The sequence below is a fragment of the Coptis chinensis genome, chromosome 2 (genome assembly GCF_015680905.1).
Source record: "Coptis chinensis isolate HL-2020 chromosome 2, ASM1568090v1, whole genome shotgun sequence".
NCBI lineage: Eukaryota > Viridiplantae > Streptophyta > Magnoliopsida > Ranunculales > Ranunculaceae > Coptis > Coptis chinensis.
The window spans coordinates 93,309,700-93,381,788 of NC_141457.1; the positions used below are offsets into that span (position 1 = coordinate 93,309,700).

Sequence of the window (72,089 nt, forward strand, 5' to 3'; positions counted from 1 at the left end):
TCCGAGTTTTCAGGATCGGACCTGCTAGTGCATTTCATAGTATTACTCATTGTATATATATTTATTCGTAGATGATAAATTATTATGCATATATTAGCTTAGGTTTTGACTTGATTATTCTGTATTCATTGCTAGTGAGATGTATAGATAATTGAGACATAAATAAGGAAACAATGTTTTATTTCTGAGTTGTTGTAATATAGATGAAGTTTGTGAGTACCTTCACTGGAAAAATCTCACGAGGCTATAACTCGTCCACTAGGGAATTTCTAGTGGTTTAAGGCCTTGTTGCATATGGTTAATGCAATCGCATTTGGCAAAACGAGATTAGTTAGAACTCCATTTTTGGTCATTTATGCTAATTTCTCATATTTGCTTAAGAACAAGCAAAATACTGTTTGGGGGTGGTTTGATAAGAGCCCAAAACTGTAGTTTTAACCCCTTAACAATAATACCTTTAGACCAATTATGCGAGTAATAAATAAGAGTTAATGCTAATTACGTGCTTTTATGTATTTCAAGCATTGAAGTCAATTATGTACAGAAATATGCCACTTTGGTGATATAAAGGAGCAAGGGTTGGTTGCTAAGAAGTTCTGTGATAAAATGTCAAGATTCAAGGAGAAAAAACATTTGTAAAGCCCGGTCAAAAGCTGAAAAGTCAAAATCAACGCGGGCAGAAACAGCACACAAAAGTCAGTAGAACTTCCGAATAGCGTATCTGGGGACTCAGGTCTCGGAATTGGGCGTACCTTATGTCAAAACGACTGGCTCGGAAAGAGCTTTGCAATGGTCCAAACCTTGACCCAATCAGAGGATAAGAAGTAGAAGAAAAGCCTGTGGAAGTCATAGCCAACTGAAAAAGGCTCTGTGGACTGAAGAAATTGGGCTTTGGGCTCGATTTTCTGGCCCAAAACATGGACCCTCAGCCCATGCACGAAAATGTGGATCTGGTCTCCTCCATTTTCACACACAAGACTTAGCTCTTAAGTATCAATTAGGTGAGGATAGAAAGGAGCCATTAGAGTAGCCATTAAACCTTAGTTCTAGATCTACTTTTTCAATTGATTAATTAGTTGTTATTCTTGTTTTAATTTCAGTATTGAATGATTGTTATTTAGTTGTTAGATCAATAAAATATTTAGTTCTTGATAATCTAATTTTGTTTTCCATTAATCATTAGTTCAATTTTTAGATTTACTTATTTGTCATTATTAGTTTAAATCAGTTATTGCATGAGTAGTTTCCATTTGAGTTTAAATAAGCAAAGTTCCAATCTTTTTATGATGTCTAGTTTTTAATTCATATGGAAATGATAGTTTGATGAATCAAGGCTAAACCTCCATTAGAGGGGTTTGGTGAAGTCTTGATGAAAACTTGATTGTGTAGTGTAGAATCATTGTAAGAGTCTATTCCACTCTAGAAGGGAGTTGATTCGCCATGAGAATGGGTGGACATCCTCACATGCTAGTTATAAATTGGTAGAGATGCCATGTATAATTAGGGATTAGAACGACCAATTTTTACCGTAAGAATTGGATTACAACAATCTATGCTAGTTCTTAAATTGGATTCAAGGTGGATTCAATTCCCCCCTAATTCTTATTCTAGATTCAAATTTTAGTATTCCGGAGCATTTCGTAGTTGAATCCCATTATCTTGTTAGTATAAATTGCATCGTAGTATAATTCATAAAACTCTCATTGAGTTTGGATAGATTCGCAATTATAGAAAACTTGAATGCTAAGGAACTAGGAGAGTAACGAATCTTCTATTCCAACTCTACTTCTAGTATCGAGAGTAGAAATCTTTGATAAACATAGTATTCGTAAAAGAAATAGTTTTACTTGCGTTTAGACTTTATCGTTTATTCGTAGGTAGAGTTTTATTCACTTTTACGGGTTATCATTTTTCTTTTTCTTTTTTGGTTTGGTGTTTCGTTAATAGAGGCTGATAGAGGTGTGAAGAAGATGAACGAAGGGTTTCACTCTCTCTTTTTGGGTTTTTGGAGACCCGTGTGCGAGGCACGTGACCGCAAGGTTTTGGGCCCAAGCCCAAACAATTTCGAAAAATGCCCATTATGTCCTTATGCGCACAAACTTAAAACTGAAAATCTCGATTCGTTAACGGTCCGATTTTTGCGAATGAGCTATGAAAATGATCAGCAGAGAATTTCCAATCTAATGATCCATAAAACCCTCTATTCTAACTGTGGTTGAAATATAAAAAGATGGAAAATGCCTCGTAGTGCGTGAATGACATAAGTTATGCGAAAAATTGAAAGCTAAATTCATAGATTGTGTCAACCCGAATCAAAATACTATTAAATGGCATAAACAACAAGAATAGGAAGTTGAGAGATCAAGAAAAGGAAAGACCAAACACCCCTACCCCAAACAAATTTTAGACAACATAGTTTAAAAAATTTGTTTAAAAACGTGGGTCTTTTAAAGTTAGATTCCCGAGACTTGCTAGATTACTATTTTTATGGTTTTAATACTTTTTACTTTTTATGAATACGGATTAATATAAGGGAAAAAAATAAAGCAATAAAGACATAATTCACACCATAGAGAAACATGACTCAAAAACTGAGAAAATATGCAAGAGTGGAAAACGTGAATTATATTAAATATGGACTTAGGATCCAGTACATACAGCCACACACTCCAATAGGAGGGCCCTGGATGGTGTACTCATCAATAAATGGAAGTGAAAGAAAGTACACCAAATATCAAAGGTCAGTCCTCATAGACAGGGTCCTGTAAAAGGACATCCTCCACATCAGGGGACATTAACTCGTAAAAATATTTTAACCATTGGCCATTGACTTGAAAGGTACTGTTGTCCTTGGGATTTACCAATGTGATTGCCCCGTAAGGGGTGACTTCAGTAACCAGAAAAAGACCAGACCAACGGGTTTTTAATTTCCTGAGAAAAATATGCAAACGGGAGTTGTAAAGCAAGACCTTTTGACCAACCACAAACTCTTTACGCAATATTTGTTTATCATGAACACATTTCATGTTAGCTTTATAATCCTTTGCGAGATCATAAGAATTGCTACGGATTTCTTCAAGCTCATTTAATTGCAATTTGCACTTGACACCCGCCTTATCAAAATTGAAGTTAAGGCTTTTATAGCCCACATAGCACGGTGTTCCAATTCAACGGGCAAGTGACAAGGTTTTCCAAATACAAGTCTAAAGGGAGACTTCTACCTGGCCACTAGTTTGTGAATGATAAGGAGTTGCCACCTTATGGGTAACTCCATACTTTTTAACTAGAGACGCAACAACTCTATTGCAAAAATGTGTTCCGCCATCACTAATTATCACTTTAGGAATGCCGAACCGACAGAATATGTATTCCTTAACAAAAAACACAATTGTCTTATGGTCATTGCTACGGCAAGCCATGACCTCTATCCATTTAGACACGTAGTCCACGACAACAAGAATCTAAATAAAATCGTGGGAAATAGGAAAAGGACCCATGAAATCAATGCCCCATACATAAAAAACTTCTACTACCATAATGGGATTTAAGGGCATCATATTATGTTTTGTGATTCTCCCCAGTTGTTGGCAACGAACACACGTCTTGCAATGCACTTGGACATCTTTAAAAAAGGTAGGCTAATAAAACCCACATTGAAGAACTTTAGCAGCTGTTTTCATACCACTAAAATGGCCACCACACTCTTTGTCATGGAAGAACGATAGAACCTCATTATATTCCTACTGGGGAATACAACGACGAATAATCTGATCTGCACAATACTTAAAAAGGTAGGGCTCATCCCAGTAGTATAGCTTAACTCTGGCTAAGAACTTTTTATGTTCATTTCTTGACCAAACATCAGGAATAATATCAGAAGCTAAATAATTCACAATGTCAGCATACCATGGTGTAGAAAAAATAGCATAAAGATGCTCATCAGGAAAAAAGTCAGGTATGGACTCAGAAACACTATCATTCTCATTTGTTAGTCTAGATAAGTGGTCGGCAACTACATTTTCGACCCCTCGTTTATCTTTAATTTCTAAGGTGAACTCTTGCAGGAGAAGAATCCATCGGATCAATCTCTGTTTAGCATCCTTCTTTGCAAGAAGGTACCTAAGGGTTGCATGGTCCGTGTAAACTAAAGTGTTAGTACCAACCAAATAAGGACGAAACTTATCTAATGCATAAACCACAGCTAAAAATTCTTTTTCCATAGTTGTATAATTTCTTTGAGCATCATTTAAAGTTTTACTAGCATAATAAATAATAGTGGACTTATTATCTAGTTTCGTCTCTAACACACGACCAACAAAGATAATCATCACTAGCATCACACATAAGTTCGAAAGGTTTAGACCAATCGGGAGGCTGTATAATCGGTGCAGATGTTAAAGCGGCTTTTAAAGTTTCAAAAGCATGTTTGCAGTTATAATGGAAATCAAAGATGACATCTTTTAAGAGCAGATTAGTTAAAGGCCTATCTATCTTTGATAAAACGCCTATAAAAACCTGCATGGCCTAGAAAGGCTCTAATGTCACGGACAGTCTGTGGTAAAGGTAGAGATGCTATCTTATCTAATTTAGCCTTATCTACTTCGATGCCATCACTAGATACAATATGATCTAGCACTTTTCTTTTTTAACCATGAAATGACATTTTTCCCAATTTAAAACCCGACTCTTCTCCTCACACAGTGTCAAAACCTTAGACAGGCAGTCACTGAAAGAGTCTTCTTAGATAGAAAATTCATCCATGAAAACTTCCATGAAGCGCTCTACCATGCCACTAATGATATGAAGCATACACCGCTGGAAGGTACTAGGAGCATTACAAAGGCCAAAAGGCATTCGTTTATAGGCATATGTTCCAAAAGGACATGTGAAGGTAGTATTTTCTTGGTCATCAATATCGATAATAATATGAAAATAGCCAGAGTAGCCATCTAAAAAACAATAATAAGTATGACCAACTAGACATTCGAACATTTGATCTATAAAGGGTAAAGGAAAATGATCCTTTCATGTCATGGCATTTAAATGTCTGTAATCAATACAAATCCTCTATTTTATAGGAACACGCGCGGAAACATATTCACCCTTAGCATTACGTACCATGGTAACCCTCAATTTCTTAGGAACTACATAAATGGGACTTATCCATTCGCTATCGGAGATTGGGTATATTATACCCATATCAAGTAACCGTAAGACTTCTTCCCTGGCCACCTCTTTCATGGCAGGGTTCAAGTGATGCTGAGGTTAGCGAGAAATCTTTGCATTATCCTCCAAATGGATACAATGTGTGCATATGATAAGTGCTCAAAAAGTGCTATTTAACCCTCGATTATGCCTCTTGTTTAGCCATCTTAGTGGACTAATAGTGTTTGTAAGTTATGTTTTAAGATTCTACAGGTGAAAAAGAGAGTTTTGTAGAATATTAGAGAAAAAGGGGTAAAACGGAGCAATTCGGAGCATTAAGGATCACATGGGAAGCCCGTGGACAATCATGGAGAAGGCCAAGGAATTATAGCTATTAAAGATGCGACTTGGACCTATTTTAAAGCCTATTTGGAAGCCCAAGGCCAAAGGATTTGTTGCTTGGACCAAAGCCCGCAAAAGAGGATAGAAAGATAGAGCAGAAGAGACAAAATCGCTAACGCGTGCGGGACGATGGATTGAAAGTCCGAGACGCATTGCTTAAGGTCACGAGGCGATGAATAGTGCATCCGGGCATGAATCGACATCAGTAGCCAATTTCTTCTCAGTTTTGGAGACGAAGTTGGACTTTAAAAGAAGTTTATTTGTATTAGGAAACAAATGACGGCTTGGAATGCTTCTAGAGCTCATTGTAACCTCTATAAATAGAGGACCTAAGTGCCTCATGTAATTTGCCAATTCACTTATACTCTTGTCTCTCGGAACTTGAGGCGAGAGAGATTAATAATAAAAGATCGGTTTTAACTAGTTTGAAGTCTTAATAAATTAGTCTTTCTAGTCTTATGTTCTTCGACTCTTCTTCCTCTCGCTCTTAGTGTTCTTACTTCTTTATGGAAGGCTAATCTTCTCCTTCAAGGAGGAGATGAAGCCGATGCTTAAGGTTTAATGATTCTTTTGGTTCATGGTGTTCTTCAATCGTGGTTAGTTTTTTTTTTTGTTTTAGTTATTAGTTCCATTTCCCGCACCGGGGGATGGAAGTATAGATTAAGGTTTTTATTTATTGCAATCGAATGTCATACTAGTTTAGGGTTTTATTTATTGCAATTGAATATTTGCTAGTGACATGTTTTTATTTATTGCAATTGAATATAATGCTAGAATTGGGTTTTATTTATTGTAATTGAATATTATGCTATTATTCTCTACTTTTCTTCTATTTGTGTAGTGTCTTAGAGTAAGAGAAATATTCCTTGTGTTTGCCTTAGATGGTGATTCATTGAATAGCTACCCAAGCTCACGTAAAACGAAAGAAGATACTAGTAACATGAACATAGGAACAACCTTAAGTAGAGTTATTCGTTAACGATGTTTTGTCCAAGAGGGCATCGGCACTCGCTCGATTGCCTAATTGTAGTCTACTTGTGAGAACAACTATGAAACAAAAGGTCATTGAATCAAAAGTATGGTGGATTCTAATCTCTTGAATTCCCTTTCTTATAAATTCTTAATAGTTTAGTTTAGTTTAATTTAGCATTAGAATCTACAATATCTATAATAATAGTTTTTAATCCCTCAAACCCCCTTTCCAGTCCTGTCCTTCATATAAACATACACTTAAAAGTGGAACGATACCCTACTCATCCTTTACTTATTGAGAGATAATTAGGTTTTGATACGCTTCTATTTTGTTCAACAACCATCATCTATCCATATCCCACATCTTATATACACACACAAAAAGAGGCAAGGTCAACATACATTAGGGTAAATCCCTTTAATGTCGTCTAGGGACCAACCAATCTCGGAACGATGTTCCCTAATCACCCTAATCAAATGTGCCTCTTCATCCGCAGACAACAGAGAAGATATAATTACCGGATGACTAACATCCAGATCAAGCTGAGTATACTTCAACTTAGAAGGAAGAGGTTTAAGCACAAGGGTGGGAGGAATGTCTATAAAGGCTTCTGGAGGCTCCTCATCATGAATAGTGAAGACTTGTCTAGGCAGAAGGTCTTCAAACTCGGTAGATGGAGCTACAGAAGGATCTAAGATAGGTGTAGACTCAAAAAGGGCGTTGACTTCCTCTACGTAAGAGTCATCATCAAAATCTAAACTTCCGAAAGAAAGGAATTTATGCATTTGATTTTCTGGAAATGCGTTGTTAAAATAATCTTGAGCTAAGCTCTCGATCATACTAACCTCCCCATCGATAGTTGTATCAGGTAACTGTTGCATCATTTTAAAAACATTTACCTCAACAGAAAGATGGCCAAAAGACATGGACATCGAACAATTGCGGCAATTTATAAGCGCATTGGCAGTTGCCAGGAAATGACACCCTAAAATGATCGGAACAGAGTCGTTAGTGACTTCTGTATCGAGGATAACAAAATCAGCAGGATAGTAGAAATCTTGAACCTTAACAAGCACGTTTTCAACCACACCCATAGGATACTGAATAGACCGATCAGCTAATTGTAACGTCATTTTAGTAGGTTGCATCTCCTGTATACCTATTTGTTTATATAAATAATAAGGGAGTAAGTTAACACTCGCCCCCAGGTCTAATAGTGCAGTTGTCGTATGGGTATCCCCTAAGGTGCATTATACAGTAGGACGATCAGGGTCCTTGTACTTAACGATTCCATTATGTTCTGATAAAGTTGGAAATTGTTCAGTTAAAAAGGCGTCTTTAGGAATATTTTTTTTACGCCTAGTAGTGCACAACTTTTTGAGAAACTTAGCATGGTGAGGTAACTTTTTAATCGCTTCAAGAAAGGGTAGGTTTATCGTTAGATTTTTGAAAACTTCCTTAATCTCATCAAAATTCGTATCCTTGGTTAACATGGCTAATCTCTGGGGAAACGGTGGTTTCTCTCTATATTTAGCATATGGATCAACAGGATGTTTAACCTTGGCCTTTTGTTTCTTAGGTTGTGGTTTAACTGGTACTTCTACAGGGGTAGGATCTTCAGTTTCTAGTTCGGTATCTAGTAAGTTTTCATTTGTAGGGGCATAGTTACGGTGTTATTAACCACTCCGCCAGAATGGAGATTGGTGATGGCATTTAACTCACCTACGTTTCCATTTTCATTACTAGTATTACCGTTTACCTCAAAGACTGTGTTTGGTGTTTTAGGATTAGGTATCGCTTGACCTAGAAACACACATTTTGGTTGTACTTTCTCTTGGGTTAACTGCTGTAAGGAAAGTTGGATGGACTGTAAAATCTGTTGTTGGGTTTGCATAAAGGCGCCAAAACGATCCGGTTGTGGAGGAGTGGTTGTTACAGGTTGTGTGACAGGAACTCTGTCACGTTGATTATTAATGGGTGGATTGTGATAGTTATTATTTACCGGAACAATACCTCTATTAGCATTATAATTATTATTGTTATAATTATTATAATTACCTTGTCCTTGTCCTTGTCGTGGTGGAGTTTATTTGTAATTGTTTGCTGGCCTTGCATTTTGATTATTATACCCTGGAGGTGTAACTTGTTGATTATTTCTCCAACTGAAGTTGAGATTTTGTCTCCAAGCAAGGGGCGTTAGGAATAGGATAGCTATTAATGGAGCAAACATTATCTGGTTGTGATGGTTGTTGTTCATAGGCGAGAGGACAATAGGAGTCGGGATGCTAAGGACTCAAACAGAAATTACATGGAATAGAGTTGACATTCATGACAGGGGTAGGCTTTTGTTGAACAGAAATAGCTTCTACCTTTTTAGTAAGGGATTTAATTAAAGTTTTAAGCTCAGGATCGGATTTAACCTCAAATATACTGGTAGCCTTAACTGTTGAAGAAGAACTAGCGGAGCGGGGGATATCGTCACTACCCCCCAGTTATTATTACGCTTTATTTGATCTTCTAAAAACCTATAAGCCTCTGAAGCTCCTTTATTGAGGAAACTAACCCCATTCATTAGATCAAGGACCTCTTTGTGATGGTGTAAAAGTCCCTTGAAAAAGGCACGAACTAACGTGTCTTTCGCAAGGTTATGATGTGGACACTCTATAAGAAGATCAGTGAAACGATTCTAGGCCTCTGAAAAGGATTCGTGAGGATTCTGGCAGAAAAAATGAATCTTGGAAAGCATTTCAACTGTCTTCAGTGGTGGGTAAAAATATTCCATAAACAATTGAGCAAGTTTGGCCCATGAGTCCACAGAATTAGGCGCTTGGGCAGTTAACAAAGACGCCGCCTTATCGGCTAGGGTGCAAGGAAACACCCTCAGTTTAATTTGTTCTGCGCCTACCGTAGGATGATGGAATGTGGTAAGAACTTGTTCAATCCTACGCATATGTTGATAAGGCTTCTCATGGTCTAACCCATGGAAAACTGGTAACAAATTAAATATATTCGGGGGGATTCGGAAATCCCCCCACTGGGTCTGCAAGAACGATGCAAGACTTAGGGCTATCGTTCAGGGCTTTGTAAAAGTCAGAGAGAGGAGTCTCTCTTTCTTCAGCCATTATTTCAGGTATAGTGTGTGGTATACTAGATAGGTGTGTGTGTTGACGTTCACGATAGATTACGTTAGTAGTTTTTTCCTGACCTGACCTTAATCTCATGGAAGGCTAAGTCCAATATCAAAGAAACACGACAACAGTCAAAACAACCCTGATATGATAGAATAAATCCTCTAACAGGAGAGGCGAGGAGTGGAAGAAGGAGTACCTGAATGTCTCCTTGCTACGCGTTTGAATAACGTCTTGTATAAGCGATTTCAGTGTAGTCAAGCAGATAGCAACATTGAATAACTTGAAAAAATGAAAGTTTGAACTAACCTGTGAAATCGGGCTTATCACGAGAAGAGGGTCGCGGGGCGCTTCGAATTAGCCTAAATAGAGGCGCTTTGCCCTTTGACTTCGAAGTCCGCCACTTTAGCGGCCGCGCTAAATTTGCCTAACAAAGGCGCTGGTGCGCTCTTTGCCTTGGGCGATGTCCGGGCACTTTGGCTGAACGCCACTTGGATAGGCTAATGAGGTGTGGGGCGCGCTCAGTGTATTTCTACGAAAAAAATCAGTTTCTGAAGCAAACAACCACAGTTAGAATCAAACAAGGGTGGGTGGGTTAATAGGATGTTGGTAGGATTAACACTACTAAAGGAATTGAATCTAAACAAAACTAAGATGGTAGTGACACCATTTGATAAACGTAAAAACGGTAGCTTTACCTAAGAATAAGTAAAACTAAATGTTAATACAATGCTATGATCAAAGTTCTACTCTCGTAAATCAGAGTATAATTGGAGTAGAGAATTCATTCCACTCTTAGCTTGTTTAGGTGTAATGTTTCATAGTTTATGCAATTCTAACAAAATAAATGAGAGTAATGAAATGAAATTATGCTAAGATGGTGATTTAACAAATTTAGATGTTATGATTTAAAATACGACAATTCAAAACTACGATGTGAATATGGGAAGGAATTAGGGGAATTTGATTCCACCTTGAATTCAACTTAATAGACTAGCATAGATTTTGTTGTAATCCGAATCGTAATATTTTCACATAACGATTGGGTCTTTCTAATCCCTAATTATTCATGGCAATCTCTACGAATTAATAATTAGCATGTGAAGCAATTAAACTCATTCTCATAGTGAACTAATTACTTTCTAGAGTGGAATAGATTATCACAACGATATCTACACTAACACAGTCAAGTTTTCATCAAGGCTTCCTCAAACCCCTCTAATGAAGGTTTTAACCTTGATTCATCAAACTATCATTTATGGCATAAGAACAAAAAGAACAAGACATTATTGAAAGAATAATAATTACTTTATTAATCTAATTGAAAGAGAGTCTAATGATTCAAAACTGTATTAAAAACTAAGTACTGACTAATAAACTAAGACTAATTTATATTATTTATCTAATCTAGGATAGATAAGAGTTTGGCCTTAGTCCTCTTTATATAGAAGAGGATTAGGTCTACAAATTCGTGCATGGGCTTTGGAGCCATGTTTTGGGCCATAAAATCGAGCCCAAAACCGGATTTGTTTGGTCCAAAAAGGGTTTCTCTGCTGGAAATTACTGTAACAGCCTTTTTGTCTACTTTTCCTCCTCTGATTGGATCAAGGCTTGGACTATTAAAAAGCGCTTTCCGAGCCGGTCGTTTTGACATATTGTAGGCCCAATTCCGAGGTCTGAGTCCAAAGATACAGCCTTCAGAAGTTCTGCTGACTTTTATGCGCTATTTTTGCCCGCGTTGACTTTGACTTTTCAGCTTTGACCGGGCTTTGAAAATGCTTTTTCTCCTTGAATCTTGGCTTTTAATTATAGAATTTCTTAGCAACCAACATTTGCTCCTTTATCTTGCAAAATGGACACATTTCTGCACATAATTTACTCCAATACCTGAATTATATTAAATAAGCACATAAACAGCACTAACTCTTATTTATTAATGACATAATTGGTCTAAACGCAATATTGTTAAGGGGTTAAAACTACAGTTTTGGGCTCTTATCACTTACATAAGTTCTTTCCTTCAATCTTCACTATTGACGCTTGAGTAATCTTTCTTCTATAAAGAAGAGATGTGAAACAAAGCAAAGGTGAGATGGTGATTGAGTGGAGGTGTCATACGATTGCTTTTCATGGTTGTTTTGCATGTTTCGTCTTATATAGGCATGCTAAACCATGGGATGGTTGGCAATTGGAGCCCTTTTAATTCAAAATGTTTTTCCTTCTGTGACCGATTTCTAGTTGTTTTGAGTTTCGTCTTACAATCTAGTTGGAATGGATTTAACTAGGACTAACTAGAGATTATGAGAGGAGAGACTAGATTATCTAGAAATAGAGCTAGTCCTCTTTACTAGATTTGCCTACTTGCAAAACAAGAGGTGGAAGATCTAGGAAGGCCAAACCATGGGATGGTTTGCAATTTTAGTCACCTAAATTCAAAAAATCTTTTCCTTCTATTGGGTGGATCACTCTCCTCATAGTGATTTTTCTTAGTATTTTTTTTTAAAGTAATTTAGGAACAAAAACCCAAAAGCCAAAAAGAAAAACCCTTCTCTCACCCTTTCATAAATATTTGTTTTCACCGTGCTTATAATAGAGGATTCTCGATACAATAAAAGTTATATGATTTTCTAAAACACGGGCAATGGATTCCACCTAGACCAACCCTTAGAAGTACGCAATCTCCATTCTTCTAAGGGCGGTTTAAGGATCAGTTATGTGTTACTAAGGATTGCCCATATCCCCATGATATTCGTACGAGACATCTTACATCTTGCATAGTAAATCCCCAACACACATAACTAAAGTCACAATCTGACTAGATTAGGTTCAATAAAGAGCCCACACGAAAGTTGCCTCAGATCACCTGTTATGGTTTGTTTTTAAACTTAGCTTAGAAATCACTGCTTTTGTACGAGTTATCTGTATTAATATCTCTATATAGTTTTTCAAAATCTTAGGGATATAAAAAATAAAAATCTTATGTCCCAGAGTAACGAAAATGATACTGGATAAACGTATGATTTTATTCTCTTGTAGAAACCCTCTATATGGTTAGATATATATTTAGATTGAGAAAAACAACCTTTTGGAAGAAAAAAAAATACACACACATTTTATATGTGTCTGTATAGATAGTTGTTTATATACTTTGCATGTCGCACTTTTTATTTCTTAACTTTTTAGTGTAATAATAATCATGTATGCATGTTAGATTTTCTTATGTGGAATTTGGTATATGAGTAAAAGGTAATACAAGTACATCATGCCACATTTTTGAATTTTTGCACTACATATGTTTTCAAAAATACAAAAACCTAAAAAATTTTCATGGTAGAATAATTACGTAACTAACTATTTAGATAAACCATGTATTTCTTGTTCTATATCCAGCAACCCATGCTCCAAATTTGTTTGGGGATGGTATATTTTTCACGAAGAACAAAGTACTGGTGTACTGCCGTTTTTGCTCATGTTCATATGGTAATCTCTTTCCTTATCTCTTCATACTTTGAAGAAAAAACATATTTCTATTTAGGGCTGGTATAGTAACATTCTGCAAAAACTAGCCACTTCTTATAGTAGGTATATTAGTATATTTCTTTCTTTCTTAAAATATTTTCAAAAAGACCAAAAATAGTTTTTCTGTTTAGTACTAAAAGTCTTGTTTCCTTTTTCTATGATGAATACATGATCTAGAAGTCTCATTATATCAATAGAGTAAGGATTCGTTCTTCAATCTTAGACTAATATACGTACAATAGTTTTTGCATCTTTTCATGAATGGCATGCATAATCATTTGATTGTATGTAGTAGTAAGTTTTCGAGACCAAGGTTAGAGCAGTTAAGTTCCATATCCTCTAAGAATCTACCCAAAAGCCGCATCTGTATGTTTATTGAGTGATGACACAAAGGATGTCTGGATAGAAAGACCACACGTCCACTTGCTTGATCACCACGCCATATTCTAGGAGAGAATGTAGGCCCTTTTTGGATCGATATAGCCAAATAAACGTTAAAAACCCAAAAAATATATTTTTCCTCTAGTTACCCCTTTTTTAGCCTTCAAAAACTTCTAAAAGCCTTTTTATTCTTCACCATCAATCCCTCACCCTTTACAACACACAATAAAAAGCTTACCCAGCTGATGAGTTGAGAATTGGATGAACAGTAAAAAGAGAAGAGAAGACCTTGTACAAAAACAGAACAGTTAGTTGCTTCGAAAAGGAAAGAAAAGAAATAAAAGAAAAGAAAGATTCATATAAAAAATCTAAACTCCCAAAAGTTCAAAATCAAATGGAGTCGATTTCAAAAGAAACAAAAGCAAAGTTAGAACTCCCAAAAATCAACATCATATTGAGTCACAAAGCCAAAGGGCTAAAGAATGAATCACAAATTCGGAAGCAAAGAACAAAATGAGGTTCTTCTCTAGTTACAAATATCCTGAATATCCAATTTCTCAACTTACCAGAGTTTGGTTTCCCTTCCTTTTTATTTCTAAACTACCACTTTAGCCCCGTAACTCTTAATAAAAGACCTCTAGCTCAACTAGGAATAGGATGGTATGATAGTAAGTGGCAAGTATGATCAATTGACCCTGGTTTTCTTTGGATGTCATTCGTGTATGTGAGGAATATAAGTGCCCTTTGCACTTGAGAGAATGAAACTTGAGTGAATCTATCAGAGAGTTTGTGTTTTAACACATCCCTGTGAGAACCTACTTTAAGGACGCTCTCCAAAAGTTTTGGAAACGACTCTGCTTTTGCATTTCATTGCTTATGTTTGCGCATTTATATGTAGATGATTAAATTACTATACATATGTTATCCTAAGTTCAAAGGAGCTTGTCTTTATTCCCTGGTAATGAGATGTATGGACTTCTGAGAATAATTAAGGAGACAAGACTCTTTGTACTAGATAGAGGAAATTTGTGAGTACCTTCTTTGGAAAACTCTCACGAGGCTTAAGCTCGTCCACTATGGAATTCCTAGTGGTTTAAGGCCTTGTTGCATACGGTTAATGCAATCACACTCTGTGAAACAAGATTAGTATAATAAACACATATTTGACTTATTCTGTTTTATTTCTCATCTTTGCTTGATGACAAACAAAATGTTGTTTGGAGGCAGTTGATCAGTCTTCAAATATGCGTTTTTATCCCCTTGTAATGCTTCAATTTAGTCAATTTATATGATCAATAATGTAAAAAAAAACTTATATTCTTCTTGCTTTTTCAGGACACAAGCCTATTCTGGACCAAATACCTCAAAAGACGTATTTTAGAGCCAAAAGGAGCCTAAAAGGGATCTCATGGAACAACTGGGAAAAAAGTGCCAAAAAGTCAATAGTTAAAGTAAACGGTCAACGGTCAAAGTCAACTCAAAGGTCCAAAAACTCAAAAGCTTAAAAAACACTCCAAGGCTTCAAGGACGAAGGACTCAACCATTTGCAAGACAATGGCTAAGCACAAAAGCCTCAAAAAGACCAAAGGGCTTAAATTCCCAAAGACATGGGCTTGGGCCCACAAAGGCTTGATCTTATCCACTAAAAGAAGGCACAAGAAGGTTCTAGATTAGGTTGCTTGTTAGATAAGATATGAAGAGGGCAATTATGTACATCTCTACATATATATAAGTGTAGAGATGCCCACAAAATAGGTATGTTGGTTAGGGTAGTTTAATTAGGAGTAGTGTAAGTAAGTAGGAGCAGGAGATCATAATTAGTTAATTGTTTTTATTTACTTTTAATTCAATTGTTTTCCATTTTTATTACTTTAAAGCTTGAATCTTTGTTGAATCTAGTTGTTTTTTTTTTTCCATTCAAAGTGTTTTATCTTGTTTTTCATAACAATAGTTCTTCAAAACATCTTCTAAATCATTCATTCACCCCACCAAAGTTGGTTATACTCATTTGAATCAATCAAATGAGTATAACTTGCTAACCAAGTTACCTTTTTCATATCAAGTTCTTTATGTTTTCCATACCAAAACAACTTCTATTTCCATGTTTTCATTATCAAAACAATAATAACTAGTTCTCAACATCATTATACATAAAAAACCATCCCAAAAACAATAGAGAAATCAAGAAAAAAATGGCATTCTTCCCACATAGATCTAAGATGAACAACTTAAAAAACCCCAAACCCCACTTTCTCCTTTAACACTCCCCTTGTTTGGACGACTCTATTCCACTGAGATTTGGGTAGTTCAGGTGTCTACAACTGCCAAAACCAAGTGGAACCGTAGCCATGTTATGAAGAAGACCAAAAGATTAAAAGAAAGAAGAGATTGTTGGAGAGAGGAACTCACCGTCAACTATTTGTTACCTTTTTTGAACTCAACCGAGGATTTTACCAAAAAAGGCAAAGAACAAGAAGAATAGAGAGGATAAGATGTTCTCATCAAACTTATTAAGATAAATATGGTAAATATTAGAGTACTGAATTAGTAAACAACTTAAGTTATGTGTCGCCCACCAAACCGACCCATTGTTTCTTTGTTAGTTTTAAAAACTAGTACACCAAAAACTTCCAGGTGGCAATGTTAAAAGTGTTCTACAAAAAGCCAAAGGAGATGAAATAGTAGCAACATGGCACCAATTATCGTATGGATTATATTTTCCTTTGGATCAAGATGTTGCATGGATCTTATAGTAGTGGCCAGTTACACCAGAACAGATGTCAATTCCATTTTGGTTGATAATATCAAGGATGTGACGATTACAACAACGGTACAAACGAAGATTTGGGTGTCAAGAGCTCTATTCAATTGCAAAGCCTCGTATGATTTCGAAAGACAATTTCATAATGTTCGGCGTACACTTTAAAACTAGAAAGGAGAGATTTAGTGGTCTTCCTGATAGCTATAAGCATTGGGGAGATTATCCATATCGCATACGAGGGAAGTGGAACACGGTAGGGAGGGGCATTCCAAATAATTTTATTGGCAGGGAAATAATTTTGTGTTGATACATAATTTATTTTCTTGTGTAGGAAAGCAAAGAGTTCATACTAGCTTAATAATTTTGTTTTGTTGTTGGAATTTCCAAATGACAACTTAAAATTTTATTTCCATGCATGGAAACATACCATTTGAAGTGTTTGAGTTAAGTTTTCCTGATGATATAGTTGACTTTTTAAGCGAGGTGGAAAGAAAATCAGGGAAAGAGGAGGAGAGTGAAGGCGAAGAAAGTGAGGGAAGTGTTGACGGAGAGGGTGAAGGTGAGACCGAGTTGTGAATATGTAAGAGGGAAGAGTAATAATGGTGGTGGAGAGAAAGAGCTAACTAAAAAATTTGAAATTATGAGTGGACAATTAATAAGACAAAAGAAGATCAAGAGTCAAAACAAAAGAAATAGCTAAGAATAAGCGAATAACTGTTGAAGACGCAGATAGTAATAGTGATATAGGGGAAGAAGTGAATACTTCTAAACAGAGGAGAACATTAAGAAAAACAAATTATGAGTTACCGTTAAAAGACGACAGTGAAACATATAAATTCTTAGAAGATGATTATGGAATAGAAAAAAGTGAAAATGATAAAGGGAAAAATTGTGGCTAAAGATTTAGAGAAGAAAGGTGATAATATACAATTACATAGTATTTTAGCGTTGAAGGAAAATCATAAGTCGCAAACTGAATTTGATAGTTGAAAACCTAGGAAATATAGCATTCAGTGGGAGAAATGGAACGAGGTATGTTATTATTATTATTATTATTATTTTCTATATTCTTTGTTTTGTGATTATAACAGGGTGGTAAGGTTACATTAATGTTTCAAGTGGTGAGGATAATGGAAGAATTAAATGAGATAAAAGAACAGAAGCAGAGCACCACTGTAAGGGCTGAAGAATTAGAAACTTGGAAAGCTCGAGTGAAAACACAAGAAGAAGAAAATGAGAAGATGACAACAACATTGTTGGGCTTAGAAAAGGAACTAAGTGCTGCTAAGAAGGAGATTGTGGACAACAAGAAATTGTTAACTTAAGCTACCTTATAGATATGAAATAAGGAGACGGAAATGATGCAAGCAGTTATGCAGAAGACAAATGTTCTAGAAAAGAATGAAGAGAGAAAGAAACCCTATAATAAGTTATATCTTATATATATTGACATGGTTAAAGTTGCTCTGAAAGGTGTGCCTTCTCTAGAAGGAACTTAATAGAATTGTCAAATTTGAAATAAAAATAGGAAAAATAATACCTACCTTTAAATGAGATACTGTCCTACAATCCAACCATGAATGGTATAATATTTTCAGAATTACTAAGGCGAACACCACTAAAACTGAGGTCATAAGAACAATGGCTTGCACTGTGATCTATGCTGTGTGGAATGAAAGAAATTCTCGGAGATTTAAGCATAGGTTTCACTCATTTACTCAGGTTCTGAATGATACTATGAAGAAGATGCAATTGTACCTACAACAAACCATCAAAGAAGTGGATAACACAGGAGCAGCACGACAAATATTAGAGAGGCTAGGACTGCAAGCACAAGTCAGTGATAGAGTGGAAAAGCAAGTGCAGTGGAGGAAACCACCTGAAAACACTATCATGCTCAATACTGATGGCATGTTACAAGTGCTCAAAGCTGGGTTTTGAGGTCTGTTTAGGGATGCAGATGGAAGAGTTTTAATCTTATACTGTGGTGGCTCAAAGAACAAGTCTATTCTGTTTCTAGAGTTGCAAGGCATTGAGGTGGGTATGAGCATTGCAGTTAAAATGGGGTATAAGAAACTAATGATCAATTCTGACTCTGAAATGGCAGTGAACATTGTTAATGGAACTAAACCAGCTCCTTGGTACTGCTTGAATCTTGCTCAAGCTATTAAGGCCCATCAGCAACACATGTTAACCTTATAGGTGGAGCATATCTATCGAGAAGGAAATAGAGCTATTGATGTTATAGCAAAATCATGTAATGTAAGTGAAGTAGGAGAAACATAGAGTATAGGCCCATTAAAGGAAAAGTAATCTATAATTGTTCAGGAGGATTCTAGTGGATGTATTTATACAAAAATTTAATGAATACATGTTGGGGTCAGCCTAACCTTTAACTTCCTGAAAAAAAAAAAAAAAAAAAAAAAACCTTTAAATAAGATGCATCATTGTCTATTTTTTTATAATAACGCCGCTTCTTTTTTGACCTTGTGTTGTTTGCTTTAATTTGATATGTAACGTTGATAGATAAATATGTTGGTGATATAATGGGGGGAGTGTAGATTCCCCCAATATAAAATCAAAGTAAGAAAGTGTAAGTACTTGCCCCTATTGTTGTCATTGAAAAACCAAGGCAAATGGGCCATGCTAGTCCTCCCTAATTACCTTAGCTATTCAGGTATCAAAACACCTATACCGAACGTGAGGCAAGACCTAGCAACGTCTGGAATTTTCTACACATGCAAGGTCATCACTCTTGCACGTGGACCAAACTAAAACAAAACGCCGTTATCTTAGTAGTGGGATTCACACGGATATTAAAAGTTGGGAGTATTCTAATAACCGTACTGAGCAAGAATAACCATCTTATTGACTCATATTTTATTCAAGCAAGCATGAATGCGACATACTTGGATCGAAGAAAACATAATATATAGATGACCTCTCTGGAATTAATGCTAATGAAAGACATTGTTGAAAGGAATGAAAGGTGGAGTACAGTACAGAAGTATGGAGTAATCTAAAAAAGACAACCAAACATATGAGAATAGATATTAATTAAATGCCTTTATTGATGGATAAAATATAACGAACTACATAGATTGATAGATCTTTTATTGATGGATAAATTGTAAAAATGTAAGAAACTTTATAACGGTAAAACTTGCGAAAGTGGTAGGCATTCCATGAATTTTCTATCATTCCTCCATAAACAATACGGAGGGAATAAGTACCCTTACGATGTAAACTAAAAGGACCACAAAATGAGAGATCTCTCCACAATACATCACCAACTTAGGACATGAAATATTCCCACCTATACGTGTCTCCTCATGCACGTTTGACTAGAAAAACAGAAGGCCTTTTATGACCATAATGACCTCCTCCAAAGATGCCCCAACTCTCTCAAAGTGTCTTTTGTTACGCTCCAACTATAATCCCCACAAGATGGCAAAGGGAACCATACTCCAAATTCTCCACCCCTTTCATGTGTTAACAGATAAATTCCAAGAGGTTAGCAACAACTTAACCGATCCCGAACAATCCCAATGAACCCATGACATAAAAAAAAAAAAAAAAGTCAAAGATGTGGTAGGATACTTACGGATTTTTCAGTATGGGGTTGGTGTTTTACGGTGGAAAAGAAATAATTTTGCATCACCGTCAACCGCGATAGTGTATGCTAACAAAATGACGCACCTCTCTCGATGTTGCTTGTAGATTTTCAGAATGCTTTTAACATGGTTGATCGGACTACCATGTTGAGAGAGGTTCGTGTCCATTGCCCAGCTATTGCCCCTTGGGTTGAGTACTTGTATTGTCAACCTGCGAGGTTATATCTGGGGGATGGCTACATATGGTCCGATCTCGGGGTCCGCAAAGGCGACCACTTTGGGTCCCCTTTTATTTGCACTGGTGTTGCATCCCCTGATTCTACGGATCCAGTCCAGTTGTCAGTTATTGCTACATGCTTGGTATCTAGATAATGGGACTTTGATCGGAGATACAGAATAGGTGGCGACCGCTTTGGGTATGATTCAGGAAAAAGGACCTTCTTACGAGCTGGTTCTTAATGTGGCTAAAACTGAGATATTTTGGCCATCACTGGATCCACGTCACTCCACTCCTGGTCTCTTCCCTTCAGATTTGTCCCGTCCTCAGCAGGGAGTCAGGTTGCTTAGAGGTGCGGTCAGCACTGATTCATCCTTTGCCATGGGCCTTGCTCACAAGCGTGTTGAAAAGGTTGTGACTTTGATAGACAGTTTAACTATATTGGAAGATCCACAGTGTGAGTTAGCTCTCTTACGGGCTTGTGTTGGGCTCTCTAAGTTGGTCTTTACGGTTCATACTTGTCCACCATCCCTTTTTAGAGAGGTAGCAAAGACCTTTGATCGGCATCTCCGCAATGTTCTCCAGGGTATTATGGTTGCTGATGGTCCTGACTTTGGTGATTTGCAGTGGCGTTTATCGACACTCCCATTATGTCTTGGTGGGTTAGGCATTTATTGTGCCACTGATGTCTCTACTTTTGCTTTTGTGGCCTCCCGTTGTCAGACTTCTGAGCTTCAGAACCACATTCTTAGGAGTTGTGGCTGTGACTTTGGATGAGATTCTTGATGTTGCTAGCAATGCATTGAGTCTTTGTCTACCCGATTTTGACCTCAGTTCTATGGCTGTGAATGCTACCGTCCCCTCAAAACCACAAAAAGTTTTGGCGGAAGCGTTCTATGGTAAGATTGTTGCTGGTCTTGAGAGAGAGTTTGTGTTATCTACTCGTCAGAAAGCAGTTATTAGATGCTTGCAGTCAGAACACGCAAATGATTTTCTACTTGCTATTCCGATGGAGGGACTTGGACAGCGTATGTCGCCGGTGGAGTATCGTTCTATTCTTCGGTACCGTCTCATGATTCCTTTGTACTCTGATGGTGGTCTATGCCCTGTTTGCAAAAAGAGTAGACTAGATGCTTTTGGGGACCATGCAACACATTGTAGACATTTTCCAGGTTTCAAATACTGACATGATCATGTAAGAGATATTTTATGTGATGCATTTTAGAGGGCTGGGGTACAAGTAAAGAAGGAGGCGCCCGTGAATTTTCTCACTGATCCGAATGAGGGAAGATCGACACTTCGGCCTACGGATGTATTAGTCTATAGTTGGTCTGAGGGGAGACATGCATGTGTTGATGTCACTGGAGCCTCTCCGTTGGTAGGGCTTGGGAATGGAGTCTTTGAGGTGGGAGAAGCAGCTAATAGAGCAGCGGCAGGGAAAATTGAGAAACACGAGGAAGCTTGTAGAGCTAACCAACATTGTTTCATTCCATTCAGGTTTGACACATTTGATTTTTTGGCACAACAGTCTGTTGAGCTCCTTAAGAGATTGCAGAAAGTTATGGATTACAACGTAATGACAGCTGGTTCTAACGAGTTTGCATTTAGGAGGATAGGATTTGCTATTCAGAAAGGACTTGCGGCGCAGCTTGTTGCACGTTTGTCCTAATTATTTGTAAAATTCGTTATCATTATCAATAAAATTTCCACTTAAAAAAAAAAAAAAAAAAAAAAAATCCATACTCTCCATGAGAAAGGACACAAAATAAGGGTATGGTTAACAGATTTGCCATCAGACGAACATAAAGGACATAAATTGATCAAAAACTCGTTCTAACATCTCTTTCGAAGGTTATCAATAGTTAAAATACAACCCAAAGAAGTACACCAAACAAAGAAAGAAACCTTGCAGGGACCTTAGATCCCCAAATAACATGGCGAGGAAAAAAAAAGACAAAGATGTAGGAAAAGGAGGGGGACAAAGAGCATGAAGCCCTATGTAAAAGGCTTTTGTAGAAAATATCTCATTTTTATTTATAGACCAACTTGCACGTGAGAGCCACCATGCTCACTATGTCTCAGTCTGAGAGCTCTGTATAAATTCCTAGATACCAAGCAATACGGCTATTATCATCTCGCATGAACACCCAAAATGGGTGATTCTTGAAAACTGATAAAGCATATAACCTAGGAAAAGGCAAGTAGAGAGGTCTCTTATCTAACCAAACATCATCCCAAAACCTAAAACTTTTACCATCACCTAGACAAAATCTAATGTTTCCCGAAAGGCCTCTAACACTTTGGAAATGCCTTTAATACCTAAAACCATATTCACCTTCATTAATACTATGTTGATTAACAGAAAACATCCCCTGTAAGACAGCTGATAGACCTATATACTTTAATCCCATCTGTCTATCCAAAAGAGCCTCAGCCTCTTCCTGTCCATTGTCAAAGATGGAGACTCTAAACTATTAACATCAAATTTTGCAAGTGTTTGATAATGATCCAGTAGACCATGCACTTCAACATTCACAGGATGGTGTTGTTCTTCTTCGTACTAGAGAACCCGAGGGGAAAGTGGAGAAAGATGACTCGTAGAAATAGGGACATAACTTGGATCTAGACTTGTAAGTGTCATGTTACTAGATAGACTGTAACACCCCTATATTTATTAATTACTAAAATTAATTATAACACAAAATTTAATATATTGTTGACTATGTCTTAAGTTGATTGTTAAATTTGAGTGAATATGTAAGTTTGACTTTTTATTCAAAAACAAAAGAGAATGAAAAGTTGGATTATTTTGAAAAGGACTTAAATGGAATGGTTTTATATGTTAAGTAGATTTTTGTAGAGATTTAATTAAAATAGAAAGTTTTGTAATTAAGGGAAAGATTGAATAAGAGATTTAAATTGTTTATTTGCTAAAGGGTTGATATACGGAAAAAATACATTACTAATATAGAAAGATCTTTGTTTTGGGATAGAGATTTAGAAAAAAAAAAAAAGTGTTTTATTTGTATAAGGAATGAAGTGGTATATATTTCATAAGAAAGGAAACTAACCATAGTTTAAGGAAAGATTTTTGGAAATGAAGATTTTTATTTGTAAAGAAAATGTGTAGAGAATTTATTTTCTATAGTTAGTTCTTGTATTTCATTTTGTTAGATCTTAGAATGAGAATGAAGAAAAAGGAAAAAGGAGAATGGGGAAACAATTAACAAAATAATGGTGAAAATGAAGATAAAAGAGAGGAGAATAAGAAATAAGGATTGTCACTACTTGGAGCTTTTATTGGATTCTACTTGGAACAATGTTATTTTCTATTATTGTTTTCATTCGCGTAAACTAAAGGTGAGTAGACCTCACTTAATTAATTATTTGATAGATTTTGATTGTCGATTTTGGATTGCATTCAATTACTAAGTTAAAGAAATGTTTATTTAGCGGTTTGAATTTTAAGAAATTAATTGGTATTAAACTATGGTGTACATATGTGGAATAAATGTGAGTAGATGGTAGATATATTAATACTTCGATTTAATTGTATTTGCATGATGTTTATTGTCATTACTTTGTTCTTATAAATGATGTATAACATATATGAGAATAAAAATGGGCGTGTATAGCATATGATGTATAACATATATGACAATTTTTATTGTCATAAAAATTGTGGTTTGAACCATTCAATTGGAATTTTAAAAGAAGCAATTTAGTGCTAGTTGGGTTGAAATAATAACATGTGTAAATGATAGATTTTTGAATTAATTGCAAATATGTATTAAGTGAGATGGGTAACATTGTACTGTTATTGATTTTGATGGCATGTGATATATGTATGTAGCAATATATGAAGAATGTTGTAACGGACAATTTATTGTTAAAACATGTTCTTGGTGTTTGGGTGTTTGGAATTTGGTTAGAAAATATTTTGACACAAAATCAAAGTACATATTGTGGTGTGATGCGATATATCTGGAATGCTATAAAATTGTTATGCGATAATTTTTCGTAATTATGACAGTTCATTGTATACTGGAAATTTATGCGCTAAATAATATACTCTGCTATATATTCTCTGATCACTTATGCTATTCATTAAATATAACACTTTTGGAAAAGAATGGCATAAATAAATGTTTAGTTATATTTGTGAGATGTAACTAAGAGGTATTGTAGCCGTTGTGAAAATTTGTGATATTTCCAAAGGATTTGTGTTTTAGTACAATAAATTTTATTGGAACATGATAGAGTGGGATGGATGATATTTCCAAACATTATGTTTTAGTGCAATATATTTTATTGGCATGTGGTAAAGTGTGGAATGATTATGAAATATAATTGCAAGACATTTGAATAACTTATGTAACGAAAATCCTAGTTCCTAGCTACTACAAATCATTTGATTAACTCTTGTGAAGGGAATGTGATTTTGTTTCAAGGGAACTTGGAGCCCTTGTAGCCAAATGATGGCTTTATTTATCTCGTCACCAATTCAGTACGAGACATGAGATAGTTTTGGCTTCCATGTGGGGGTTACCTTGTATGCGACATCCGGTTTGAGGTAACTATGCTAGAGTGATTCCATTATGTAATTAAGGGAGGCATGTGGCCTGGATGGTGTATGTTCAGCTTGATAGAGGGGAGCAATTGTGGTAGACAGGAAACAAAGTAGAACATAGAGACGACATGATTTTAGGGACACTTGAAAGATTTATTTTAAATAATAATTATGATAATAGTCAAGGTGTACGTTATATCTATAATAACTGGTTGATTGTTGTTGTGAAGTTTTATCGTGGAGATTGTTCTTGTTGGTTCGATTAAATGGTTGGAATTACGTATGCATTTTTATATATTTGTTTTCCTTGTACGTTATCCCTACTCACAATTGTTTTGTAGAAGGGTAGGTTGAACTAATTATTTTTGCAGGATATGACCCACGCACTCTGTGATCATGCCTATGCAAGTATAAGTATATTGTAAGCTTTGTTTTTGTTATTCTTATTCTATGAAGTTGATTTAATAAGAAGCTAAGGCGCCTCGGTAGAGGAACTAAATGCATTAATATTATTGGATTGGAGGCGTATTAGTTAGAGAAACTACCTTCCTTAATTATTGTATGTATGAATGTGATGTTATTAGTTGGAAGTTAAGGCGTATCGGTAGAGGAACTAAATACCTTATATATATAGCATAGTTTATATTTTAGGGCTACTCACACCAACATTTATAACGTTGGCCCAATTTTCATGTTTGCTTATCAATCGGGTACATTCTTTTATGAACGTAGTTGATAAGTCTTGGCAGGATTGATTTGAAGAAGGTTGATTGCTGCATGTGGTTTGCGTTAGCATTTCATTAAAGGATGTGTGTTTTTTTAATCAATCAGATTTCATTTTATTGAATCCCTTTATTTCCAAGATTCACTTCAGAAGATGGCTCAAGTAACCAACAGTTTATATACACATGACCAGGATGGCAAGTGTTTTGAGAAGATACATGACAATACATATATGATATATGATCATCATAACAAAAACCATTCTATGCTGCACAAATCATAGTTCGTTGTGAAGTTAGGCGCACATATTGAGAAGAGGCTTTTAGTATGTTTCTAACATCTTTCCTCTCAAAATAGCTTCTGCCTTTCTCACCTGCTTCACAGGTCCTATGACGAATACCTTGTCCGGTGGTCCTTTCGCACCTCCAATGATCGAGAATTTCAGCATTGCAAGATTCCTTGACTAACAAGATATATAGAAGCTCCTCGCCTACCAATAACACGACCCATTTTTCCATGAGGAACATTCAACATAGACAGAATCTCCTCCTCAAGAGCGTTTCTTTCTACAATTAGGTTATCTGGAACAGGAGGAATAAGCGGCCAATCTACATACTCGTTGTCATTGATGCAGAAACATCTAGAGTATAGTGCACCTCGAACAACAAGATGCCATAAGGATCTCTCATTCAATTTCTCCATCACCTTATGGTAGATGTAGAGAAGAAAGCACACATCATCTGTAGCAGCACGAACCATTTGTTTAGACAACGGTCTGTATGTCCAATATCCAGGATCTTGCCTAAGAAGAACATGGACTTCTGGCTTCTCGAGATATGGAACACCACAATAATGTGGATCTGTAAGGAGACCAACAAAAGATATGTAGTCATCTGGGGACCTTGTCCTACCTTCTTCCTCTTCAATCAGTGAATATGCAATCTGGGTGTCAACAACGTTGTGCAATTTTATCCCAAATTGAAAATACAAGGCCTCACTATCTCTTTTGCAATCGTGAATGACTTTTGTGATGTAACTAGACTCAAGAGCAGGCTTACAGGCTTTCATAAGCATCACGCCACCTTGAATGACGTCAACCAAATATATAGCATTTGGAAAGGCAAGCTGCATTATACACAGAGTTCCATGACGACAAAGGTCAACACCTTCGCAATCAAAACCAATAACCAAGTGCCTTTCAGGTGAAGGTTTTAGAAACTCAGATGGTAGTTGAGATGCATGGGTGACAATGTATTGGAACCTTTGATAATTGGGCTTCAGGATCCGGGTGTTTTCCATCAGAAATATCGTCATCGCCATCAAGCTCTGGCAATCCATCAGTGGCCATGTTAGCCATGGGATGTGTTAGTTTTTCCTTTTGAGGTTTAATAGATTTTCAGTTGAGGTAAAGATGCTTATTTTTGGGTTTTTTAGACATTAGTCATACTATTACTATGGTAATTAGACTTTGGTCCAGAAATGCTAAAATATTAGTTTTTGGTCTTACTTCTGCTACTTGACCTTCAGTCAACTCAGTTGACTGTGGTCATGCTGCTTGCTTTTTTGAAATAGCTAGAATCCCCCTGCGCATCACACGTGCTTACAAGTAGGACTAAACTATAATATCTAACTTACAGTAAGAACCATGTCCTAAACGATGACATTATTACATGGGTCAAATTCTAACTTATCTTTAAGAGTGAGAGGGGACGAGGGTTTAGACAATGTGTATCTTCTTCCATTACTCCATAGACAGACCAAAAACCTTACGGAAAAAGAAGGGGGCGGGAAATTCCTAATGGAAGCTTACTACATATATAGAGATCCATATTATTAATCATACATTCAACTTAACATTGACTTGTACGACTTATCTTTTCTTGCACAGAACCTTCTCAACTAACTTCGCTTAAATTCATTTTAAAGGAGCAATCAAAATATAATCCATGATTCATGATGGGTCAAAAAGCCGCTACAGTTTGCTCATTTAAGTCCTCGGACTCCACATTTATAGTAGCTATAACATGCAAAACTATATATGCACCCTCATAAGTCTTTGACAAACTAAAGCTTAATATGAAAGGGACGCGGTATTGGCACCCTCATAAATGGGACTAACACCCCTTTGACCAATTCAACGGTACTAGCACCCCTCCATTAAATATACAAAAAACACTAACGACAAGCACCTATCGCGGGATCGCACAATTCACGGCATCGGGTTGCCGCGAGATCCCATGTCCCACGGAAGGTGGCTGCCGTGGGTCTTTTAAATTTTTTTTTTTTTAATAGCCACCATAAAAAAAAAAAAGTTAGTTACCGCGAGATGATTTTGTTTACTAAAATGGAGTATTTGCTTGTGTTAATTATGAAAACTCTTCTTCATTAATTTGATCACAAATTTTTTTTATAGCATATGAAAATATTTGCCGCGAGATAGCAAAATTATGGCTCAATTGTATATTTTTTTTGTCATGGTTTTGGTGTTGTTCTTGGAGTGTATAAAGAAACTTTAAAGAAGAAAATGAGGTATCCATATGTCGTGTGTGTTCAATATGCAAAATTTGAAGTGAAAAAAAAACAAAACACACAAAAAAAATATGCCGCGGCAACTGCTTGCCGTGGGATATGCGATATCGCGGCAACCCGATGCCGTGGATTGTGCGATCTCGCGGCAGTTGCTTGCCGTGGAATATGAGATCTCACGGCAACTGTCTGCCATAGAACTATGGGCATGTGGGGTGTAAAATGACATATAAGAAATAACCATTATTGTTTTACTTTTTGTCAAAGGGTATTAGTCCCATTTATCGGGGTGCCAATACCGCGCCCCAATATGAAATACACATGGAATGAGATGCATGTTTACACCACTGGATGCATCTAGATTCTAGAGCAGCTACACCCATCCACTTTTTCCTTGTGACTAAAACCAAATAAGATCAATAATTTTTCTGTTATAACCCATTTTGACTAAACTCCCATCAATTTTTGTTTGAGCAGAAATTCGTCCTATCTAGTCCACCCCACCTTCAAATCAGTTTAAAAATATGCTCCTTATGTTGGTCCGTTTAATAAATAGAGAGTAACTCTCAAGGACAAAAATGCCGAAAAAGTAACTCTCAAGGACACCTTTTTATTTTTGTAACTCTCAAGGACCGGGTAAATGAAAGGTCAAGTATACCCTTGACGTGAAATAAAAAACGGATCGGATAGATGAAATGTCAAGTATACCCCTGACGCGAAATAATTAACGGCCCGGCCCAGACGAAACGACCTGGTGTATTTAGTATGAACATTGAATGTTTACAATCATTGGGTATGAATATTGATTGGGTATGAACATTTAATGTTCATAGTCTTTTGGGTATGAACATTCAATGTTCATAGTGAACATTCAATGTTCATAGTCCTTTGGGTATGAATATTCAATGTTCACAGTCCTTGGGTATGAATATTGATTGGGTATGAACATTCAATGTTCATAGTCTTTTGGGTATGAACATTCAATGTTCATAGTGAACATTCAATATTCATAGTCCTTTGGGTATAAACATTCAATGTTCACAGTCCTTGGGTATGAATATTGATTGGGTATGAACATTCAATGTTCATAGTCTTTTAGGTATAAACATTCGATGTTCATAGTCCTTGGGTATGAACATTGATTGAATATGAACATTCAATGTTCATAGTCCTTTGGGTATGAACATTCGATGTTCATAGTCCTTGGTCCTTTGGATATGAACATTCAATCTTGATAGTCTTTGGGTATGAACATTGATTGGGTATGAACATTGAATGTTCATTGTCCTTCTGGTATGAACATTCAATGTTCATACATCAATATATTGTATAAGGTACATTCACCTATTTGGATATGAGCAATCATTGTTCATATACCAACAGAAAAGTATGAACACTCATTGTTCATAGTAAAAATGACGAAAGGTAAAATTGGAAAATATTTATTTTAAATCCGGACCATTTGTCCTCGGGGTTATTTTCACGAAAGGGTATAATCCTGCATTTAAAAAAAATAAAATGGCCGGGCCAACTTATTTTGTCCTTGAGGGTTACTAAATTTGAAATTGTGGGTCCGTGAGTTATTAATTGCTAGAATTTGTCCTTGTGAGTTACTCACCAAAAACTGTGTCCTCTAGACTTTATTTTCTCCAAAATTGGGTGTTAGGCCCAATTTCTCGTTTTAGAGTTATAGCCCAAAAATCACTTGGATCCACTGTAGCATAAACTCTCTTTCCAACTATCCCACGTGTGACCCTCCAGATCTAAACTCTCACTCCCCAAATTCAAATATTTCTTTCATTAAGACTCCTATCTCTCTCCTCCTTTGCACCTTCCAGGTGTTGTGTACCCATACGAACCTCAGACTTGCCAACAACAAGATTACTTTTGCGTACAAACTGGTCTTGCCCCTCCAACTGGTCTTTAGCTCCACCTCCGCCGGTGGTAAATTATATCTCTCTCAAGCCATAGCAGCTGGCTTTAATTTTTCACCACATCAACAAAGATACTAGGGAGATCAAAATCAAGAAATTTTTTAATTCTCTCATTATTGACTGGCAACAAGATAGATCAACTTCTATTTCTTTTATCACAGCCATTAGAACCATCTCCTCTGCAAAAATTGGAATGATACAAAGAGTACCCGGTAAAAAATCTTCTGACCTGGCGAGATTTTTGCTACTCCAAAGAGATGTGTCTAATCCCGATTAGGAGATACACTTGAGATTACATTCATTGGCATTGATTCTATGTGAATTATTGATGTCTCCCTCCTGAAGCATTTTCTTCCTGTCGAAGTGTCATTGTTCTCCTTCTAAGACACCGAACCAATTTCTCTGAGACACCGAATTATCAATGTAGCTCTATCGATCTTGAAAACCACGAAAGCACTCCATCTTCTGCCTTTCTCTACCACTCTGAAAGATAAATACCTAATAATTGACTGGAAGCTGAAGCTTTTTGCTTCGCAGATCTCAGTCACCATTGATCTCACTCTAAATAAATGAATGTCCTACATCAAGTAGGCACGGTCCATCACAGTCATAGCATTTTCAACACGTTTGCGAGCAAGGCCCATGGCAAAGGATGAATCAGTATTGACTGCCCCTCCAAGCAACTTGACCCCCTGCTGAAGACGAGATAAATTTGAAGGAAAGAAACGGGGAGTGGAGCAACGTGGATCCAGTGATAGCCAAAATATCTCAGTTTTAGTCACACTAAGAACCAAACCGTAAGAAGGTCATTCTTCTTGAATCATACGCAAAGCTGTCGCCACTTGTTCTCTATCCCCAACCAAAGTCCCAACGTCTAAGTACCAAGCCTGAAGCAATAACTAACAATTGGATTGCATCTACAGAATCAGAGGATGCAACACCAGTGCAAAGAGAAGGGGACCTAAATGGTCGCCTTACTGGACCCCAGTAGCATACCATATGTAATCATCTCTCAAGTATGACCTCGCAGGTTGACAATACAGATACTCAACTCAAGGGGCAATAGTTGGGCATCATATACGAACCTCTCTCAACATGGTAGTCCGATCAACTATGTTAAAAACATTATGAAAATCTACAAGTAGTATATAGAGAGAGAGAGAGGGAGGTACTGTCACTGTTAGCATATATCATGCGATTGACAACGTGCAAAATCACCTTTGCTCTACCAGGGACACCAACCCCATATTGAAAATCCTGTAAGTACCCCACCACATCTTTAGAAACTCATTTCATTGCAATCTTTGAGACAAGACGACGCCAAACTATGCCCACAACTATAGGACGAATGCTATTATCCGGCTTAAGAAGTGGGGTAAGCGGAGAACTCGCTATGAATTGCTAATGGCTGTGGACATCGTCCCTGTAACCAAAGATTCACTACAAGGGTCAAAACATCTAACAAGTCAGACGATATAGCTGCTGCAGCACCACTCATAGCATCCAACAAATGCTGAGCACGGAAAGCATCACGACTACAAGAAATGCCTTTCAAAAACAACCTAATGCATGATAGTAAAGTGTCCCTCTCTACCAATAAAGGGGGCTCAACAAACATAACAGTAGGTCTCACAGGTGGTTCTCGCGTCGGGTGTTTCTCCTCTAATGCATGTACAATCTCTGCAGTATTGGAGGCAACCCCTGATGATGACAACACTTTAACCGCTGTTGCAAAATGTCCATTAACAACTTTTTGTAAGCATCGACGCACATTCTGAGTGGGGGTGGATTTTCTACTTGGCTGGATTGAAGGAGGCTCTATTACAGACTCTAACAGACGAAGCATCCTGCCAGACTCATTCCATGTCGTCAAAGCAAGGAGAATTTGCTTTTGCTGAACGTTTTTCCTAGTACCAGAACGACATTCCTGATGATTATGTGGTAGGATAAACTTGTAGAGTGCAATGCAACAAAAGGAGGAGACGAACCCAAGGTATAACTAAACTAGGATCAGCCGTAATATCCCGGAGAGCCGATTTCAATGCACCAGAAAAGGCCAAACGACATGCACATGGCATACTTTTCACGGTTCGAAAATGTATACGGAATGCAATATCAAGTAATTTCTCATCAAGAGAAGAAGCAACAACAAACGGATCAGGGGTATCACCGTCACCTCTGTGTCTTGAGTGTAAGATTCATAGTGTCGAACTTAGGAGGCGGCTGTGGTATGCCTACAATGACACATGTGGATTCACCATTATCTATCAAAACGAGTGGTGGTATGGTAGCTTCTAAATGACGACACGGTAAACCAAGTGCGTGGACACAAAGACAACGACCACAAATCCATTTGTTTATTGATTTTAAGCAATTCTCCAATGACAAATACAAATAACGATCATCCTGAAGTTCATCCCGTACCTTGTCGATACTCAACTAGCCCCCACATATAGTTTATCAAAATACGTGAGAAAGTAAGGAACAGTAAACCCATTACCGTTGACCCCATTGGTGCATCCATGGCGACCTCGGAAACGATAGTGAACACGTTTCTTAAGAGGCAGAGCAATTGAACCAGAAGAAACAACTGAGAGGGCGAGACCTTTCTTCCGTCTCATATCCAAATCCCGTCAACAAAACCCAAATCCAATCAAACAAAACCCAAATCCCAAAATAAATAAATCCCAAATCCCGTCGGCAATTCAACAAATCACAAAACCCATCAATCCACATACAAAACCTAAACCAAAATTAAAAATAAAAATGAAAGTTTTTTTTTTATGGAAGGTAGTGGTGTTGGGTGAATAGTGTTGCTAGCTGTGAAAGATTCCGATAGGGGTGGTGGTGATGATGGCGGTGTGGATATGGGGAAGGTGGGTGAAGGTGGTCTGTTATTGGGAGATGGTGGTCGGGTTTTATGACGTCGGCGATTGAAAGATGGTGGTCAGTGGTTGAAGCAGATAGTGGTCATGCGGGTTTCTTGAGGGGAAGATGGTGGTTGTGTTTTGGGTGAGAGAAGGTGGTCGGGTTGTTTAAGGGGAAGATGGTGGTAGCTGTACGTGGTGAATGTGGTGGTGCTACAAAGTCGGCGGAGGTCGGGTTGTGTGTAGATCTGGTTTTTGAGGTTAGTGGGGTGGTGGCGGCAATGCAGGTACAAGTTCGGGTTTTTGTGGGTTGATAAGAGGTGCTGGTGGCGGCATTGGGTGGTGGTGGCGAGGTTGTTTTTTTTTTTTTTTTTTTTTTTTTTTTAAAATTTCACTTGAACCTTCTACAAATAAAAAAAAATCCAATATTCTCAAACTCGCTAAACTTAAAATTTACAAATTTTAGTTTATGGTGTAACCAGAAAAATATTCGTTTCCTATGAAACTCATAGCCGCCCTGCGTTTAGACAGATGCAACAACAAGAACTGAAACAATTCTTAGTAATTTCACATATGTTCTATCACCTTGTCAAGATATATAGGATGAGTTAGTCCCCGAGAAAAGCATGTTGAATTGTAAATAAGTATATTTGGAAAACAACACGCGTCCCTAAAAGTTCGTTGTTAGTACTACCTGACGTACCTTCTCACTTGGAATGTGATCGATGTGATGGGAACTCCATATTGTTTATCTTTTTTCAACTGAAATAATTTTATTAAAAGTATAAAAACTTATACAATAAGTCCTTTATGAAGCGCATCTGATCCTTTCGAATGCATACGTATATTAAGTCTTTTTATTTCATGCATGTACAACAAGTACGTGAATTTACACTAGCAATTTCATACATTCCACCAAGCTACCTCACATGTTTTATACATTGCTAACAATATTCATATAATAGTTAGTTATATTTTTTTTTTTGAAATATTTAGAGGGTTAAGGCAGACCCACACCGGTTACATACATATTGAAGCGCCCTAGCCCAAAAACTTACATTGTCTGAAGGCTCATTAACTTCGAAGGGAACCTATCCCGAAGGCTCTCGCTGATGCGCCATTTTAAATAAACCCAACTGCCCCTCCACCAGAATCCCCCCATCGAAGCACAACAAATACTTGAAATATCTTTCGCAACGAACCTGATAACTACTTGAGAGAGAGAGAGACATTACAACTCGAGAATCCCATCAAGTGTACAACTTGGGATCAGATAATCTTGCCGTTGGAATGCCAATTAGTGGTGTCCTTTTCTTCAATACCATTTGGAAAGTGTCTGACACATCGACTGTTGTCCCCTCTGGCAATTTCCAATTGAATGATTGTAGAAGTGATGCTAATATATAGGGTAGTGTCCTCTCTACCAAAGGGATCCCAACACAAACTCTCCTCCCAGAACCCAAAGGAATATAACTATGATTTGTGCCATTGTAGTCGCCTTTACGATTTGGTTTACCATTTGAATCCAGGAACCTATCTGGTTGAAACTCCAAAGGGTTGTCCCAAGAAGTGGAGTCCCTCTGTATTGCCAATGCATTCACTACAAATTTGGCACCTTGGGGAACCAAATAACCATGTACAGTACATGACTCACTCGGGCATCTAGGGAGTAAGAAAGGTCCGGCGGGGTGCAGACGTAAAGTTTCTTTCAATATTGCATTTATGTAATGAAATTGACTACAATGGGACTCTTCTACTATGTTCTTCATCCCTACAATATCTTTTAGTTCTTCTTGAGCTTTCTTCATCAACTCTGGCTGTCTCAAGAGCTCTGCCATTGCCCATTCTACTGTAATTGCTGATGTCTTCGATCCACCCAATAGCATATCCTGTTTATAAGGACAGTGTGAATCCTTGTAAGTAAGAAGTCATTGCCCTGCTTATATTTTGGTGAAACCTGTGATTGTCTTCAATTGTTGTAACTGTTTCTAGAGTACGTAATATGACCATTTTTTTGAAGTCAGCTCATATGTACTTGTACTGTTACTGAAATATGGCCATGGAGCCAGGCCTTCCAAATTTTAACAAAATATAAGAGCGGGCAAGTCCAATGGGGGTGGCCATATAGCATCCCAAACACCAAATGACCATTCTAATGGGGTTGCTAGAAGAGTTTTAAATTTGGTTGTTGTGATAAACACAGCCAAATTTGTAGCATTGTCTAGCAACTGTCATAATTAAGTTTTGGGAGACAGACAGCACAATTTCTACTGTCGGTGTCTAAAATTTTGTCGGACAGCTGAAATTGTGTCGTCTGTTACTTAAATTTTGACTAATGTGTGTGCAACTAATGGACGGACCACATAAATTGTATCCTCTATATCTCTTTAGCACTACAAGTTTAACAAACCCATTGGAATGGTTTTTGATTGTTTGGCCTGCCAAAATTGGGCTGGGCAGCCAATTTTGCTAAAAATCCTATGTATAGCACCCAATTTTAGTAGCCCTTAGACTTGCTCTAACAAGACCGTTGAAACTGGGACATTACGACCTATTTTTGACACTATTTGTCTTATATCCTATGCGTCCCTGCCAAAAAGGAAGCACTGCACGTTGAAGCAAGGCCCAAAATATCGATATTGATTAATATATCGGTGTACTCAAAAACCGATATATATCGGATATATTGGATATATCTATTTTTTGGTGACCAGTTCAAACTGTTTAAAATATCGAAAATATCGGATATATAATATCAGAAATATCGGAAATATATTGGAAATATCGGATTTATATTAAAAAAATGGTCAAAAAGTCAACCAATATATATTGATTATATCGGAAATATCAATTATATCGGCGATATAAAGTTTCATATCGGAAATTCCGATAGATATTGGAAAAAAAGGGTTCAATATTCGGTGGATATATATCGGAAATATCGATATCGGTGTACCAATTTACCGAGATATATCAGCGATATATCGGATATATCAGCGATATTTTGGGCCTTGCGTTGAAGATGCTCTTACAATTTAATATGACCACATATATTCTAAATGAACACGCACAAGTGCACAACTATAACTATAAGGGGGTGTTTGGATCCTATTTATTTATTGCCAAAAAGTGTTTATTAGTGAAAAAACATTGTTTGAAAAAATAAATGTGTTTGGTCTCTATTTTAAAAAAAATAGTTTTTCATCTAAAAAACACTTTTTGGTCCCAAATTTTTTTTTTATGATAATTAGGTAAAACTTGTTTTTCAAGTTAAAAAACTATTTTTCTTTGAAGGAAACACTTTGGTGCTCAAGGCAAATGAACTCTCCGGATGTTTTAGACTTTAGTGATTTATGCCACAGTATGTCAAAATATATCAAAAAACATAGTGTGAAATCTTATTTGATAAAATAGCTTTTAAGAAAAATCACAACCAAACATGTTTATTGAAAAACTGTTTTTAGAATAAATATTTTTTCAAAAAAATACTTTTTAAGAAAAAATAATTTTTTGAAAAAATGAGAACCAAACACCCACTAAGACTTTTGTAGGCACCACCAATGGCTGAGCCACATGCCACATGGTAGTTACATGGGCACGTGCCCCAGATGAACTTGGGAGAAAATCTCGAGTATACATACATACTAACATACCAAGTTACAAATATCTACCATGTAAGGCCATGAATTCCTCCAATATAACAGTAACCACCACTTTAAGCAATATATTTTCACACCACAATCAGTATAGGACCAAAGTTAAATATATAAGGGTACCCAATAGACAATTTATCTTTTATTCTAATAAGCCAATGTGTAAGTATATTAATTCTTGACAGTCAATATTACATATTTACATACACTTGACTTTGCACAATTATTGATTTACGAATTAAGTGATATGGGGTATCTCAAACTTGTCTACAGTTAAGTTATAGACGATGTTTTGATATTTACGTAAGTCTCACAAGTCAACCCTAGAATTTTGTATGAATACTACACATTTTTGTAACCTTTCAACAAATTTCCCCAAGAAGGTTGTTGTGGGTTATGTGATGTCTATATAACATGTCGAATATCCAGAGGTTTGGGAAGTTCTCATCGAACTTTTGGAATTTCAAACTATAAAGATACCTAATATCTTCAAGTGAGGTGGTATATTTCTAACTTTACAAAATGTGATTTAATTTAGCCTAAACCGCCTAGTGCCCCATGTGGAGGGATTTCGTGGCTCCACCACTGGGCACCACACATGGTGTTAGAGTTTTTGTAAGTCATGACAGAAGGGACACGGAGCCAGCGAAAGTTTGAGGAGGCAGAAACCTAACTAAGCTGTCCTCTTTTCTCTTTCAACTTTTTTCTTGATTAGTTATAATAAAACTTCACTTGGTATCAGAGCGTCAAATTAAAAACTGATCTTTTCCTTTCCTTCTTCTTCTTTTATGAATCTACAAGTTTGCTGGTTTGATTGGAGTTTAGGGAAACCCTAAATTTCATTTTTTTTATTTTTGTGACCCTATTCTAGGGTTTCAGTGATCGATCAGTCTTTGTTTGAAGGTTTGGCTCGAGTATTGGACTTATTTTGTTTTATTATTGCTGGGAGTTAATTTCGTCTTCCCAAATTTGTGGTGGATTGTGATTTTTCTTGGCTAAATCTCAATTTATTCAGTAATTCTTGTTTGTTTGTTACACTGATTGGTCTCTGTTTAATGGATATTTTCGTTGATTATTGTTATTGGTTTATCTCGGTATTGCTAAATTATGGATGATATGTCTGATACTGGTAAAAATTCATCTGTTGTTATTGGTGGTCAGAGTTCCAACTCTAACCAACCTCCTCGATATTTTCATGATGATATTGGTAAACAAATTACGTCTATTAAGTTGGACAGTAAAAATTATTTAATTAGCGTGGTCACAAGCTGTTAGGGTTTTTCTTCGTGCTAAGATGAAACATAAGTATTTGACTGATGATCCACCTGATGAAAATTCTCCTAGTGTTGAAACTTGGTGGAGTGAGATGTCTATGGTAATGACCTAGTTATGACATAGTATGGAACCTTAATTATGTTGCTTCCACTATTTAGTTTCTTGATACTACAAAAAATATATGGAACGCCCTTGAGGAGATGTATTCTCAGACTTCTAATGTTTATCGGATTTATCAGATTTTTGAAATGATGTTTTCTACTAAGTAGGGTGACAAACCATTGAATGAGCATTATTCTCTTCTTCGTAGCCTTTGGGAAGAGTTATTGATTTATCAGCCTATAACTCCTGATGTTGAGATTTAACATGATAAGAGCCCAAAACTGTAGTTTTAACCCTGTAACAGTCATACTTTTAGACCAATTATGTGAGTAATAATTAAGAGTTAACACCGATTCGTGTTTTATGCATTTCGTGCTTCAAAGTCCATTATGTGCGAAATGTGCCACTTTAGCGAGATAAAGTAGCAAAGGTCGGTTACTAAGGAGTTCCGTGATTAAAGGCCCAAGATTCAAGAAGACAAAAAGCCTTTCTAAAGCCCGTCCAAAGCTGAAAAGTCAAAGTCAATCTTGCGTAAAAACAAAGACACAAAGTCGCTAAACTTCCGAAGACCGTATCTTTGGACTCGCACTGAATGGGGCCTACCTTATGTCAAAACGACTGGCTCGGAAAGAGCTTTCCAATGGTCTAAGCCTTGATCCAATCAGAGGAGCAGAAGTTGACGAAAAGTCTGTTGAAGCCAACTGCAAAATAAGAGGCCTTTTGGATCGAAGAATTGGGTTTTGGGCCCGATTCTCTGGCCCAAAACATGGCTCCAAGCCCATGCACGATTTTTGGATCTGAACATATAAAAACCAAAGCTTAACTCTTTGTTAATGGTAGATGGTTAGACCTAGATTAAAGATTAGATTAGTAGCCTCCATTAATTAATTCTAGATCTAGTTTTCATTAGATTTAATTAGTTTAATTTAATTAGTTTCATATCTTGTTTTTATTTAATTCCTTGAATGATTGTTCGTCATTTAATTAGATAAATAAAATAGTTATTATTATTCAATTTCGATTTTTGTCATCTCAATTTATAGATCTAGTTTTAATTCTTGTTGATTATCATTTCGTAGTTTAAGTAGATTGAAACATTGTTAGTTAATTTAGTTAAGTTAGAATTTTAATATGATGAGTAGTTATAATTCAATGGGAAATGATGGTTTGATGACTCAAGGCTAAAACCTCCATTAGAGGGGTTGATAAAGCTTTGATGAAAACTTAGTGGTATAGTGTAGAAACATTGTAGAATCTATTCCACTCTAGAAGGTCGTGATTTGCCATGAGAATGGGTGGATGACCTCACATGCTAGTTAGTATTTGGTAGAAATGCCATGAACACTAGGGATTAGAACTCGAAATTCTTGCCGTAAGAACGTAAGAATCGAGATACAAGAATCTATGCTAGGTTATTAAGTTGGATTCGAGGTGGATTCAATTCCCCTCTAATCCTTTATCTAGATTCAAAAGCAATCATATTTCCATAGCATTCGTAGTTTAAATTCAAATAATCAATTTCATATTGCATCGTAGTATAATTCCCCCTCGTAAAACTCTCATTAGACTTAAGACCGACTAATTAGACTAGAGAACATTCCATGCTAGAGAACTAGGAGTGGAACGAATTTGTTACTCCACTCTATTTCAATAGAATTGAGAGTAGAAACTTTGATAAATATAGACACGCATAAATAGTTTTAGTTTACTTACGTTTTGAGTTCATCGTTCATTTCGTAGGTAGACTATTCATTTTATGTTTTATCATAACACAAATAGAGGGAGGATTTTCAGTGTGCATTATTTCTATTCAGTTTAAATCCTGATTATGCTATGTTTAAAAATAAGATTTTAGCTAACGAGTCTTTTCCTAGTGCGCGCTGCTAATGCTTATTCTCACCTCCAGCGAGCATCTATTGTTTCCAAATAAAGATGCATATGCTGCTTTTGTTTCTAATGGTCGTGGTGGCTCTGTTAGAGGTGGTCGAGGTTGTTGTTGTCATAGTAGTGCTCCTTGTGGTACACTGATCAGTCCCTAAATGTGCGTTTTATTACTTTTACAATGCTTCAAATATGTTTTTCTTACGCTTAATGAACAAACAACTCATAGCTTTTACTACATTTTGCAGGATATAAGCTATTTAGGACGTATACTCTTAATACCTGCATTTTAGCGCAAAAAGGAGTGTTATCGACACTGCTTGGGAAGATTCCAACTTAGGAGGAAAAGTATTGAAAAGTCAAAGTCAAAGTCAACAGTTAGGGACTAAAAACCAAAAGACGGAAGATCGTATCATGTCCTTAACCCACAAGACCAAAGATTGTGTCAACTCAAAAGTTGGCATCCTTAGCAAGACTTATTCAAGAAGATACCTAAACCCTAATGAGGTGTCTTATTTCTAAAAGATGAGGGTAAAGTTGTAATTGGTAAAAGGTGGACTATATAAGCCAAAGAGATGGAGAGAGATAGGCATCCAATGCTTTTAGGGTCCAAACCATTTGGTTTGTAGCTTTATTTTCTTATCCTAGAATTAATCTTTGGTCATTAGGAGTAGGTTAATATATTTTAATTAATAGTTTAATTTGTTATTTACTTGTTTTTTCATTTTCATATTCTTCAAGCTTTAGTTAATGAATCAAGTTCTTATTGTCTTCAATACCAAGTTTTCAACCTTGTCTTCTACCTCATCACTTCTTCTAATTTTGCATCAAAACCCCAAAACACTAGTCATACTCATTTGACATGTTCAAATGAGTATAACTTTGTGAGCAAACTATCCCAACTAAACCATTTCCATACATGTTTTATCTATTAAATCAATAGTTTTGTTTTAACCATTCAATGCAATAACTAGTGTTTTCCACCATTTAAATATCAAGAACGAGTTAAAGAAAGATTAGAAAGTTTAGAAACAGGTTTTCCATCCATCAAACCCTTTCCTTCTAACAAATGATCTAAGATGAACAACACCCCCAATACCCCACTAACTAACAATTATGCACGTGGTGGATGAGCAGGTTGTGGACCTCATCCAGATGGGCTTTGTGATTATTGTGGAAATATTGGTCATACTTAGCCATTTTGGTACAAGAAGAATGGTTATCCTCCTTCTGTTCATCACACTTATGAAGAGTCGAGTTCTAATAATTCTTAATCTGTTTCTACTCAGGATGATGTGCTCACTCAGATTTTGCATAAGCTCAATCACTTGATCGACTCCAGGTAGTTCTTCTATGACAACTTTGGCTGCTTCAGGTAATTCTGAATGTGTAGCATCACCATCCCCTGCTTGGGTTATTGATTCTGGTGCTAGTACACATATGTCTGGTATATATACCATATATCTCTCTTCTCTATTTTTGTAGCTTCTAAGTTTGTTGTTCATTTGGCTGATGGTTCTACTCGCACTGTTTATGGTTCTGGCACGTACTATTCATCCTTGCCATTCTCTTTCTTTGTCTAATGGTTTGCTTGTTCCCGATTTTCCTACTAATTTACTATCCATTAGTCAACTGACCAAATCCCTCAAGTGTTCAGTAACCTTTACCTCTTTTGGCTATGTTTTTTAGGATCTCAAGACAATGACAGTGATTAGTTCGGGGCACGAAAAAGATGGTTTATATTTTCTTGATGGTAATAAACCCCCTTCTGTCAAGGCTTACAAGAACTCTAACACATGCCAAACACCATACTTCGGGATTTCGGAATTCTCGGAATTCCGATAAATCCAAAAACCGAAATCCATTAAATTTCGACCCTATTATATTCGGAATTTCGAATTCTTTCGGAATTTCAGATATTTTGACTCTATATTCGGAATTCCAGTTTTTTAGAAAACCAAAATTCCGAACGGAATTCCGGAGTTTCGTTCGGAATCACGAACTATGCCAAACACGCAAAAATGTTTGTGGGAGCTGATCACATGCTAGAATGTACGTGCACAAAACTTGGATACTTGTGCGCTTTATAGGTTCAGTCCCCTCACAAAATTTTTGAAACCCAAAGATGACTTGTGCGATACTTCCCCTCTCGTAGTTGTGCCCACCCCCTCCCCTTCCCCACAAAAAATATGAAAATGAAAAAAGAGGAAGAAAGGAGGAAAAAAAACACTTGAATTCCTGGCTAGCTCCCACCTTCCCAGTCTTTGCTTTGTTATCTAATTTTAAAGGGAAGCACAAAAGAAAAGAAAAATATGAAAACAAAAATGAGCTGAGATTACCATCAACAAGCCCTTGATGTGTGTTGTACTAAAGGATGACTTTTGATCTCCACACTCTTTAACATGCAACAAAGCTTGAAGAAAATCTTTCGTCTCCTTTTGGTCCTTCTTGTCAAGTGATCGACCAATAATAAAATTAAACTTTTTGTCAAACCAGGTATTTATCTTCTTCATCCTTGTGGCCAAGCCTTGTATATCAAGTACGGCAAGAACCGGAAAGAGATCTGATATATTAAGAGAATTTAGTAAAGCAAGAAAATTTTCCAAAGCCTCAAGAACCTCAGCATTGAAATGTTTCATTTCTTCTCCTTCAAGTGTACCACCCCACAACATGTTGGTCACCCCATTGAACATACTTGAAAAAATATAATCACCAATATTTATTGAGTTGCAACTATTGGAATATAGTTGGCTCACCATACTTCGGACTTCTCTGCGACGGTGATAATATAGAGCATCAAGTCGGGAAAAATTTAAAAATTCTAGAGCACAGATTTTACGTAACATTCGCCAATCTTCACCATGAGGAGCCCAACCTAAGTCTGTACCACCCCACGTACCAGCATAAGCCACAACTGAATCATCATGGTTAGCAAAGATAGTGTCATGGTCCTTGAAGACTTCTTTTGCAACTGATGCAGAGCTTATTACTATACAAAGCCTTGCTCCATATTTGAACTTTATTATTGGTCCATAGCGTTTGGATAGTTTGTCCAAGTAAGAAATAGGATCTCGTCGAAGAGAAAAGAGGTCTCCAACTTGCTGGATAACCGAGGGACCAGGTGGTAATGGTGGATTGACTTTGTTTGGTTTCTTGACCAGCCAATGGTACCATGAGATCACACATAGTGCGACCAGAAGCATGAAGAATGCAGTACAGAATCCATCTTTTTGATTGCTTAGTTCTGTCATAGTTTTAAATGATTCAAGAGAGAGGCAGATTGATGTGAGAAAATGAATTCTATGTGTATTGGATGGTGGCCGGGATAGATGAGATCTGTTATATATATATGAGCAAAGTGCACGTGCTATGCACGTGTGCTGAAGTGCCTCTAATTTATTTTGACACGTTAGTGGTCCGTCTCTTATCTCAGTCCACATGCTGAAGTTAGTACGTGCGCCCTACTCTAATTTATTTTGACAAGTTAGTGGTCCGTCTCTTATCTCAGTCCACATGCTCAAGTTAGTACCTGCGCCCTGCCCTGCCCTGCTCTCTCATTTATTTTGAAACGTTAGTGGTCCTCTCTTATCTCAGCCCACATGTACTACTAAGACTTGGTTATCCTTAGGTATATATTAGGGGTTTTTTTGACTTAACACCCAAAATAGGGGTGCGCACGGGTCGGGTTTGGAGTTAAACCGGTGACCAAACCAACTCTATCGGTTTATATGTTGTTTCTAGAACCGAATCGAACCAGTTGTGTTCTACAAACTGAACCAAACCGAACTAATTTCCAGCCGTACTGATACCCGAATTGAACTAGCTGGGTTACAATTTAACTGATATTAACCGACCCGAACCATCCAATTTTTACATATTTTTAAATTAAATAAATTAAATATATATTTTTTAATATATATTATACATGGCTGGTCGGTTCGGGTCGAGTTTGGGACTTAATCGATGACCGAACCGACCTTATCGGTTTTCACATTTTTTCGTAAACATAACCGACCCAAAACCGACCGGTTTGATTTGGTTTGTCGGTTTGGCCGATTTTATGCACACCCCTACCCAAAAGTATACCCCCTCTAAGATAACCCCCCATTTTGGAAATCAATACTGATTGCCCCCCCACTCCGTCAATTTTCTGTGTAACGAACGTTGGTATTTTCCATATTGACAATTTTAACTAGATGCTTTCGGGGACAATGCAGTACATTGTAGACATTTTTTAGGTTTCAAATACCAACATGACCATGTCAGAGATATTTATGTGATGCATTTTGGAGGGCTAGGGTATAAGTGAAGAAGGAGGCTCCCGTCAATTTTCTCACTGATCCGAATGAGGAAATATTGACACTTCGTCCTGTGGATGTATTGATCTACAGTTGGTCTGAGGGGAGGCATGCGTGTGTTGATGTAACTGGAGCTTCTCCATTGGTAGGGCTTGGGAATGGAGTATTTGAGGTAGGAGAAGCAGTTAATAGAGTAGCGACAGAGAAGATTGAGAAACATGAGGAAGCTTATACGGCTAACCAGTATTGTTTCATTCCGTTCAATTTCGACACTTTTGGTTTCTTGACAACAGTCTATCGAACTCCTTAAGAGATTGTAGAAAGTTATGGACTGCAACATTACGACAAATTTGGTTCTAACGAGTTTGTTTTTAGGAGGATAGAATTTGTCATTCAGAAAGGACTTGCGGCGCAACTTGTTGCATGCTCATCCTAATCATTTATAAAACTCGTTATCATTATCAATAAAATTTCCACTTGAAGAAAAAAAAAATCTGAAAATTCAAAAAATCCAAAAAATTAAAAAAAAAAATAGCAAAAAATTGAAAACAAATTAAAAAATATTCGATAAAAGGAAAATTAAAAAAAAAAAGAAATTTTCTAGAAATTGAAAAAACAAATTGGAAAAAAAATTCGAAAAAATTTAAAATAAAATTGAAAAAATGCATAAAATTTTGAAAAAATAATAAAACAACTCAAAAATTTTGAAAAAAAATAATAAAATCCATTTGTTTTCCTATTTTTTGAGTTGTTTTATTATTTTTTCAAATTTTTATGCATTGTTTCTATTTTATTTTATTTTGCAGAAATTTTTTTTGAATTTTCTTTTTATCGAATATTTTTTAATTTATTTTCGAGTTTTTGCTATTTTTTTTTTTTTTTTTCATTTTTCCAGATTTTTTGTGAAGGTTGGTTAATGGTAAAAGATGTAGGTTAAAAAAGGGGGTTTTTACAAATTTAAAATAGGAGCAAAATTATCAATATGGAAAATACCAACGTCCATTACACAGAAAATTGATGGAGGGGGGCCCTGGGGCAATCAGTAATGATTTCCAAAATTGGGGGTTATCTCAAAAGGAGGGGTATACTTTTGGGGAGTTAAGTAAAAAAAAAACCCTATGTATTATAGCTACATACCCTCTTGGCTCAGTTTTTTGGAGTCTTCATTGAGACTTCAACTTTTGTAAAATACTTTGTTTAATTATAGGAAAATAGGAGAGAAAATTGAAAGTTTACGTATACTCTTCCAAAAAAACCAAACACTATTACCAAATCCTTAGATATATATTATAGCTATACTCTATTGGCTTTATTTTTTGGAGCCTTCATAGAGATTCTAACTTTTGTAAAACACTTTGCCTAATTACGAAAAAATAGGAGAGAAAATTGGAAGTTTAAGTATACTCCCAAAAAAAAACAAACATTATTACTGAATCCTTAGATATATATTATAGTTATACTCTCTTGACTTTATTATTTGGAGCCTTCATAGAGACTCCAACTTTTGTAAAACACTTTACCTAATTACGGGAAAAATTGGAGAGAAAATTAGAAGTTTACGTATACTCCCAAAAAAACCAAACATTATTACAGAAAAAAAAGGAGACAAATATGGAAAAACGCTATCACATGCTTTTTCTCACTTTTTTTTTTTTTTTTTTTCTCCATTCTAAACACTCAAATGTAATTAAGAAAATAAAATTATACTTGCATATTCTATAAAATATATTTGCTCAACAACTTGATTCTCCAACTGTTCACGAGATGTAATTCTTACCAACTGTTCAATGTTGCTACCACGGTATGGTCAAGGCACGCTGTGGGATTTGAAAAAATATTGTGTTTCCATTAAGGTGTAGCACTTGAGATCTCTCTAAAAGCTTAAGGCTAAGTAGCACTTGAGATCTCTCATCTCTCTAAAAGCCTAAGCCTAAATAGCACTTGAGATATCTCTAAAAGCCTAAAGACTAATGCATTTCCATTTTTAATGTGATTAAATATTATAAACCACAAAAAAGTCCAATGGAAAACCTTCTAATTTGGATTTCCATTTTTATCGTAGATGGTCCCATATATAGTGAAACATATATAATTTTGTCTCTTTGATGATATATACTATATAGCGAATCATGTTTAATTTTACTATTTTTTTTTAAAGTCATGTTTGCAAGGACACTATAGAAGAATCAATAGAAGTATATATTACACACAACCTTAGAAAATTAAGGGGAAATCGGAAACTTAATACAAATATTGAAATAACCTAAAATTAACAATTACTAACGCGCAATCGGAAACTGGATGCAAATGTAATTACTAAACCACAAAGAATAATTAATGAGAAATTGGAAACAGCTGGATGCAAATGCATTGAACTAACCTAAATGAATAATTAATGAGAAATTGGAAACTTGATGCAAATACATCAAACCAAACTAACCTTAAAGAATAATTAACACGAAATCGGTTCCTGGATACAAAATACATTAAACTAACCTCAAAGAATAATTAATGGGAAATCAGAATGATGCAATTGCACTAAACTAACCTTAGAGAATAATAAATTGCGGGAAATTGGCAATAGGATGCAAATGCATCGAACTAGCCTAAAAAAAATAATTAACAGGAAATCGAAAACTTGATGCAAATGCATTGAACTAACCTAAAATAATAATTAAAGGGAAATCGGAAATTGGACGCAACAAACATTGAACTAACCTAAAAGAATAATTAACGGAAAATTGGAAACTGGATGCAAATGCATTGATCTAACCTAAAAAATAGTTAATGAAAAATCAAAAACTTGATGCAACTGCATTCAACTATCCTCAGAATAATTAATGGAAAATCAAAAATTGGGTGCAACTGCATTGAACTAATGTCATAAATTAATTAAGGGAAAATCGAAAACTGAGAGCAAATGTATTGAACTAGTCTAAAAGAAAAATTAACGGAAAATCGGAAACTGAATGCAACTAAATCGAGTTAACCTCAAACAATAATTAACGGGAAATTGGAATCTGGATGCAACTGCATGGAACTAACATCAAAGAATAATTAACATGAAATCGAAAATGGATGCAACTTTGTAAAACTAATTAACCTCCAAGGAAAATTAATGGGAAATCAAATACTTGATGCAAATGTTTGAACAAATATAACCTCAAAGAATAATTAAATGAAAATAAAAAATTGGATGCAAATGCATTAAACTTACCTCAAAGAATAATTAACGGAAAATCGCAAAACGAAACAATCAAATCTAGAAGCAAATGTATTGAATTAACCTTAAAGAATAAGAACGGGAAATTGAAAAATGGATGCAATTGCATTGAACTAACCTAAAAAATAATTAACGGGAAATCGAAAAATGGATGCAAATGCATAGAACTAGCCTCAAAGAATAATTAATGTGTAATCAACAACTGGAAGCAAATGTATCGAACTAACATCATAGTATAATTAACGAGATATCTGAAACTGGACACAACAACATTGAACTAACCTCAAAGAATAATTAATGGGAAATTGGGAACTAGATGAAAATACATTGAACTAACCTTTAAAAAAAATCGGAAACTGGATGCAACTGCATGTAACTAACCTCAAAGAATAATTAACGATAAATAAAAAAATTAGATACAAATGCATTGAACTAACCTCAGAGAATAATTAACAGGAAATCAGAAACAGGATGCAAAAGCATGGAACTAACCTCAAAGAATAATTAAAGTGAAATCATAAACTGGACACAAATGCGTTGATCAAACTGACCTTAGAGAATAATTAACAGAAAATCAGAAACAGGATGCAAATGCATGGAACTAACCTCATACAATATTTAATAGGAAATAAATAATTGGATACAACTGCGTTGAACTAACCTCATAGAATAAATAAGAACTTGGAAACTGTTAAACTAACCTCAAAGAATAAATAATGGGAAATCATAAAGTACATGCAAATGCATGGAACAAGCATGAAAGAATAATTAACGCGAAATCAATAATTGGATGCAACTGCATCGAACTAACCTTACAGTATAATTAATGAGAAATCAAAAACTAGATGCAACAATATTGAACTATCCTAAAAGAATTATTAACGGGAAATAAAAAATTAGATGAAACTGCAAGGAACTAACCCCAAATAATAATTAACATGAAATCATAAACTGGATGCAACTACATGAAACTAACCTCAAAGAATAATTAATGAAAAATTGGAAATGGATGCAAATGCATCGAAATAACCTCAAAGAATAATTAACGTGAAATCAAAAATTAGATGCAACTGCATATATAGATTTAACCTTAAAAAAAATTAATAGGAAATCGGAAACTGAATGCAAATGCATTGAACTAACCTCAAATAATAAATGATTAATTTGTCTAAACCCCCCACATTTGTCACCAATTTATAATAAACCCCCCACATTTGTGAACATCACGATTTCCCCCTCCCACCCGCGCCATTTGACTTCCATCCTAGTTCCGTTGGTATTTCACCTAATACCAAAATTACCCCTGAACCAAGGGTATAATGGGTATTTAACAATAGCTCTTTTTCAAGTGTAAATATGAAAAAAAAGACAAAATATAATAACAGCTCTTTTTGAGGGGTAATTTTAGAATACTAACACAAAATTAGGATGGAAGTCGACGGGCGCTGGGAATCGTGATGTTTACAGATGTGGGGGGTTTATTATAAATTGGTGACAAATGTTGCGGGTTTAGACAAATTAACCCAATAATAAATAACTGGAAATAAAAAACTAGATGCAAGTGTATTGAGAACTAACCTCAAAGAATAATTAACGGAAGTCGGAAACTGGGTGCAACTCCGTGGAACTAACCTCAAAGAAAAATTAATTGAAAAAAGGGAACTGTGCAAATGCATCGAAATAATCTCAAAGAATAATTAACGGAAAATTAAAAATTGGATAGAACTGCATTGAATTAACCTCAAAGAATAATTAATAGAAAATTGGAAAGTAGATGCAAATGCATTGAACTAACCTCAAAACATAGTTATATAGTAGCGGGATTGTCTCGACAAGTACTGTTCTGTAGTTAAAATGGTGTTTATTTTATCATTTTCATATGATCGGGAATGTCTTGCTATTCAAGTAGCTTTAAAATAATCCTCGCCTCATTGGGCATTCTCACAAAAGTTTTATCAAACTTCTACATTAATTGACAAAAAAAGTCGTTGGTGTGGACATCAGGGACAAAACAAAACAAAATAGGGATTGTTAGATGTGACAAAAAATAGATATAACAACCAATTTAAAAAAAATGAAACTAATTATTTTAAAGTCTAGTCTGTTACAAATTTTGTTTTTCTATAGTGGAACATTGATATTTTTATTGTCGTTGATATATTATTTGAATTTGTTGTTCGAACTTTTGTGGGTATTTGAGAATCATATTGGACTTGAAAACACTATTAAAATGTACACATTCATATATGTATGGACCTTGGGTGTTTTTAGACCCATATGAGGTAGGTCCATATGTTAATTTAAACAGACTTAAAACATTGAATAAACAAAACCTGCGAATTTACTCTGTGATAATCTTTTTATTCAAAAACAAAACCCTAGCCTCCATTAAAAATAATAATATTATTTTTTATTGAAAGAAAAAGAAGAATAATAAGAAAAAAGATTGGAGAAAAGGAAACTTTGATATTCTTTTACTAGCATTTAATTAAAAGTAAGTAAACACTATTTATTATTATTTTTTTTGTATTGGTATTGTGTTAAGAGAATTTATATTATATTATTATTGTTTTATTTGGATTGTAATGTCTAAGGCATATATAATCGATGAGAACTAAAAATTAAATTTTGGATTGTTTATTGAAAATTATCAGTAAATCTCTGTCTTTATTTATTATCAGTAAAGAGTGGCTATTATTCACTCGGTTATCATTCAAAATGGAAAACAACTCACAAGTCCTATAGAAAAAATAATTTGGAACAACTTTTGTGAAATTGCATTTTCTGAGTTTCTACATCATTTGATCAGAAATCTTGCTTTTCGTACTGTTACGTGAAACTAGATATTTAGTAATATGTAAATAACTGTGATTATAAAATTTTCTATAATTCAAAACAAAAAAATATTTGCATATATAGGTCGTAGGAAATCATATTCTGAACAACTTCTGTGAAATAGTTTTTTCTTAGATTATGCATTGTTTGATCAGGAAATTAGTTTTTATATTGTTACGTGTAAATTGCATTTAATACGAATGCTAATAATTATTGTTACGATTTGCTTAATGCATTTGGATTGGGTGATCTTGGACACACCCATAAAAACACTCTCATACCCCCAACTTTAAAATAAATAAATAAAATTGTTTTAGACACATTTATATTCCTAAATTACCTTCTTTTCTTTTTCTTTTTTCTTTTTTTCTTTTTTTTTATTAGGGGTACCCAAGACAAAACAATTCATTTACATCGTGGGACTATTAAGGACCCAATATTAAACCCTAAATACTCTAAGTTTTTCAGTTGTAATTGAAAAAGAACAAGAACATGTTGTTCTTCTTCTATAAAAAAAAAGTTGATCTTGATTTCTTCTCCACCTCTTCTTCTTCTTTTTTTTTTGCCCCTATTGGAAATACCCCAAATTAATTTGAGAGATATTATTGGATTGAGGCGGTTGTTGGGGTATGGCAAAAATTGTAGTTAATTATGGGATATGGGAGTGTGTTTATAGGTGTGTCTAAGGTCACCAGGCCTTTGGATTATCTAGCTGAACTTTACCATTGATATTTCCTATGTTTGAGTTACTAATATAATTAATTGAGTGTAGTAGTACATGTATTAGTTTTTAATATTGTATACTGTGTTACTGACGTCAAAATTCTTTTTGCTATATATATGGGGTAGGTTCCGTTTACAACACTTTTTATACAATACCCCCCCCCAGATCCTTCAAGATGTTTTAAGGGCTAATATTTTGTAGATAAGATGTCCTCATCATGGATATGATCTCCACAAAAAATTGGGTCCTTTGAACATTTCTAAGTTTGGCAAAAAGTAGTTACAAAATTGATATTTCTGGATCGTTGATAAAAATTCATAGGTTGAGAGCAATTTTTCTCATGGTTAGGAGTTTTCAAATGAGCTGAATTTTTGTGGAGATGATCTCCATAGTGTGGAGATCATATCTACAAGAAATCAAGGCTTAATTCATATTTTCAAGGGGTATTGTATAAAACGTTATATAAAAAGTGTTGTAAACGAAACCTACCCCTATAAATATATATGAGTATCGAGTACGTATCGGTTGAGTAGCAATTAATATGGATATGTGGATGTTAGTTTCTTGCTATTTAATTTCACTTGAGTTAGATTTTGGTTTAAGTAGAAACACTTAGTTGTTGTTGTTGCGATGTTTATATATATATAGATTGGAAGTAGAAAGCCATTAATGAACTTTAAGGTTGTATGTGAAGAAGATGTATAGTGGACAATAAACACTACTCATAAAACTATTTTGTGCAGTCTTTTCTTTCTGCCTAGATGGAGATCCTTCCGTACTAGGATGTTTCTCAAATTTAATCTATAGTTTCCTGGCACATTGTAGTCTGACATATTAGATTTGTAGATCCATCTATCCAACAGGCGAGGTAGAAACTACACTAGAAAACGGCATTGTGTAGTCTTTTTCTTCTGATTAGATAGAAGTCGACCCATTATTGGATTGACCTCAAATTTCATCTGTAACTTTATTACACTAGGAAGTCTGACATGTTAGAGTTTCATAGAAATCCAATGGTGGGTTGTCAGATGAGGTACATATTAACAAGGTTGTTAGTATTAGCTAAAATCTAAAATGGATATGGTTAGGTGTTTAATTTGGGTGTTGGCATGATGAAGTATTAGTTAGTGGTGGTAACTTCAAAAGAGTTTGTAAGAAGTGAGGTTCATCCTAAATTGTTTGGAGTTTGAGTGTGGGAGTTGTGAAGAAGAAAGGTAGACTCTTGGTATAGATTGTTTAGTTTAAGCTAATGAAAACATGAAAACTCAAGTTGTTGGTATGGAAATGACAAGAAAACATTGAAAGAAGTATTGATTGAAGATTGAAATAAGAACAACAAGATAAGATTGAAGATTAAAAACAACAAAGTAAAATAACAAGATTTAAATAAAAGGAAATGAAGAACAATAAAGTAAAGGACTTGAATTGAAACACTAGACAAGAAATTAAAACAAATAAAATAGTTTGGACCCTAAAGCAATGGGTGCTTTCTCTTTCCCTAGCTTTTAGATTATATACCCCTACTTTTGCCTTTTACAGATTTGCCCTTCTCCATTACAAATGAGACACCTCACACTTTACTTTTGCTTTTGCTTTTTGATTTCTTCTTGACTAAGGTAGGTTTTGGGAGAATGTCATATTTTGAGATAAGGGCCTCCATCTCAGGTCTTCTGAGTTGAGGGCTTTGACCTTTGACTTTGACTATTGACTTTGACTTTTTCAGCACTTTTCCATAGGAGCTTCTGGTCTGAAATATTTAATAACCTGAAAAAGGCAATAAAAGCTATGAGTTGTCTTTTCGTTAAGCGTAAGAAGGGCTGTAATACAGTAATATAAGGGTAATAAAATGCACATTTAGGAGCTGATCACCACCCCCAAATAGCATCTTGTTTGTCCTCAAGCAAGGATGAGAGAAAAATTAAAACTAAGATCACAAATGAGTGATTTATTATAAGTTATACTAATCTCGTTTCGCAGAGTGCGATTGCATTGACCATATACAACAAGGCCTTAAACCACTAGGAATTTCTTAGTGGATGAGCTTAAGTCTCTTGAGAGTTTTTCAGTGAAGGTACTCACAAACTTCTTCTATTCAGTACAAAGGGTCTTGTTTCCTTATTTATTCTTAGAAGTTCATACATCTCATTAGCGGTGAATAAGAACAAGCTCCTTTGAACTTAGAATAACATATGTACAGTAATTTAATCATCTAAAGACAAATGTGCAAAACATGAGCAATGAAATACAAAAGCAAAGTTGTTTCCGAGACTTTTGGAGAGCGTCCTTAAGGTGGGTTCTCACAGGGGTGTTTGCAATCACAACTCTCTGATAGATTCACTCAAGGTTAGTTCTCTTAAGTGCAGCAGGCACTTATATTCCTCGCATACTCAAATGACGTCCAAAGAAACCGGGGTCGATTGATCACGCTTGCCACTTACTATCACACCATCCTATTCCTAATCGAGCTAGAGGTCTTTTCTTAGGAGTTACGGGGCTAGGGTGATGGTTTAGAAAGAAAAAGGAAGGGAAAACAAAATTTGATAAGTTGAAAAACTAGGTCTTCAAGATACTTGTAACCAAAGAAGAACCTCATTTTGTTCTTTGCTTCCGAATTGTGATACATTCTTTTAGCCCTTTGGCTTTGTGACTCCATATGATTTTGAATTTTTGGGAGTTCTAACTTTGCTTTTGTTTCTTTTTGTTTTTGATATCGTCTCCTTTGATTTTTGAACTTTTGGGAGATTCGATTTTTTTCTGACTCCTTTGATTTTCTTGGAGTTTTGGTTTTTGATAGGTCTTTTTTTTTTTTCTTTTCTTTTCTTTTCTTTTTTAAGGAAATAATTGTTCTGTTTTTGTACAAGGTCTTCTCTTCTCTTTTTCTGGTATCCATCTAGTTCTCAACTCATTAGTTGGGTAAGCTTTTCATTGTGTGTTGTAACGGGTTAGGAATTTTTGGTGAAGAATAAAAAGGCTTTTAGAAAATGGTGAAGGCTCAAGAGGGGTAACTAGAGGAAACTATCTTTTTGGGGTTTTAACGTTTATTTGGCTATATTGTTCCAAAAAGGGCCTACATTCTCTCTTAGGATATGACGTGGTGTTCAAGCAAGTGGACGTGTGATCTTTCTATCTTGACATCCTTTGTGTCATCACTCAATAATCATTCAGATGAGGCTTTTGGCTAGATTCTCATAGGATATGGAACTTAATTGTTCTAATCTTGGCTTCGGGAAACACACTGTTATATACAAACAAATGCTGATACATGTCATTCATGAAAAGATGCAGAAACTATTGTATGTATATTAGTCTAAGTTTGAAGAACAAATCCTTACTCTATTGCTATAATGAGACTTCTAAACTTTTTGTTCATCATAGAAAAAGGAAACAAGACCTTTTGATACTAAACGGAAAAATATTTTTGGTTTTTTTCAAAAATTTTTTAAAAAGGAAGAAATATACTATTATATCTACTATATATAAAATGCCTAGCTTTTGTAAAATATTACTATACCACCCCCAAATAGAACTATGCTTTGTCCTCAAAGTATGAAGAGATAAGGAAAGAGATTATCATAGAAACATAAGCGAAAATGGAGATATACCTGTATTCTGTTATTCATGATGAAAATACGCCACCCCCAAATAAGTTTGGGGCGTGGGTTGTTTGATATAGAACGAGAAATACATGGCTTATTATACTAGGGATATTTATTCTACTATTAAATCTTTTTGGGTTTTTTGTATTTTTTTTTGAAAACATAATGAAATGCATGAAAGAAAAATGGAAAATTTTGGCATGATGTATCTATTTTACCTTCTACTCATATACCAAATTCTACAAGAAAAGCAAAATAAAACAAGTAGATAATATTAAGCATATAATTAAACTTATACTGCGTCATACACGTAAGAAAGAAAAAGAAAAAGAAATAAATCCAACTATACGGACACTAAGGAAATGCCTAGTCAGAATTTGTGTGTGACTCATCTCAACATCGAGAAGATCCTTTTCCTTGATGACGTCGGGTCCTAGCATGTCTATCACTATGCGGGAGCGCGTCTCTGATGTTTTGCAGTGTTCTAGTGACACTGTGCTGAAAATGTCGCTGCTCCTACTGGAAGGACCGCTGCTCCTCTCTGATGGTCCGCTGTTCCGCTATAATGTTACCCTGAGTTTCCCTAAGCTGGTGGAGATACGAATGCAGAATCCTCTGACCGCCATGGAGGAAGTGAATTCCATCCATGGGCTGAGTGAAATGTCGAGTGGCATCTTCAGTGAAGTAATCCACATTCTCAGTCAGGCGTGCTTGCTTAGTGGTTTTGGGTTCAGTTGGGAGCCATAACTTCTGGGGATGCAGAGGGCATAGATAGGACCTGTGGTAGCGTCCTTGACCTCATCCACTAAGGAGTTTGTGGCTTGGAACTCCCAGTGATGCATGATCCTAGTGGCCAGCATTGGTAGAGGGGCGGTTGACTTCTTCGGTTTGCAGAGTTGCTCAAAGATAAAGGAGATGATGCAGAAGCTATTTTTCTACTCTTGAAAAATCCATAAAAGATGAAGCATCGCGTTACCTATATCTGAAAGCTTGCCTGAGCCTTGCATGTTGTAGGCTGTCCACTGAGATACTGAAAGATGGTTCCTTCGTAGTGAACTTTGAAACACGCAGTGAGACTTGGTGTTTTTCAGTCCTTCGAGAAGTGTCTCTACCATCATCACGTCAATGGTTTTATCATCTGGGGACCGTTCCGTCTGAACATAAGCCTTCAAAGGAATCCCCAGAACTCCACTCACCACCTCCTTGGTGAGCTCCAGCGAGCGACCATCCTTGACAACCGTGATGCGGTCATCCTTCCCTCTAAGCATGCAGTTATAAAATGAAAGAGTAAGAGAGGGAGAATACGCTGCACCTTCCATCAAAACCAAGGGTTCCCATCCTCTTCTTCTAATCTCAGCCTTGAAGTGCACTTCAAATAGATCGGAATTAAAGAGGTTTTGAAAATTTTGCTCCGGCACGATTTTAAGAACTCGAGCCATTTAGAGTAGGGATTGATAAAATTGGGGTTTTGAGTTGGAATGAGGGTTAAAAATGGAGCAGGCTGTAAAAAATTTGAGTGGTGGTGTTTTGAGGTGAGGTTGCGGTCGCGAGTGTATGAGGGAGGTCGCGAGTTGGTGTGGGCGGCTAGGGTTGGGGATTTTGTGAGGAAGAAGAAGGGAAGTTGGGAGGTCGTGTGGGTTAAATGGTTTGATGGCTCGTGCCTCTTTAATGAATTTGAAATTTTGGCCCAAGCCCAAATGAAATCAGGAAATTCTAATCTTGTCCTCAGTGCTTTGCCAACTTCAAGAGCCGATCCGCGCTTCGTTACTCGTCCGATATTGACCCGTGAGGTACCAAAACGATCAACATAAAAAATGGAACGTGATGGTATAGGGTACACTCACATCTAACGGTGGATGCAAAACAGATGATGGAAAAAACTGTAAAGGAACAATACGGAAATATGTATAGATAACAGAAGGAAAATTTAATTAATTTTCTTGGGTTTTAAATAAGTTTGACTGAAATTTTAAAAATGTGGGTCGTTTTAAGTCAGATCCCCAAGACTTAGAAATTTTTGAAAACTTGAGTCAATCCCAACCAGATGGCTGTATTACTCTTTTAAACCGAGCGTAATGCACGTGTAGACTCCTTTCTGTATCACGCGTAGACTTTATAAATAGAATTATTATGAGGTTGAAGACCGGGGCAAGTTGATGTTTGATAATTCAAGCCCCAACCTTCTCTCATAGCTTGTCTCTTATGTGCATATAAACTCTTACCTAAACCAGGAATGCTTTTCGGTATATGTGTCCATATCTTAAGCTACAGTTCTCTAGGAAGTGCTTGCACACGATCATTGAAACTGATCCATCTAGTCTTGCTAGGTGGAGGTTTTTTGTTTGCTACAAAAGACATTTTTAAAAAGAGAGAGATTGAGAAGGGGAAAAGATTTTTAAGAAAGGAAAATTTTGTACAAGTTTGAGTCTTTTAACATCAGATTCTCAAGACAACATAGAGAGGTGGATGCAAAAGATAGAAATAAATAGAGAATAGTATCACTTTGGGTTACTCTCTATTTGTTTAATTTTCGTTTGGAGACGCCTTGTCTTTTTTTTTTTTTTAGTTAGATTTCTCAATCAAAATATATCTCTAACCATATAGAGGTTTTGCCAAGAAGATAAAATTGTACGTTAATCCGGTATCATTGTGGTTACTCCAAGGCGTATAAATTTCATTTTTATATCCTCTGGTTTTGAAAACTATGGAGAGATGTTTTATGAAACTCGTACTCAAAAGTTGTGATTCTAAGTGCTACTATACTATTTGAAAACAAATCATAACAGATAATCTTAGGCAACTTTTGTGTCAATTCTGTGGCGAACCCAATCTAGACAGACAGAACTTCAGCTACGCGAGTTGGGGGATTTACTACGCAAGACATGGAATGTCCTGACCCAGGTGAATAGCTCGATGATATAGGTCCTTAGTAAGCAAAGCTAATCTCAAACTACCCCTAGATTGCGTTGTTCTAGGGTTTGGTTTGTGTAAAATCCATTGCCCATTTTGAAAAATCACTTAACTATTGATGTATCGAGAATCTTATCATTAACAGCATAAAGAAAACAAACATTTTTGTAAAAGAAATGTAAAATAAAGAAAAGAAAAATTGTATACTCACTCCACAGGTTCACACTTACTCCAAATGATGAGTAAAAAGTGTTTTACAAAGAATATGCGAGATATACTGTGGACTAAGGCTCCGACGCTTACAACCACACCCTGCAAGTGGAGAGGTCCGGTTACCTTATTGATGTGTTCCCTCAAAGCAAAAGATGAAATGGATTGGGAAAGGAATACATCGGAAAAGAGGAGTCAATCCTCGTAGATGGGATGATTAAGAAAGAGTTTTAAGTGCCCCAGCTTCGTTCACGTCACTTGTTGCTTCAAAGGATGTGTTTGTTGGGTTAGGATTAGGAATAGCTTGACCTGGGAACACACCTTTCTGGGTTTTATCTTGGGCTAACAAATTCAGAGATTGTTGCATGGATGCTAGGATTTGGGTTTGCTGTTGCATGACAGATAGCATTATTTCGGTGGGCTTATCTGTTTGGATACTAGTTGATGGTGTAATGGGAACTAGGTCTATTTGGTTGTTGACAGGTAGGTTTTGATAGTTCTGGTTAAACTAGGATGGAACCATTGCTCTGTTCTGATTGTTATAGGTACATTGTCCTTGTTTGAATGTATTTGTTTGTTTGTTGAAACCTGGAGGTGCAGTGGTTGGTTTTGTGGAATGTTGGTCCATGCGAAGTTTAGATGTTGTCTTCATGGTGCATTTGGTACACTGAAAGCACATACTTCTTCTGGCTGAAGTGATGATAGGTTTGTGATGAAGGGACATGTGGCATCTATATGATTTAAGCTTAGACATAAATTGCATGGTGAGGTATTTATGTTCATGACAGGATGAGTGGTTTGGTCTTTTTGTTTGGTCGTGAGGGCATCTATCTTTCTTGTGAGGGTTTCGATTAAGGTTTTGATTTTTAGATCTGATTTCACCTCAAAAATACCACTAGCCTTAGATGTACTGGGTTGGGCTGTTATGGAATTGTTTATGTCTCCTCAATAGGTACTCTTTCCAACTTGGTTTTCAAGAAAGGTTAAGGCTTGAGTTGCACCTTTATCCAAAAAATTACCATTACCCATGATGTCGAGGGTTACTTTGTGTTATGGGAGATGGCATTTGCAAAAATATTAGACAAGAGTGGATTTTTCTCGTTTATGGTGAGGACATGAATGGAGTAGGTCAGAGAATCTATCCCATTTATAAGAGCCCAAAACTGTAGTTTTAACCCCTTAACAATAATACTTTTAGACCAATTATGTGAGTAATAAATAAGAGTTAATACTGATTACGTGTTTTTATGTATTTCAGACATTGAAGTCAATTATGTGCAGAAATGTGTCACTTTGGCGAGATAAAGGAGCAAGGGTTGGTTGCTAAGAAGTTCTGTGATTAAAGGACAAGATTCAAGGAGAAAAAGCCTTTGTAAAGCCCGGTCAAAGCTGAAAAGTCAAAGTCAACGCGGGCAGAAACCGCACACAAAAGTCAGTAGAACTTCCGAAAACCATATCTTTGGACTCAGACCTTAGAATTGGGCCTACTTTATGTCAAAACGACCCGCTTGGAATCAGATTTCCAATGGTCCAAGCCTTGACCCAATCAGAGGATCCAAAGTGGACGAAAAGTATGTGGAAGTCAAATCCAGCTGAAAAGGCTTATGTGGATTGAAGAAATTGGGTTTTGGGCTCGATTTTCCGGCCCAAAACATGGCTCCTCAGCCCATGCACGAAAATGTGGATCTGGTCTCTTCCATTTCAAGACACAAGACTTAACTCTAAGATATACTTACCTTAGGGTAGAAGGTAGCCATTAGAGAATAGTTTTTGAGATCTAGATCTAGTTTTGAGAATCCATTAATTAGTTTATTAACTAGTTTTTATTATCTTATTTTAATTTAGTATTTGAATCATTGTTATTTATTCATTAGATTAATAAAGTAATTAGTTCTTGATAATCTAGTTTCATTTCCATTAAATCATTATAGTTTCAATTCATAGATTTAGTATTTATCATTATTAGTTTCAATTAATTCTTGCATGATTTGATTTACATTTGAATTCAAATAAGCAAAGTTATAATCTTTATATGATGTCTTGTTTAAATTCAATTGGAAATGACATCATAATGATTCTAGGCTAAACCTCCATTAGAGGGGGGTTGAAGAAGCCTTGATGAAGCTTGATTTGTGTTAGCGTAGAGTAGTCGTAATTTCCATTCCATTCTAGCTAGAAAACGATTAGTTCACCATGAGAATGGGTTTGATTGTTTCACATGCTAGATGTTAGTTGGTAGAGATTACCATGAACAACTAGGGATTAGGAAGAACCAATTGTTATGCGAAAGCAATTCAATTTGGATTACGATGATTCTTTGTTCGTAAATTAAGTCGAGTTAAGGTGGAATTAATCCCCCCTAATTCCTTATCATAGTATCAATTTAGTATTGCCGTAGTTGAACTATCATAGTTAAGTATTTGAGTATAATTTGCATCGTAGTATAAATTCGTAAATCTCTCATTGACTTTGGATAGATTGATAATCTTAGGAAACGCGAATTCTAAAGAACTAGGAGTGGAACGAATCTTTTACTCCAACTCTATTTCGATATATTCGAGAGTAGAAAATCTTTGATAATTAGACTTAGTATAGTTTTAGTTTTACTTGCGTTTGAGCTTCATCGTTTATTCGTAGGTAAAACTATTCATTTTTGCTTTTATCAACACTCCTACCAAAGTTTTGTCTATGTTCGAGGTCAAACCCGATCTGGAATTAAAAACTCTGATCGAGTCCCTAACCAAAAAGGTCGATGCTCTTTCTGTTCAAGTTAATGATAAAAAACCCAAACAAGTCATGGCTGCCAACCCTTCCCCATGTCCTCTGTGCTTAAGTTCTGAGCACGCCGATTCTTATTGTCCTTTGGTATACGAGTGCCCTCCCCAACCATCTGAAGAGGCTTGTGCTTTCAACATCCCTAATGCATCTTGGCGACAACATCCGAATTTGGCTTAGGGCCCCCCTGCCCAACAACATGCTCCTCCGGGTGTCAACAACGCTCCTGTACGATCACCCACGAACTACAATTCCTACCATCAAGAAAATCCTCCGTAATTCCAGCAAGGGCAAAGTCATTTTCCTAACAACGCAAATATAGGGTACCAAAACAACCGCAGCCTTGTTCCCGCTAATCAAGGATATGGCTACCAAAATCAACCCGTAAACAATAACCGTGAACTTGTTCCTGCTTCTCCATTGGTACAATCCACTGCCGATAAAATAGCTGAAACTTTTCTGACTTACATGAATCAACAGAATCAAATCCTTGCATCTATTCAACAGTCTCTTCAGCTGTTAACACATGATAAAAGCAAAAAAGGTGTGTTTCCTAGCCAAGAAGTTCCAAACCCTAAGCTCGCAAACACTGCCTTTGAACTCAACAATGCACCAGGATCTAGTAATCCCAGCTAGGGTGAGATAAATGGCATCACCACTCTTCGTTCTGGCTGAACCGTAGACAATCACATACGTATGCCAGACGTCAAATCGATAGAAGCCGCGGTTGACGTCCTTCAAACTCCTACCTCGCAACCTATGGCGGAAGAAGTTGTTCCTTCCAAATCTACACCCACGTCCCTAGGGAAAGACGCCACTGATCCATATGCGCGATTCCGCCCAAAAGTTCCATTCCCTGCCAGTTTGGCAAAGAACAAACCTGACGAATATTTCGATGAGATCCGTGAAACCTTCAAAAATTTGACCATAAACCTACATTTTCTAGATGCGCTTAAGCATTTGGCCAAGTATGCCAAGTTTTTGAAGGACATGTGCACCACCAAACGACGTACGAATGTTCCTCAACAAGCATTCCTCACTGAGCAGTTTTCCTTGATTACAACTACCAATGGTGTGGTTAAATACAAAGACCCAGGTCGACCAACTGTACCATGCACATTGGGCGATGATAAGAGCCCAAAACTGTAGTTTTAACCCCTTAACAATAATACTTTTAGACCAACTGTAGTTAATGCTAATTACGTGCTTTTATATATTTCAGGTAGTGAAGTCAATTATGTGCAGAAATATGCCACTTTGGCGATATAAAGGAGCAAGGGTTGGTTGCTAAGAAGTTTTGCGATTAAAGGCCAAGATTCAAGGAGAAAAAGCCTTTGTAAAGCCCGTTCAGAAGCTGAAAAGTTAAAGTCAACGCGGGCAGAAATAGTACACAAAAGTCAGCAGAACTTCCGAAGACCGTATATTTGGACTCAAGCCTCGGAAAGAGCTTTCCAATGGTCTAAACTTTGACCCAATCAGAGAAGTAAAAATGGACAAAAAGCCTGTTGAAGTCAAAGCTAGCTGAAAAGGGACCTGTGGACTGAAGAAATTAGGCTTTGGGCTCGATTTTCCGGCCCAAAACATGGACCCTCAACCCATGCACGAAATGTGGATCTTGTCTCCTCCATTTCCACACACAAGACTTAGCTCTTAAGTATCAATTAGATTAGGATAGAAAGTAGCCATTAGAGTAGCCATTAAAGCTTAATTCTAGATTTAGTTTTTTCAATTAATTAATTAGTTGTTATTCTTGTTTTAATTTTAGTATTGAATGATTGTTATTTAGTTGTTAGATCAATAAAATATTTAGTTCTGGATAATCTAATTTCGTTTTCCATTAATCATTAGTTCAATTCTTAGATTTACTTATTTGTCATTATTAGTTTAATTCAATTATTGCATGAGTAGTTTCCATTTGAGTTTAAATAAGCAAAGTTTCAATCTTTTTATGATGTCTAGTTTTAATTCATATGGAAATGATAGTTTGATGAATCAAGGCTAAACCTCCATTAGAGGGTTTGGTGAAGCCTTGATGAAAACTTGATTGTGTAGTATAGAATCTTTGTAAGAGTCTATTCCACTCTAGAAGCTAGGGAGTTGATTCGCCATGAGAATGAGTGGACTTCCTCACATGCTAATTATAAATTGGTAGAGATGCCATGTATAATTAGGGATTAGAACGACCAATTCTTACCATAAGAACGTAAGAATTGGATTACAACAATCTATGCTAGTTATTAAGTTGGATTCAATTCCCCCCTAATTCTTATTCTAGATTCAAACTTTAGTATTCCGTAACATTTCGTAGTTGAATCCCATTATCTTGTTAGTATAAATTGCATCGTAAAACTCTCACTGTCTTTGGTAGGATTGATAGTCGTAGAAAACTTAAATGCTAAAGAACTAGGAGTGGAACAAATCTTCTTTTCCAACTCTACTTCAATAGTATCGAGAGTAGAAATCTTTGATAATCACGAGTATAATTCAGTTTTAGTTTTGCTTACGTTTTGACTTCATCGTTTATTCGTAAGTAGAGTTATATTCATTTTTATCGTTTTATCAAATGGTGCCACTGCCATCTTAGTTCCTTTTAATTTTGTTTTCTGTAGAATTGTTAGTTTTCCAAAGTCCGATAACCCACCCACCCTTATTTGATTCTCACTGTGGTTGTCCGTTTCAGCACTAAAAATTTTCCTCGATGAATTACACGGAACACGACCCACGCCCTGGGCAAGCTAAATTGGAGCGCCACCCGCACCCAAGAGCCTGGAACTACACTTTTTGGCTGAGCGCGACCCGAGCCATGCCAAGGCAAAACACGAGCGCCCCCCGCGCTGAAGCGCCTGAACCTTGAGGTTTTCCCTGAGTGCGACCCGCGCCCTACCAAGGCTAAATTGGAGTGCGACCTGCGCCCAAACGCTTGGAACTCTAGCTTGAACTGAACGAAGCTACACCGCGCTCTACTTAGGCCTTATTCTAAAGCGCGACCTGCGCCCTCTGCTGAAACTGCTCGATTTCCACAGGGTTTGTTTCAAACTTCCATTTCTTTCAAGGTTTTCAGTGTTTTAAGTTGTTATACACACTGAGCACGCGTAAACAAGATGCTATTCATAAGCGAAGCAAGGAGGCATTCAGGTACTCTTTTCTTCCATACCTCACATCTCCTGTTAATGGTTTATACTAGCATATCAGGATTGTTTGGAGTGTTGTTGTGTTTCGTTAAGATTGGCTTAGCCTTGCATGAGATTAAGGTCAGGCCGAAGAAAAACGCCTAACATAATCAACCGGCAACGTCAACAAACACGCCTTTCTAGTATACCACTCACTACACCTCTAGCTCGCATACCACACACACCACCTGAAATAATGGCTGAAGAAAGAGAGTCTCCTCTCTCTGACTTTTACAAAGCCTTGAACGATAGCCCTAAATCTTGCATTGTTCTATCAGACCCAGTGGGGGATTTCGAATCCCCAAATATATTTAATTTGTTACCCGTTTTCATGGGTTAGACCATGAAAAGCCTTTATCGGCTTATCGTGGGATTGACCAAGTCCTTACTACATTCCACCATCCTACAGTTGGTGCTGAACAAATTAAACTGAAGGTATTTCCCTTCACTTTAGCCGATAAGGCGGTGTCTTGGTTAACTGCTCAAGCGCCAAATTCTGTGGACTCGTGGGCTAAACTTGTTCAACTGTTTATGGAACATTTTTACCCACCACTAAAGACCGATAAAATGCTTTCCAAGATTCATTTCTTTCGACAGAATCCTCATGAATCATTTTCAAAGGCTTGGAATCGTTTCACCGATATACTTATAGAGTGTCCACACCATAACCTCGCGAAAGACACGCTAGTTCGTGCCTTTTTCAAGGGACAGTTACACCACCACAAGGAGGTGCTTGATATAATGAATGGGGGTAGTTTCCTAAGTAAGGGAGCCTCAGAGCCTTATAAATTTTTAGAAGATCAAACTAAGCGTAATAGTAACGGGGGTAGTGACGATTTCTCCCATTCCATTAGTTCTTCTACAACAGTTAAAGCCGCCGGTATGTTTGAGATGAAACCTGATCCGGAACTTAAAAATTTAATCGAATCTCTAACTAAAAAGGTAGAGGCTATTTCTATTCAACAAATGCTTATCCCCGTCATGAATGTCAACACTAATCCATGTAACATCTGTTTGAGTCCAGAGCATCCCAACTCCTATTGTCCTTTCGCCTATGAACAACAACAATCATAACAAGATAATGTTTGCTCGATTAATGGTTTTCCTATTCCTAACACCCCTTGGAGACAACATCCCAACTTTAGTTGGAGAAATAATCAACAAGTAACACCTCCAGGGTTTAATAATCAAAATGTTAGGCAAGCAAACAATTATAACCAAGCTCCACCACGACAAGGACAAGGTCAGGGTAATTATAATAATTATAACAACCAAGACAAGGTCAAGCACAAGGTCAGGGTAATTATAATAATTATAACAATAATAATTATAATGCTAATAGAGGTATTGTTCCGGTAAATAAAAACTATCAAAATCCACCCATTAATAATCAACGTGACATAGTTCCTGTCACACAACCTATAGCTAACACTCTTCCACAACCGGATCGTTTCGATATCTTTATGCAATCTCAACAACAGATTTTACAAGCCATCCAACTTTCCTTACAACAGTTAGCACAAGAGAAAGTACAACCCAAAGGTGTGTTTCCAGGACAAGCAATAGCTAATCTTAAAACAACAAACATAGCCTTTAAGGTGAATGATAATACTAGTACGGAAAATGCAAATGTAGGTGAGCTAAATGCCATCACCACTCTCCGTTCTGGGAGAGTGGTTGATAACAAAGTAACTATGCCTATAGTTACCCCACCAGTTGTCCCTATACCAGAGATTGAACTAGATACCATAATAGAAACTGAAGAGCTTACCCCTATATAGATACCAGTTAAACCACAACCTAAGAAACATAAAGCAAAGGTTAGACATCCAGTTGATCCATACGCTAAATATAGAGAGAAATAACCGTTTCTCCAGAAATTAGCTATGTTAAACAGGGATATAAACTTTGACGAGATTAGGGAAGTTTTTAAAAATCTAACGATAAACTTACCTTTTCTGGAAGCAATTAAAAAGTTACCTCACCATGCTAAGTTTCTCAAAGAGTTGTGCACTAAAAGGCGTAAGACAAATATTCCTAAAAACGCCTTTTTAACTGAACAGTTTCCAACTTTAACGGAACAAAATGGAATCGTTAAGTACAAGGACCCTGGTCGTCCCACTGTATAATGCACCTTAGGAGATTCCCACACGACGACCGCTTGACTAGACCTGGGGGCGAGTGTTAACTTACTCCCATATTATCTATACAAACAAATAGGTCTACAAGAGATGCAACCTACAAAAATGACGTTACAATTAGCGGATCGATCTATTAAGTACCCTAAAGGTGTGGTTGAAAACGTGTTTGAATTGTTAAGGTCTAAGATTTCTACTATCCTACTGATTTTGTTATCCTCAATACGGTCGCTAAGCTAAACGACTCTGTTCGATCATTTTAGAAGTCTCTTCTTGGTATTTGCCGGCGCTTTATAAACTGTCGTGATGGTTCAATGTCCTTGTCTTTTGGCTATCTTTCGGTTGAGGTAAATATTTTTAAACTGATGAAACAGTTACCAGATTCGTCTATAGATGGAGAGGTTGGCATGATCGAGAGCTTAGCTCAAGATTACTTTAATAACACGTTTCCAAAAAACCATATGCATAAATTCCTTTCTTTTGGAAGTTCATATTTTGTCGATGACTCCTACGTAGAGGAAGTCAACACCATCTTTGAGTTTACACAAATCGTAGACCTTTCGGTTGCTCCATATACAGAGTTTGAAGACCTGCTGCCTAAGCAAGTATTCATTACTCAAGATGAGGACCCTTCAGAAGTATTTATCGATATTCCTTCCACCCCGGTGCTTAAACCTCTTCCTCTTGAGTTAAAGTATATTCAACTTGATCCGGATGGTAGTCATCCGGTAATTATATCTTCTATGTTATCTAAGGAGGAAGAGACACGGTTGATCAGGGTGATTAGGGAACATCGTTCTGCGATTGGTTGGTCCCTAGCCGACATTAAGGGAATTGACCCTAATGTGTGCACTCATCTTATCCATTTAGAGGATAATGCAAAGACTTCTCGCAAACCTCAATGTCGTTTAAACCCTGCCATGAAAGAAGTGGTCAGGGAAGAGGTCTTACGGTTACTCAAAGCGGGTATCATATACCCAATCTCTGATAGCGAATGGGTAAGTCCCATTCATGTAGTTCCAAAGAAATCAGGGATTACCATAGCGAATATGTTGCCACGCATGGTCTTATGAAATGGAGGATCTGTATTGATTACAGACGTTTAAATGCCATGACACGAAAGGATCATTTTCCTTTACCCTTTATATATCAGATGCTTAAACGTCTAGCTGGTCATGTTTTTTATTGTTTTTTGGATGGCTACTCTGGCTATTTCCAAATTATTATTGATATTGATAACCAAGAAAAGACTACCTTCACATGTCCTTTTGGAACATACGCCTATAAACGAATGCCTTTTGGCCTTTGTAATGGTCCTGGTACCTTCTAGCGGTGTATGCTTCATATATTTAGTGACATGGTAGAGCGTTTCATGGAAGTGTTCATGGATGATTTTTCTATATATGGAGACTCTTTCACTGAATGCCTGTCTAACCTGTCTAAAGTTTTGACACAATGTGAAGAGAAGAGTCTCATTTTAAATTGGGAAAAATGTCATTTTATGGTGAAAAAAGGCATAGTACTAGGTCACATCGTATCTAGTGATGGCATCGAAGTAGATAAGTCCAAACTAGATAAGATAGTGACTCTACCTATACCACGGACTGTCCGTGATATTAGAGCCTGTTACAGCCCGATTTTCTAAACAATTAAAAAAATGAATATTTGAAATATAAATATCTCAAACATCACTTGGTTCAATTGTCTAAAAACTCAGGCCATGACGGGGTGGATACAACACATGTCAAAACCTAAAACCCACATCATAAACAATCTTAACCACAAATTCAATCTCCAAAATTCTCTTTATTACTTTATACAAGTCTATCTTCCATCAAAAATCATCAATATAACATTCTAAGAATAACAGGTCCTCAACATCGTATTCTCATGTCATACTAAAAATGTAAACTACGTTATTACATCATTCCAATAAGAATCAGACCTAAAAGAAAACTAACGGACAGCTCGAGGCAAGAATCCCAAATCAAACGCCCGTTCCATTTGCCTTCCACCTATGTTCCCAAGAACACACCCGTTGCCAAAACAAAGCAAACATGGGTTGACAAAAATAGAATTTGCTGGTATGAGTAGACTAACCACATAAAACCATTATCATACTTTTAATTATTCAAACAATCACTTTATATTATCCCATAACTTAATCATTCCGCGGCTTGGAAGGCAGGTAGTTCCAGTCATTTTAACCGGCATAATTTCTTCCCAAGCAAGACTTCCATTATATTAACTCATTCCAATAACTCGTTTTAATATCTAAATCATTTAATTAAAACTTACCGATATCCACTGCTATATAAGGGTAGGACCGCGTCCCTGCACAAAATGTTATTAAGTCCTACCCTCCTGCAAAAGAAAGTTAGAACTTCTATATAACCTTTGTAGATATTATATTAGGCATTCAAAAGTAAACCCAAACACACTCGCACAATCAACTTAATTTCTCTTATTAATTAATCAATTACTTTTCTTATACACATATTTCACAACCTATGTACCTTAGGTTATTCCCGCCACATTCAAGGAATACCCAACCCTACATTCCCGTACACTCAAGGAATACAACTAACCCGCAAGGCGAATACTTTAGTTCCTCTCTAGGGTAGTCCAAACAATCTGGTCATTCATGGCACATTCAATGAATACCCGGGTCATTCATGGCACATTCAATGAATACCCATATATAACGCTAACGGGCCATTTATGGCACATTCAATAAATGCCCACCTAACCTATGACATCAACAGTCATAAAACTCAATTCCAAAACTTGAGGCGTGGAGAGTTCTAAAAGAGTGCGGTAAATTTTGTTTACGCATTATTGAAATTTATTGTATATATTATTTCAGAGAACGAAGGAATATCTTGATTCAAGTAATTTTGGTTTACGCGTTATTAATTTCATGGAGGTATAAGTGTCATAACATTGTGTATCGTAAAAGACTGAAAAATCACAAAGCAGTAAATATACGTACACAAGTATATTTAGAAAGGTCTTAGCCTAAAGCCAATCATGCTAATAGCCCTAGACCTATCCGAATAGCCCAAATCGATATCCCAACCTCAATCAAACAACAATAATACAACATCAAAATCCAACTAATACAAATTCCAAAAACGTAGACTGGCGATTTTATTTGGGTCGCCATTAACAGTTCAAAAAGTAGTACTGTCGATATCTTGGTTAGAGCCTTGGACGCCATTGACGCTCTGTCGAAGCTATCCACACCCCCGACATCACCCACTACCTCTAATCAGTTATACAATCCACACAACAAGAGTATAACCAAAAAAAAAATGGAAAATACAAACACTTCCAAAACATATACACGACCACTGTTTGGTTTGGGTGCGAGCGCTCGCGCGCCATTAACGACCTCAGTCCCAACAGTTCAATCTCAATTTTTCGGAGTTTTCAACAGATTTTAATCAGTTTTAATAACGACAGTTTTACCAATGACAGGATGAATATTAATACCAGAATAATTAACATATTTCGTGAAATAGAAAACTATCTACTCACCTTTAGCGCGCTCCGACTATCAACCAGCTACCAGGAAAAACTTCCTTTCCTTCCTTTAGTAAAACTCCCATTTTTTTTTCTAAAACCCTCGCTGTGTTTTTTCCCAAAAACTCTACGTGAGAAAACTCCCCGAAAAACAAGGACAACACTTATCCATTTACCTACGGGCTTTTATCCGTCCGTAACTGCTGGATATTCTATATCTGTTTTATCTATTATCTATTTTCATTATTATCTTTATTATTATTATTATTAGGAAAACAAAGAATAAAAACACGGGGTGTTATAGAGCCTTTCTAGGCCATGCAGGTTTTTATAGGCGCTTTATCCAAGATTTTTCGAAAATAGCTAGGCCGTTAACTAATCTCAATTTTAAAGGATGCCATCTTTGATTTTAATTTTAACCGTAAATAGGCTTTTGAAACTTTAAAAGCTGCCTTTAACTTCTGCACCCATTATAAAGGCTCCGATTGGTCTAAACCTTCGAACTCATGTGTGATGCTAGTGATTATGCGGTTAGTCGTTGTCTTGGGATTTAAACTAGATAATAAATCCAATTGTTATTTATTATGCTAGTAAAACTATAAACGATGCTCAAAGAAATTATACAACTACTAAAAAGAATTCTTAGTCATGTCGTTTATGCTTTAGATAAGTTTAGTCCTTATTTGGTTGGTTCTAAGACTCTAGTTTACACGGACCATGCAGCCCTTAGGTACCTTCTCGCAAAGAAGGATGCTAAGCAGAGATTAATCTGATGGATTCTTCTCCTGCAAGAATTCACATTAGAAATAAAGGACAAACAAAGGGTCGAAAACGTAGTTGCCGACCACTTATCTAGATTTTAAACGACGATGATAGTGATTCTGACTCCATACCAGACTCTTTTCCTGATGACCATCTATATGCTATTTTTTCTGTACCATGGTATGATGACATTGTGAATTATTTAGCGTCTGATGTTATTCCTTATGATTGGTCAAGAAATGAATGTAAAAAGTTGTTGGCCAGAGTTAAGCTATACTACTGGGATGAGCCCTACCTTTTCAAGTATTGTGCGGATCAGATTATTCATCGTTATATTCCCCAATGGGAATATAATGAGGTTCTCTCATTCTGCCATGACAAAGAGTGTGGTGGCCATTTTAGTGGTATGAAAACAGCTGCTAAAATTCTTCAATGTGGGTTTTATTGGCCTACTCTCTTTAAAGATGCCCAAGTGCATTGCAAGACGTTCATTCGTTGCCAACAACTTGGGCGAATCATGAAGCGTAATATGATGCCATTGAATCCAATCATGGTGGTAGAAATTTTTGACGTATGGGGAATTGATTTCATGGGTCCCTCTCCAGTTTCCCACAATTTCATTTATATTCTAGTTGTCGTGGACTACGTATCTAAATGGATAGAGGCCATGACTTGCCGTAACAATGACCATAAGACAGTTGTGTTTTTTTGTTAAAGAGTATATTTTCTATCGATTTAGCATTCCCAAAGCCATCATTAGTGATGGTGGAACACATTTTTGCAACAGAGTTGTTGCACCTCTCGTGAAAAAATATGGAGTTACACATAAAGTAGCAACTCCATATCATCCACAAACTAGCGGACAAGTAGAAGTTTCTAATAGGGAAATTAAAAAGATATTAGAAACAACCAGAAATCCCGATAGGAAAGGCGGTCAAAGTGTCTATCTGATGCCTTATGGGCATATAGGACTGCTTTCAAAACTCCTATAGGTATGTCTCCCTTTAGACTTGTATTTGGGAAACCTTGTCACAACTCCCATCTATATATTTTTCCAGGGAAATTAAAAACCCGTTGGTCTGGTCCTTTTCTGGTTATTGAAGTCACCCCTCAAGGGGCAATCACCTTGGTAAATCCCAAGGACAACAGTACCTTTCAAGTCAATGGCCAACGGTTGAAACATTTTCACAAGCTATTGTCCCCTGATGTAGAGGAAGTCCTTTTACAGGACCCTGTCTATGAGGACTGACCTTTTTCATTGGTGTACTTCCTTTCATTTCCATATATTGGTAAGTGCACCATTCAGGTAACCGGGCCCTCCCTATGGAGTGTGTGGCTGTAAGTACCGGATCCTAAGTCCACGTTAAACATAATTCACGTTTTCCACTCTTGCATGTTTTCTCGGATTTTGAGTCATGTTCTTCTATGGTGTGAATTATACATTTATTGCTTTATTGTTTTTCTTATATTAAATCTTATTCATAAAAAATAATTTTTTTTTAAATCATAAAAATAGTAATTTAGGAAATCTCGGGAATCTGACTTTAAAAGACCCACTTTTAAAACAAATTTTCTAAACTCTGTTGTCTAAAATTTGTTTGGGGGTGGGGTGTTCGGTTTTTCGTACTGCATTGTTCAACTTTCCATTTGTGTTGCTTAGGCCATTTAATCATATTTCAATTAGGGTTGACATTATCTATGAATTTAGATTTTATTCGTTTGCAAAACTTACGTCATGCACACATTTTGAGGCATTTTTCATCTTTTTATATGTCATCCACGGTCGGAATAGAGTGTTTTATGGTTAATTGGATTGTAAATTCTCTCCTAATCATTTCTATATCTCATTCGCAAAAATCAGACCGGTAACGAAGCGGCAATTTTAGTTTGAAGTTGCACTAAAAATTGAATTTTTTTGGAATTCGAATTGGGCTTGGGCCTAAGCCCACAGTTTAACCCAAGAACGCATCGCGTTCTTCTTCTTCACCTTCACCACCTCCATTAAAATGTTTTCAACCCTAAAACCTAAAAAAAAAAAAAAACCTAACTTAACCCACGCCCAAATTCATTCCCAAACCATATATTCTTCTCTAACTCATTCCCCCACCAATTCCCACCACCAAAACATTAGAAAAAACAAAAAAAAATTTGAGGAATTTGAACCGCCGCGCCACCACCACTGTTTGGTTAGTGAGGTTGTCTCAAACTCCATCCCCACATTCCATTTAAACCCCCAAATCGTTCCAAAGTCT

The 72,089-nt window shown here is 36.3% G+C and overlaps 2 protein-coding genes across 2 annotated transcripts; both read right to left on the reverse strand.

Annotated features, from left to right (window-relative positions):
• Positions 1–25,725: 25,725 nt before the first annotated feature.
• Positions 25,726–26,785, reverse strand: LOC147519060 (uncharacterized). The gene is given in 4 exon segments (XM_086594834.1): positions 25,726–25,866; positions 25,868–25,906; positions 25,908–26,682; positions 26,684–26,785. Coding segments are annotated over 4 exon segments (1,023 nt in total). The 5' UTR covers positions 26,782–26,785; the 3' UTR covers positions 25,726–25,755.
• A 7,136-nt stretch (positions 26,786–33,921) lies between these two features.
• On the reverse strand, positions 33,922–43,014 carry LOC147519061 (geraniol 8-hydroxylase-like). The gene is made up of 2 exons (XM_086594835.1): positions 42,011–43,014; positions 33,922–34,649 (listed from the first exon to the last, which is right to left on the reverse strand). The coding sequence occupies exons 1-2, from the start codon at positions 42,920–42,922 to the stop codon at positions 34,011–34,013; spliced, it is 1,551 nt and encodes a 516-aa protein (XP_086450961.1). The 5' UTR covers positions 42,923–43,014; the 3' UTR covers positions 33,922–34,010.
• Positions 43,015–72,089: the final 29,075 nt, after the last annotated feature.

Excerpts from the sequence above, each read along its gene's own strand:
- LOC147519061 (XM_086594835.1), bottom strand. The coding sequence starts at position 42,922 with ATGACAGAACTAAGCAATCAAAAAGATGGATTCTGTACTGCATTCTTC. Across the intron at positions 34,650-42,010 it reads ACATCAAGGGCTTGTTGATG|GATATGCTATTGGGTGGATC; the intron begins GTAATCTCAGCT and ends CCTTATAAACAG.